The following is a 72,089-nucleotide window of genomic DNA, read 5'->3' on the forward strand; positions in this document are numbered from 1 at the left end:
ATAATCAGTTGAGTAATTGTTGGTTGACCGTAAAGCGTTGTGTTGGAGGAAGAAGATGATGTATAGTGAAGATGATATTGCCCTTCACTATATATCATCTTCTTCTTTCAACACGTTGATATTCTTTGGAGAAATAACTGTTGGAAAAAAATTAGCATAAAATGACATTTTACTGGCAATATTGTGGTACAAATATATGTGTGGTCCACTTTCGATTTGGATCGGGTCAAAGTGGATTCGTGTTCTTCGTAGTTAGACGAAAAGATTGATATATTGTACGCTCAAAACTGATAATGGGTGAATGAGAAATTGGTTCTCAAAGTTGACCCATTTGAGTTAGAAAAATATAGAGAAAAACCTTTTGTCCGACATTGGTTTGAGAAGTGGTTTGCACCACTACTTATATAAGACTTTTTCTAAGGCTTATTGAATTGTATAGCATAGAGGCTCTCTCTCGCGCGCAGGGGGGGTGCAAATGAAATCCCAAAATAAACTTAAAAAGGCTTGACTCGTGCGCCGACACCTGCATGCACGAATGTCATTCAGAAAATTGGTTGGGCTTGCGGGTTGAATTATGCCAAATTTTCATATTTTTTACAATATTGGGCGTGAAGTTAAAACTTAGGATATTGTTTTTATTAATAGTATAGATTGCATTGCAGAGAAATATATATACTGAATTATTACCATTAGCAATTCTAGTCTAGAATTGTATTACGAATAGGAACGCAGGGAAGAATATATTTTATTAGGAATTCTATTTTAATTTAAAATTGTATTAGCGATAGGAATTGTATTACCATATTTTACAATATTACGCAAACAATAATATTATAGGTCTATTTTGTGCGGGATGTTAAAACTTTGGATATTGTTTTTATTAATAGTATAGATTGCATTGCAGAGAAATATATATACTGAATTATTACCATTAGCAATTCTAGTCTAGAATTGTATTACGAAATTATTACCATTAGCAATTCTAGTCTAGAATTGTATTACGAATAGGAACGCATTAGCAATTCTAGTCTAGAATTGTATTACGAATAGGAACGTATTAGCAATTCTAGTCTAGAATTGTATTACGAATAGGAACGTATTAGCAATTCTAGTCTAGAATTGTATTACGAATAGGAACGTAAGGAAGAATATGTTTTATTAGGAATTCTATTTTAATTTACAATTGTATTAGCGATAGGAATTGTAATACCATATTTTACAATATTACGCAAACCATAATATTATAGGTCTGTTTTGGACGGGAAGTTAAAACTTAGGATATTGTTTTTATTAATAGTATAGATTGCATTGCAGAGAAATATATATACTGAATTATTACCATTAGAAATTCTAGCCTAGAATTGTATTACGAATAGGAACGTAGGAAAGAATATATTTTATTAGGAATTCTATTTTAATTTACAATTGTATTAGCGATAGGAATTGTAATACCATATTTTACAATATTACGCAAACCATAATATTATAGGTCTGTTTTGGACGGGAAGTTAAAACTTAGGATATTGTTTTTATTAATAGTATAGATTACATTGCAGAGAAATATATATACTGAATTATTACCATTAGCAATTCTAGTCTAGAATTGTATTACGAATAGGAACGTAAGGAAGATTATATTTTATTAGGAATTCTATTTTAATTTACAATTGTATTAGCGATAGGAATTGTATTACCATATTTTACAATATTACGCAAACCATAATATTATAGGTTTGTTTTGGGCGGGAAGTTAAAACTTAGGATATTCTTTTTATTAATAGTATAGATTGCATTGCAGAGAAATATATATACTGAATTATTATCATTAGTAATTCTAGTCTAGAATTGTATTACGAATAGGAACGTAGGGAAGAATATATTTTATTAGGAATTCTATTTTAATTTACAATTGTATTAGCGATACGAATTGTATTACCATATTTTACAATATTACGCAAACCATAATATTATAGGTCTGTTTTGGGCGGGAAGTTAAAACTTAGGATATTGTTTTTATTAATAGTATAGATTACATTGCAGAGAAATATATATACTGAATTATTACCATTAGCAATTCTAGTCTAGAATTGTATTACGAATAGGAACGTAGTGAAGATTATATTTTATTAGGAATTCTATTTTAATTTACAATTGTATTAGCGATAGGAATTGTATTACCATATTTTACAATATTACGCAAACCATAATATTATAGGTTTGTTTTGGGCGGGAAGTTAAAACTTAGGATATTCTTTTTATTAATAGTATAGATTCCTAATTAAAATTTCCTACTAAATTCGTTTATAACATTAATTACAAATATAAAATTAGGAAAAAATTAGCATAATTGATACTAGCAAATCAATTTCCTAATATAATCTATACTATTAATAAAAACAATATCTTCAACTTTAACTTCCCGCCCAAAACACTCCTATACTCTTAAGATTTGCGTAATATTTTAAAATATGGTAAAAAAAATCCTGTCCAATTCTATAATTCAATTCGCAAGGCCAACCAATTTTTTGAACGACATTTGTGCCTGCAGGTGTCGTCACACACGAGTCAGACTATTGTATAAGTAGTTGTGCAAACCCACTTTCCAAACCAATGTGGGACAAAAGCTACTTGAAAGCCCCACTTTCCAAACCAATGTGGGACAAAAGCTACTTGAAAGCTTTTTCTCTCCTTTTTTCTAACTCAAATGGGTCAACTTTGAGAACCAATTTCTCATTCACCCATTATCCTTTTTGAGCGTACAATATATATTTCTCATTCACCCATTATCCTTTTTGAGCGTACAATATATTGCCTGCAGGTGTCGTCACACACGAGTCAGACTATTGTATAAGTAGTTGTGCAAACCCACTTTCCAAACCAATGTGGGACAAAAGCTACTTGAAAGCTTTTTCTCTCCTTTTTTCTAACTCAAATGGGTCAACTTTGAGAACCAATTTCTCATTCACCCATTATCCTTTTTGAGCGTACAATATATTGCCTGCAGGTGTCGTCACACACGAGTCAGACTATTGTATAAGTAGTTGTGCAAACCCACTTTCCAAACCAATGTGGGACAAAAGCTACTTGAAAGCTTTTTCTCTCCTTTTTTCTAACTCAAATGGGTCAACTTTGAGAACCAATTTCTCATTCACCCATTATCCTTTTTGAGCGTACAATATATTGCCTGCAGGTGTCGTCACACACGAGTCAGACTATTGTATAAGTAGTTGTGCAAACCCACTTTCCAAACCAATGTGGGACAAAAGCTACTTGAAAGCTTTTTCTCTCCTTTTTTCTAACTCAAATGGGTCAACTTTGAGAACCAATTTCTCATTCACCCATTATCCTTTTTGAGCGTACAATATATCACTTTTCGTCTAACTACTAAAAACCCGAATCTACTTTGACCCGACCCAAATTGAAAGTGGACCCCACATATATTTGTACCACAATATAGCCAATAAAGTTTTGTGACGATATTTGTTGCATGCAAGGAAGACTCATGCAGATTGTTGAAAAAAAAAAAAGAACAATTTTTAATCACGGTCAATTTTACATGGCTTTTTCCCGAGTCACCCATCCTGATAGCCTGAAAGTGTTAATTAGTTCTAGACGATGATGGACAAGATTGTGTTGCTACTACCAATGTTGTTTACAAAGAGGTTTTCAATGATGTGTAAATACAACCGGTGATATTATGTTTTTTTCTAAGATGGCAAAATTGCAATATATCTACACAAAAATACATCTTCCATACACATGAATTAGAATAGCAATTGAATACTATAAGGGTGCGTTTGGTTCGTACATGGGAATCGGAATCGAAATGGGTATCAAATACTTGGTAATGGTAATGGGTTTTGGTGAAAGTATTTATCATGTTTGGTAGTTGGGTGGAATGGGAATGATTATTAATAGTTGAGGAAGAAAGGAGGAAGGAAGATGAAACCCTTAGCTTATTTAATAAGGGTATGGGTTTTGTCATTAATGGGGTATTCCAAACCCATAGTAGCATTCACAAAACCTATCAACCAAACACAAGCAATCACTTTCATACCCATTCCTTATGCCTAAACCCACCAACCAAACACACCCTAACTGAATTACTAGAGAACGAGCATATTTGCCTAATTTATAAAAATCATAAACAATGATATATAAAATCTCTAAAGTTCCAACATCAGATGCGTATAGCTACACATTAGCTATTAATTAAGCAATTATTTGTTAGAATTCAAACAAGGATAGCATCATAAAACATAATCAATCCAAAACATATCTTCAATTGCACTATATAATATTTGATGTTATAATTTATATAAGAGCAAATTGCCATTTTGATCCACTGACTATAGGGGTCCTCTTAATTTCAGTCCACGACTTTCAAAAGTGTTAATTGCATACCATGACTTTTCAATTTGTATCAATTTTGGTCACTCCGGCCAAATTGCCGGCCAAATTTCGCCGGAAAATTTTAAAAGTTCAAATAATGAGGGTATTTTAGTCATTTCACATTTCCTTCTTCTTCTCCGGCGAATTCTTCTTCTTCTCCGGTGACTTCTTCTTCTCCGACTTCTTCTTCTGCGTCGTTGTGACCTGCCAACCTCAACCTGCGACCTCACTCTAACCGACGAGCGACGGCGGTGCTACACCCATGGGCGACAGCGGTGGCTGCTCCACTGCTCCGTGAAAAGATTGAAAACTGAGATCCACTACTTCCGTGCTTCGCGACTCCGTGACTAACAGTGAGGGACTGGCGGACTGCTGCTCATCCAGACATCCACTGCTGACTACTCCACTACTGAGTATTGACCAAGGTGATAATAATAAGCATAATACTCCATATGGAAATTGTGGCCGTTTTAGACCCTAAACTCCAACGCCTAAATAGTACGAAAGAGGCTGTGATGATTCTTTATATTTGTCTGAAATCTCTGTAACCTATATGTTGGTGTGGCAATTGTTTTGCAGAAGAAGTTTGCATCGTCGGAGAAGAAGAAGTCACCGGAGAAGAAGAAGAAGAATTCGCCGGGAAAGAAGAAGAATTCGCCGGAGAAGAAGAAGAAAATGTGAAATGACTAAAATACCCTCATTATTTTAACTTTTAAAATTTTTCGGCGAAATTTGGCCGGCAATTTGGCCGGAGTGACCAAAATTGATACAAATTGAAAAGTCATGGTATGCAATTAACACTTTTGAAAGTCGTGGACTGAAATTAAGAGGACCCCTATAGTCAGCGGACCAAAATGGCAATTTGCTCTTTATATAATTATATATCAATCCAAATATTCTTAATATATTATAACAAATTCATTCCGTGCATCGCACGGGTGAAAATACTAGTATATATTATAAAGCAATGTATATTATAGTTTTTTAATATGTATTGATTATTTTAATTATTTTTGTATGTAAAAATGATAAAATTTAGAAAGAAATAAACTAACAATAAAAAAATAGTCTGGCGGCGGCCCGCCTAGCCCGCGGGTCGAAGGCGGGGTGGTCCGGGCCAGGCAAATCCAAGCCCGTCAAAGAGCGGGCTTTTTTGGCCCGCCCCGCCAGCCCGTATTGATAGCTCTAAATATTATGTACTGTATTATTACGATTAGTAATTTTAATCTAGAATTGTATTACGAATAACGTATGGAAGAATATATTTTATTAGGAATTGTATTACCATATATTTTATTAGGAATATTTACCATATTTTAATGTACAATTGATTATGAATAGGAATTGTATTACCATATTTTACAATATTACGCAAACCGGGATGTTTTGGGCGGGAAGTTAAAATTGAGGATTTTGTTTTTATTAATAGTATAGATTACTAGCACTATTACTACTACTACTATTACTACTATTACAACCACTACTACTATTACTACTATTACAACCATCTTAATGATGATGTAGGAGATAAAACTTTGTAGACTAAATTTTTGTTATTTTATCAACCAAGCTAAATTATACTTGCTTTCAAAAAAAAACTAAATTATACTTTAACTAATTCGTTTAGTTGGTCCATAATCAAAATTTTATTATATATAATTTATTTTATATTATATTTTTGGTATAATCATATTGTAAAAATTGTGCTACATTGGATGGCTCTTAATGTACAAATAATTGGCTATTGTCGTTAGGGTGGTCTTCCGAGTCATTTGAATAATTTTGAATCAAATTTAGAGATGAAGACACCATATTGATAGAAGAACAAACAATCTCTAGAAATGACATTCTTAGTAACAAGTAATTACTCCTCACAATTATCATAAATTAGTGACAAAACTTGAAATCAACACAATTATTGTCACAATTTAGTAATTTTTGTTACGCAATTATAGAGCGTCACAAATATTTGTAACAATTTCATCACAAAAAATGACAATATTAGTGACAATAGTATTTTTTTTCTCACAATGAATTGTTTCTCATTTATAATGGGGCAAAAACTTGTGTGAAACCGTCTAACCGTGAGACGGGTCGGGTCATTTCAAGATGCAAATGTAATACTTATATGCACAAATGTCATACTTATATGCTCAAATAATGTAATATTAATCAAGAATAAAAATTTTATTTTTATAAGGGTAAATGTATTACTTTTAAGGGAAAATACAATACTTTTACATTTCGATTTAAAAGTATTACATTTTTCCTCAAAAGTATTATATTTTCCCTTATAAATATGGGGCACTTGTCAACATTACTTATTATGAAAAATGTATTACTTTTTCTCTTATAAGTAACAAAAATTGTATTCTTGATTAGTATTATATTTGAGCATATAAGTATAACATTTGCACATATAAGTATAACGTTTGCATATTGCTTCGACCCGACCCGATCTGTCTCACGAATAAGGATCCGTGAGACGGTCTCACACAAGTGTGACCCTTATAATGGTACTAACCAATTGTATTTTTATTGACAAAATAAGTTATCACAAATATTATAAACGAGAGTGACCAACAACTATATTTGCCACAAAAAGTATTAAAATTTGTGTCCACGTTATATTTTGTCACAACTATATTCGTTCCCGCCATAATTATAATGCCGCCAAAATGCACATACATGTAGTGACAAAAAATAGTGACAACGTATGTTACGATACTATTATTCTAGTAACAGTGACACCTTGCTCGTAACAAATACTTATTTATAACAATTACCATACTATTAGTGACCAAAAAAGGTTATCACAATTATCCCACATAATAGTGTCAAATTATTTTTTTGGTCACAAAATGTGTATTATTTGTGACTAAATTACAAAGTATCACAAAAGATTTATCACTAAATGTGTTCATTCTTGTAGTATATAAGTATAACATTTGCATGTTAGCCTGACTCAACCCATCTAACAGATAAAGATCTGTGAGACTGTCTCACACAAGTGTGACCCATACTATAATATGTTAGAGTGTATTAAAAAAATACAAAATAAAATTTTACATGAACTTTAGTCAATTAATTAGAACTAAACATTAGCATGGATGAAATAGTACACATAATTTATACTTTTATACTATATATTCAACATAGATGAGAAATTATGCATATTATCATTGTCTTTTTGGGGAAGGAGAATTTGGTTATGTTTTTGAAGGTGAACTACGCCAAGACATTAAAATTGCAGTGAAGCACACATGTGGATTAAATCAAACAAGAATTCATTTATCGCGGAAGTGACAATAAGAAAAAACATGGACCACGCCAATTAATAGGTTTTGTGTCGCAAAAACTATGCTTAGGTACTATAATAGTGAAGATGTTTCTCTCTAAAACTGTTATTGCATCAGTTAATCAAACATTTTTTCTACAGGTCATAGTTATACATTCTTGAAATATTTACTTTTATGAAAAATTTGATAATATTGCATTGATATACATCATGATACCGAATGATACTTTGAAAAATTCTAGAACACTAATTTAAAAATGCACATTGGGTATTGGACTATTCGCGCAATGCGCATGTGATAACTAGTAATTAAATATAATTGAATTACCAAACAAAAAGTTTGATTTTTCTAGTGCAATTTATATTTTTATGTCATTTTTTAGTGAGGAGTTGCTCTCAGTATTACCAATTGCTTGAGGGGAAGTATTAGAATTTATCATGTGACCTTCCCCACCAAAGGGGATTCATCTAAGCACAAGGTGCTTGGGAGTTGTTCTCATTTGAACACATTACCCCTCTTAAATTTTCTATCCTATATTTTCCCTCCTAACATGGCTTCTATTAATTGACTGACTCAGCACTAATTAAAAAATAATTAGAGCAAAAACTTGTGTGAGACCGTCTCACGGATTCTTGTACGTAAGACGGGTGGTGAGACGGGCCGGGTCAAGATGAAAATGTAATACTAAATCATGAATAAAATGTTTATTACTTATATAGAAAAATGTAATACTTTTATATTTTGATGTACAAGTATTACTTTTTTCATCAAAAGTATTACTTATAAGGAAAATATAATAATTTTGATAAAAAAGAAATACTTTTACATCAAAATAGAAAAGTATTACATTTGCCCTCAAAAGTATTATCTATTCTTCCATCATTAACATATATTTTATTTCTTATTTAGTATTATATTTGCTAGTATAAGTATTACATTTGCATATTAATCTGACCTGTCACGAATAAGGATCTATGAGACGGTTTCACACAAGTGTAACATAATAATTAGTAACCAATTATAAAATGTTACATCATGAGGAGTGAATTAAAGGGAAAAAATAGGAGGTATCTAACATCAATTGACTAACTCACCATTGATTTAAAAAAGAAAATTAATAACTAATTATAAAATGTCACATCATGAATTAAAGGGGAAAAAAAAAAACGAGGTATCTAGCATTACTGTATATTTTATTAGGAGGGGACCTCAAGCAAGCAAAGGCAGCTCTTCTCACCGAGATACTTTAATTTTCAATCATGAAACGCCGCCTATGCTATTATTTCTCAGCACCTAAAAACGTTTTCGGTGGTCATCGCCATTTTTACAAAGAGTTATCAACTCTGTTTTGTTCCCAAAAAAACAAGCCTCATATTAATAATCTAATTAAGTTTTTCACATCTCCCTCTTACATGCAACAATAAGCTAAGGTCCAACAAGGAATTCCTTAATTATTCGTCATCTTTGAGCCATTTTAAAAGATAAACAAATTTCAAAGAAAATACAATAGATTCTGTTGTAATTATATGCCCGTTGACCGTTAGCTCCTTAACCGATGAACTTTGCAAGATATATGATATTGTAAAGAGAGAGAGAAAGAATGATAAACAATAGTGTAGGGGATAATCAGGATTTTCATTAACCAACCAATAATACAATACATATCACCATTATATATAATACAATGGGAGAGATTATATATAATACAAAATGTAACGAATACAATAATGACATGATTAATTGACGGACCATTACGTCCGTTACTATCAATAATGTCGTCCTTAATTATATTTATTTATAACACTCCCATTTGGACATTATTTTACCATAATCATGTTTCATTAAAAACTCGCTAGAAAAACCCTCGTTAGTGAAGATGCAAGGACTGATATGTTTATTCTCATATCCTTGTTTTAAGAGGAATTCACTCAATCGAAAAAACCACATTCTTTCCAATTGTTTTAAGCCATATATTGACTTTTGTAGTTTTACGCTAAAGGATTTTGGATACCCTCGAGTACTTTCATATATATATATATATATATATATATATATATATATATATATATATATATATATGCGTATAGTGACCCATATAAATATGCGGTCACAAAATCCATTAGTTGCATATCTAAGTTCATTTTTATTGCCAGTGATGTTAAATAGCGGAATGAGGTGTCATCAAGAAAAGGAGAGTAAGTTTGTTCAAAATCTATTACGGGTCTCTATGAGAACCCTTGAGCTACCAACCTCGTTTTATATCTAACTACCTCATTATTTTTATTTCTCTTTCATACGAACACCCATTTGGATCCTATTAGGATCATACCTTTTGGAGTAAGTACGGGAGGACCAAAGACTTTTCTTTTTTGTTAAGCGAGTTGACCTCGGCCTCAATTGCCTCTTTCCATTTTAACCAGTGAGAACGCTTCTGACACTATGCTATAGTTTTTGGTTCTAGATCCAGATTATCAAATGAAATGTTAAGAGCAATTATATAGGCAAAATGGTCATCGACGACAGTTATGTTTCTATTATAATTTTCTCCTTTTTTTACTAAATTTATGGCAGTTTCAATATTTATATCAACCAAATATTTATCATTTGCCAATATATCTTGATAAAGACATTCCACATTTCCAGTATTGATTTTAGTTACAACACGTGCATTTTTATTGGATTCTCCATCTTCAGGACGGTTATTTAAAGTTTTCTGGAGTCACTGTGATTGTTTACTAATTTTGGTTTTCCGCAGAGTTAAATCTTTTGCACCGATTGGTCGACCACGCTTCTGGGTGATGGGGAGTATAAGTGTCAGTACTTGGTCTTTTAGGACAATTATTCTTGATGGAGCATTTTCTACAGGAATATGGGACCTAGTCACTCCTTTATAATCAGTAAACAAATCTGACAGATTATTTGCTAATTTTTGCAAATTTATTATCTTTTGAACTTCGAGTTTAGTCTGGCTAGTACGTAGATCAAGATATTGAAGATTTTTGTTATCCCATGAAATTTATTGGCATTTCATTAAAGCTGGGTTTTTATCCCCCCTAATGCAGGGAAATGATTCTCATCAAAGATACAATCAGCATGTCTAGAGGTAAACTAATCTACTGTCATGGGTTCAAGGTATTTAATGATGGGTGGTGATACAAATCCAACATATATCAAACTTATTAAAAGCGCAAAAGCGACGCGAGGCTACACAAAATCGTGTCGCCTGAGTAAGGCATGGCTACATGAAGTAGCACGCGCTTACTGTGCTTTCTGGCGAAAAGGGACGAGGCGTGAAGCGCAAAAAAATGCTTTTGTATGTGAGGCGAGTCAACGGTCAGATTTTATATTTAAAAAACAAACAAACAAACAAAACCCTTCAGTCCATTGCGAAACCCTTACCTCTCCACTCTCAAACATCAGTCTTCGTCTCTTCGACCAGCGCCTCTCATCGTTGTCCATCGCCTGCCTCCTCTCTAAGCTGCCGACGCCGACCATCAGCGAGACACTGACGACCCATCATCGTTGACCATCCTCCTCGCCGACTAACGCTGGTTCTGCCCTCTGCGTAAGGTAAATAGTCGACTCTACTAGTTTGCTTTCTCGTATTTTTTCCCCACTTCTTAAGTGTTTAAGACTTTGAGTTATACTCTATATATATATATATATATATATATATATATATATATATATATATATATATATATATAACACCCCCAATTCTAGGATAATATTAAAGGCAATAAAAGACAGGGATTCATAGAAAAGGTTCTCAAATTCTAATTAAACATCAGCGGAAACAACTAAACTCAGTGGGGTGCTATGCGACATTTAGGCCAAACTAAGCCCAAATGCAAATGTGGTGTCTAAAAATCCTTATAACATTAAGTCAACATCTAAGGAGACAATCATTACAATCCACAATGTCTAGAAAAGGCTCACATGCCCAAAGTCTATAACAAGGAGAAGCATAACTAGCTAATCAAGGGAAGGAGCTAATAACAGATCTAGTGTGCTCTCGAGGGGGGGAAAGGAAAAATAGAAAGTAAAAATAAAATTATATTTTTGCCCTTACTAAAAGGTCTAATATAACGGGCTCTGTTAGAGGAGGGGCATTATATGTCATGTTTTAAAAATTCATGGGCAACATTTACACCACTAAGAATTAAGGGGTGACATTGATAATTGACATATATGTAAGAGGCATAAATTACAATTTTTTCTTGTTGTTATGAACATACATAAAGAACGAACCTACTATGGAGTAAATGGAAATACATATGACGTACATTTAGTTTAATTATGGACAATAAGGTTTTTGTTTATGAATATATATATATGTGTGTGTGTGCGCGCGCGCGCGCGTGTGCGTGCGTGCGTGCATGCGTGTGTGTGTGTAACAAATATTATGAACATAGTACAAGATGAATGTTATTAAACATGATACATCTATAGTATAATGTTTATATACATTAAGCTTTGTCTTTATGAATATTATGAATCCAATATAGAATAAAAAATGCATATGATTTTATTTAGGTTAGTGTTTATGGACATATAGAATTATGTTTATGGACATATAAAACAAATTAAATATTATGAATATAATAAAAGATGAATGCTATTAAACATGATGTTTTCGTAGTATATTGTTTATGTACATTAAATTTTATTTTTATAAACATGTAGAATTAATATTATAAACCTATTATAGAGTTAATGAAAATACATGATGTAGACTTAGTTTAGTGTTTAGGGGCACTAAGGTTTGGTTTATGGACATATAGATCAAATATTATGAATATATTACATGATAATGTTATTAAATATGATGCACTAATTAAGGCTTAAAATAAAACAGCGTCATTTTGGACTAGGGTCCATCATGCAAAGTGGAGCATGGTCCTCGATATAATTTGTCATTAAAACCTTACATGATTATTATTAATATTCGTAACAAACTTGAAGCAACACACATGACCTACATTTACAATAGTTTAGTAGATGTAGATTACAATACCTTTGGCAACCAAATACATTGTTTGTTGTGATGGCTACATTTAATTAAAATTTTCAAAATTCAAAATTTGTGTTTATCAAAGTCACTTTGCACTCTAACTTTTAGGTGTTCATTGCCTATAAATACCAAAAAAAAATTATTTTTGGAGTCTAACAAGTTATGAATCTTTCGTAATTTTTTATTTAATCTCAAGACTGATTCATTATAAAGCAAAATTTGATACAAGTTATCATATATACTTTTTTTAATAAGAGATTGTCAGAATATCATATAATATTTTGATTATTTATTTTACACAATATAAATTTTATAAATAATATATTTTTTGAGTATATGTTACTATTTGTGCATTGCACATGTGACATATTAGTTTATATAATAATAGAAGTGTTTCTAAAGAGTTTCCTAAACATTAAACTTCAAATTAATCATAGTCGTTGATCTTGAGAAGAACGAAGGTAAAATAAAATAATATGGAAAGAATATGATAGCATTGCAGTTAATATTTCAAATTTTGAAATGTATTGAGAAACAGTGCAAAGTGCAGTAATGAACATTACAAAATGCAATGAGTGACATCACATAAGCCGTTTGGCAGTAGAGCTGTTTGCATATATAGTGTAGTATGGAATGGAAATTAGCACAGATTATGCCAAAATATGCCGTACGTCCATCCAAGGAAAGGTAGTTGGGTTTCCACCCCTCCAACGTAACCCAGCATTAATTCTATCCTCAATAGCTAGCTCCAAAGGTAGTCTTAGTGACTCAACTAACCATGCAGGGAGGTATTTCCCCAACTCAGTCGTTAGTTCTGACAATTCCCCGGCCTGCAAGCAAATTAAGGCGAAACGTACATTAGAGGAAACGAACATTTGGGAGTTGAGAAAACTTACCTTTTGGCCTGAGCAGGAGCAAAATTTGTTTGATAGTATTAGCTTGCGCCAGCCACTGATGCCTCCCCAAACAACACCATGTATGTCATCTGCAAAACAAAGGTGAGAGGTTAGATAGGAGAAGGTGAGCAGACCTAAATTAAAGTTACGTTGGTGGTGGTTTGGGCATTACAAGTATGAAAGACATGAAGCTATGCTAGCCTTCCTAACTAAATTGGGATGGAGTGTTGAGAGCTAAATATACAAGGAATCTCTGTGACATAAACTGCATAAGCTAGCTAGCTCAAATACTTAATTGGAAGAGGATTATTAATGCCCACAACCTTAGCTTGATGATTCTTCAGAAAGGGACTCAATTAATTAAGTTGCCATTGGTTATGGGCAGATCGAATATATATGAAATTTTGGACTCAAAAGTGGGTTACTGATAAGGACCAAATGCATCCCCCTTAGCTTGAAGAAAAAGAGAGAGATTATTGGAATGATGAGGCTGGTTACGTTGGAAGTTTCAGAAACTTCCCTCATGCATATGCATGAAATTAAATAGAAAGGTGTATGTTTTGTTGTCCAGTGATTCTAACCTAAGGGACTCAGCTCCTCGCTCGGTTAGTTCTGCCTAGCTACAACCTCACTAAGTCCCAACCGATGGAACAGAATTAACTTCTTTATGTGACGTGGCTTATCGCATCATGTGCAATGCAAAACGCAAGAGGAGACATGACTGCCATGTGACCATATCTTAAGGAGATGCCTAGCTTGTAGCTATATATGGAGGTTTGTTTGGAAGGCCCTTATGCCCCCGATTGAGGAAAATATAATCTTAAAATAAGATCAGAGGGATATGATGAAGCATGCCTGCTGGCCGGCAGATTTGGAAATGGAGAAACTCGATCATCCGTGTTCAACAATATAATATAATATAATGAAAACGTCCACAAGCTAAGGTATCAGGAAGTACTGCATATATAACGCGCAAGCTAGCTTGTCAGTAATCCGATCCTTTCCCAAGGCGCCACAACTTTACTCTGCTGGAACAAACCTGATGAGGGATTGATTGATTGATGGGAGTAGTAAGTTAAGGCAGACCACAACTTTACTCTCATCTGTTGCAACAAATTAAACCTGGCCTGATGAGGGATGGATTATATTGCTGTATGTGAACGTTAGTTGACGGGAGTAGTAAGTTAAGGGGGAAGGCTGTGGGGCAGTTCTCTGAGAGACCATTCTGGATTACTGATTTTCAGATTAACTGCACACGTTGACTATTCTTCTGATCTGGATTTTAAAGTTGCTTCGCACTTTGGTTTTACTAAGGTGATTATCCAAAGTAATTAATTAGCTAATGTGATTCGATGGATTAATGATCCCAAGTTCAACACAATGGAGAACTGGATGAGGAAGAATATAATTGGAATACTAAAATGTTCTCATGTTTTGCAGGAACAAAACCAGGTTGCGGATTGACTTCCGATCCGAGGAATAGTAGTTTGGGCCCTGAATTGACCTTGCTATCTTCCTATTCGTCTGGTGATCTTGCTATGCGTGTCCAGACTCCAGAGAGATGTGATTAGAATGGCTAGTGTTAGTGGAGATTGATTTTGTTGTTTTGTTAACCCAAGTGTCGCCTATGTGTATTGTGTAAACCATAACAAAAAATATATTTTTAATATATTAAATATACATTATTTATATACTGAATGTACATTATATAATATAATATACCCTAAATACAATTTACGTTTTTATTATATTAATAAAAGTATATTATTTGTATATTGAATATATATTATTTAATAATTTAATAATATAGTCTACATAACTATGTGAACAATGGTCCACACAATAATGATTGAAGCTTCACCCTTCCTTTTCCCTCAAAAAAACATTACAGAATGCAATGATTAATTTTTTATTTTTTTTAAATGTACACCCACAAATATGTTAAATGCATTTTCTTTAGTGCACTTCAAATGAAGTATAATCAATCATATGTGAAGTGCATATTTAATGAGTGCCCTTACGTATCATCGTATACACTTTGTAATTATACACGATATAAAATTTGAAATATTTACAAAAGTGTTGCACAACATTTATTTCAAATTCCCTTGCTTTACAACCATTGGTCTTCTCCAGATCAATAAGCTCAAGAAATCCCATCCTTATACACACAAATTAAAAATAATTCTATAAATATAAAATTAATTTAACATTATTATAATTAGTTTACTTTGAAAGAATTTTATAATTAAAAAAAATCATACATTCTTTCATTTCTACCTATTTCAGTCCATAAATTTAAATCTTGAAAAATTTCCCTTCTCTTACTAAAATCAAACCCATAGCCATGGATAAGTCTACCGATCATGCAGACCTAATCACCATAAAACCCACTTTTCAAGTGCAAATGCAATTTCTCTCTCAATAATATCTCAATCAATAAATTGATAAAATTCAAGACTTATCGGAGTGGGTAAATTTGGTAGACAATCTGGCTGTTATGAGAATCTCAACCGCCAATCCTATAATTCACAGACTTGACTGCAGCTAATACTAGCTATGACCTATGGGCTATGGGGTTATTACCAATTAACAGTAATACTGTTAGTCAGGAGTCTCAGCTCAGGCTTGGTAGGAAGTACAGTTGCTAATATGGTCTTTGAACCTTTGGAGCTCAGCCAAAGCTTCCTCTTTAGGCCGATACAGCAAATCAAGCATCCGCCATATCTGCACACATGGTGAATTTCTATACATCAGAAGCAAGTAGGAAGAAAGGATAGTCTCAACAACAACAACATTTTACTACCTGCAGCGTGCCACCGCCTCTACCAGTAGAGTCACAGTCATCGGATACACTAACAATTGTCCATGGATCAGATGCATTCCACTGGAAGTCTACAACTTTATCCCTGACCAAAATTATACGGATATCATGACAAAATGAGCATATTGCAGCAATTATAAGCAGAAAATAACTTGTTCAAACTGAAGACAAAGAGCATGCGGTAGCCCCGTAGCAATTGTAACATAAGTTGATCTAGGAAAGTTTGCAGGGTGGGTTTATGCAGTAACCTGTGCCCAGCATGCTGGAAAAATAAGCCAGCAGCAGGTGTCTCAGTATCCTCACCAACCTGTAAGTAGATAATAGAGACATTTCATAAGATAAGATATAGTATTTACATTAGATTTGAGGTAATTTACTAATTTCAATAGTGCAATTGCATGCACCATTTCTTTTTTTTTTTTTGGATGACGAGGAAAACCCTGCAACCCTTTCGAGTGTGAGTAAACCCCTCCTTGTGACCCTAGCTGGCAAAAGACCACAAGGAAGCAAACCAACCTAGGTTGCCCATAGTTGACTGGCTCAAACCAAGGGAGCAAGGATTTGAACTCGTAACCTTGTGGTTACAAGTGTGGATCTCTTGCCATTTTGGTTGGGGTTACCGGTTACCCCAGCATGCACCATTTCTTGGTATTACATTCGTTCACCTTTAATACTGTAATTTGGTAATAGAACCAAAGCTACACTTGTGTCGACTGTAGTATCAATAATTCAATATTGTAGCATCTAAACCATATAGTGATAGTATAAAAAATGCAAACATATACGAGTAATATGAAAAGTATGTGCATGATGACTTGTCTGGAATTGAATTTAATACCAAAGCTTCATTGCAATTATGTAATCACTTGCATTAAATTCCTAGGATTTTCATTGCAATAGAATATTACCTTCTCATAATCCCAAATATTAAGTCGACCATCCTCTGCACAACTCCCAAAAACAGATGACTTATCTGGAGACCACTGGAGAATGAAACGGCTTAATTTGTGGCAATCAGTAAATCATCTAGAGAATTGCATTAGCCAGAGTAAATGGAACAAGACAAACCAGCTTAATACCTGCACACAAAGAACTGCCGCTTTGTGATGTTGAAATATATGAATTGGTGAACCAACTCCATTTGAAGTTAAACTACGTCTATCAAACAAGCAGACAGAATTATCTGCAGAGCTAAATGGCAAAACAAACAAATAGTCAGTCCTTCACAACAACAATAATAAAGGCACTTCCTCTTTACATCATTAAAGACACAAGGTTCCAAAAATTTATGAGATAGAGAAATACCCAGTTATTATAAGATTGTCATCATGAGGATTCCAGTCAACACAGTGAAGATCTGCATTATGAGCTTTTTCAACCTGCTTGCAAAATGTAAAGATACGCAAGTACAGAATCTTAGCCTATATAAACACTTCAAATTCTTTAATTCTAAACTCTTCAGAGTTCAGAAATGCATTTAAAAAACAAAAAGAAAAAATAAAGATCATCAAACAACATAGAGGTCCATTTTACCTTTACAGCAGGATTAGGACCAACTCGAGCATCCCATAGGATGAGGCACGAATCATCACCAACACTACAAAATTCCTGAGAACTGCACCAATGCCAGAAGACCAATCAGAAACCTCAAATCACAAAAGAAAAAAGGATTAGAGAGCTATGATCAATCAATATTGTTTTTTCATTGCATCCAGAAAAGAAAACCAAAGGCATGGATGTCACAGTTACCTTGATGGGCAGAACTGAACATCTTCAACAGTATCCTCATGCCCTTGAAAGATTCCACGGGCTCCAATAGAAGGATTATTAACAGCCATAATAGATGAGCCTGCCGATCCTACAGACTTCTGTGTGTCTGTGGCCAATGTTGATATGTGATCCTGAATACTCCACAAGACCACATATTTGTCCTTTCCTGGCAAAGAAGTTCACACTTGAAAAGACAAACCAGGACTAACTTGAATTACTCAAATATCTATTTAAGCTAAAAAGTATCGAGGAGTTTCTGCATCCATATAACAAAAGTGTCTTTGTGTCAAATCACTAAGTTAATGACAAAGCATATAATGAAAGCAGATAATCAAAATTCAAAGATCAATATAATGCATGATTGAGATTCCAATTTGTTGTAGTAACAATCATAAGTCAGTTAACAAAACTAAGAATAAAAATTGATAAATGTGACAATCAAAAATTAAAAATAATTTAAAAGAAAAAAATCCAACCTCCAGAGAGTACAAAGGGCTCAATGGGGCACATTGCCAGAGCAAATTCTGCATTATCTTGATGTCCAGTCAATGTCTGCAAAAATAAGATCATATATATTTAAATCATAGGTGGTGCATCTCTCATGAAATAAATTGCCTTAAAAATCAACCTAAGGAAAAATGCATTCTAATTTAGCCCTTTAAAATTATAGGTTACTTAAGCACTTGGAAGTGTGGAGACCTATTTATATTCATTTACAAATTCAGATAAATACTTTTGCAACCAAAACTTTCCTCTCTGAAGGTGAAATATTTTGAAAGGTATTTTCTATGTGGCCAATATTTTATATAAGATCTGCATTAAAGGGCACCAAGGTGGTACAATCCTGAAATTACAGCGAGCTATACATCAAAATTTCTGTGGAAAATATTTACCATAATTATCAAAAACATGTGATAATTGGAAATAGAACTTGGAGATTTTGATTCTTCACTGATTATTTGGCCCAAATATTACAGGACATTTTTTTACTTTATTTGTTATTGCTTATAAACTAAATTTTGTACATAGTTCACATACAGACAGCAATCCAAATCTTATGAGAAACAAATTATTATTTCATTTATGGAGACAGAGTACAAGATTAAGCTATATATATATCAAATAACTCAGACTACTAATGAGTATTATACTCTATAACTGACAAGTTTCCTATCAAATATATCCTTACATGAGCTCAAGACTGAGCCATCTAGCCAATAAATATATTTCCAAACTAATGGGCTTATTTGAAATAAAATTAGCACTATTAATCAAATATGGAGGTTTAGGAAAGAGAGAATGAATACACACCAAATCTGGGAGTGACACAGCAGCTCCAAGAACAGCCTGCCGATTAGGTTGAGCTTCAATGTCCCATATCAGAACCTAATTCATAAATTGTAAGAATTGAACTTATATCCAATTCCACTAACTATGTGCAAATAGTAAAATCAGAAAAAGAAAAATAAAATATTCTACCACTTACTTCAGGACTATCAGTGTGGGTAGCCACTATGTTTTTATTCTGAGGAAGCTCCCTGATTCTGTTCACCTACATTGTAACAGGTTTCAAATAGCAAATACAGCTGATAATCAACAGCTTACCACATAAAAGATCCCAAAGATTTACTGCATCAAGTTCAATATTATCTTATTTTCTGCATAATGTCACTGGTAGTTGGTTGCACTACAAGGAAAGGATTACTAATCCCATCCTGTTGAAGTTTTTTTCTTAATTTTCATAATTTCATCCATAGTAGCTTCTATTTTCTTAAAATAATTATTTGATGTCTCGAACTCTTTTTTCTTGGTCGTGTCAAACAGTATGTTTAAATAGTGTCAGAAAGGTCTTCATACCTCTCCTGGGTGGATAATAGTTTTGTACTTTTTGACATATGGTGAGCGTGCTTCTTCATTGAACTAGAAATTAAGTTTAAAAAAAACAAACAAATCAGGCATTGAATGGTATGAGGGGAGCACGTTATATTGCTTAAGACCAAAAAATAAAAATAAAAATAAAAATAAATTAAGGTACATGTGCTATGTGATTCTCTGCTGCAATTCTGGGCCGAACCACATCACAGTTAGCTATAATCAAAGTGTTTGGTGCTGATTGATCTGTCTGGAAAAATGGCGGAAAGTAAGAAAGTTAGAGAATTAACAATTGAGACATGAGAAGCTCAACATGTATTAATTAATGGCCAAAAATATCAAATTCAGATGCAAGAAAGAATTGCATCTAGATGAAATCAAAGAAGGTAATGAAAGCAACTTACGCCTTTAAACAACAATTATTATTGAGGTGGAGATGAAGTAGAAGTAATAGGTATTTAAGCAATCCAAGCAAAGTGCTAAAGAAAATCTACCACTCATTTTCACATTACTATAACAACTACAGTATTTTATTGCAACTTCTTCAACAAACAGCTTGGATTCCCACCTTCCCCAATGATCAAGTAAAGACTAAAGAGATTGGACTAAGACAAATAGAGACAGAAAATTTCTTACTATTGTACAGGAATGAAAACAGTAAATCCTTAGCTTATATGGAGTATATGTAATGTATCCAGTATATAGGATGTAGGACAATAATTAAATGCAATGAAAACCAATAAAAGATTTTTTTTTAAATTATAAAATTTTTGATAATATTAGTTTGCTGCAATAGTAATGTGTACTAACAGAAAAAATTATCAATATTATGAAGCCTTGGTTTTCACCATTATGGCATTATAGGTTATTGAATAAAATTAGACTTACCTGTTCAGAAAGGTAAAGACGCTGGCAATTTTTGTGACTATGCTGCTCAATCACAGGACCCCATCTATCAATGATTCCATCCAAATATTAACTATGGACAACAAATCTTAATAGTGAAAAGACAAATACAAAATTACAAAAGTATAATGACAGTTGTTCAGCCCAACAGTGGAATCCAATAAATTACATGCAGGAGGATTATCAATCCAGCATCTTAGCTACACATGGATAATGCACAGAGATCACCAGCAGCAGATAGATTTAAGTGTGCTCATGTACTGAAACAGTTACCACCTGAACCATTTTTACAGTCAACAAACAGTCCTGAATCTTGTTCACTTATTATACCAAAATAAATAAATACGGAGTATTCAATTCATTTTCCCATAACAATTACTACTCTTATTTTCCTTCTATTCCGCTCAAAACTAAATATTACTTCAAAGAAAATGACAAAAATTACACTGTCTCGCACACATGATATGTATAACGAACCTGATTATAACCAAATTGCAAATAATTTTCACATGGAATTCGCAAACCAAAAACAACAAATTTATAGGTCCATGTATCAACGAACCGAACACTAGCATTAAGAGCCGCTTAAAATTTTTAAAAATTGAAAAAATTCTAATATCATAGAACAGAAACAGGGTTAAATAGAAAGGCATTTTACCGGCAAGAGAGGGAAGGCCAGACAAGGTTATGATTAGCGAACCAGTCGTAGAGGACCGGAACCAGCGACTTCCACTGAGCGTACTTCTCATCAACACCACCGCCGGCCTTCTTGCCACCGCCGGCCCCGCCTCGCTTCCTAGAGGTGGCGCCGCCGGAAGGATGCGAATCGCGTTCTCTGTCCTCCTTGGGCTTGTTGGTTGAGCCCTTCGGCCGGCCACGCTTTCGCGGCTGCTGTTGCTGAGGAGGAGGAGGAGGTGTTTCCATGGCGGAAAAATATTTTGGGGGGAAAGTTAAAAACCCTTGTGTACTGTAGTGTCGTAAATTAGTGATAATGACTTTTGGGATAATATAAGGTAAAATAAATTAAGGGTGTGTTTGGAACGCATGGAAATGATTTCTGGAAAATGTTTTCTGGAAAATGAGTCATTTTTTAGAAATCATTTTCCTTTCTTGTGTTTGGCTGCAGAGCAGAAAATTGTCTTTGTGTGTTTGGTTCATTTTCCAGAAAATAGGTCCGAAAATGAACAGATATCTCTATACAATTCAAAAATGTAAAATAATCCAAAAATGAAAACGTGCATGATTATTATCCATCTATACAATCCAAAAATGTAAAATAATCACCACAATAATATCACAATTGTTACAAATTATTTATTTATAACAAAAAAAATCACAACAAAATAACAATATCTCAAAAATATAACTAAACAATACCCTAAACCCTTAAAAAATCCCCAAAATTGGAAACCAATCTACCCACTGGAAACCAGTGGATAGACTGGTTTCCCAAGCCAGTCCGTCAGACTGGTTGCACAAGCCAGTCCGACGGATTGGTTGCAAAATACCTCTCATTTTTGCTCAGAAATAGGTAAATGTTTCAGATCTGAGAAAATAACACATACAAATTACAAGTGAAAAAAAAAGAGAAAAAAGAAAAGTACCTTGATGGAGGAAGATGGCAAGAAGAAGAAGAGCAGCTGAGCCAAAAGGAGGGAGAGCAGATGAAGACGACAGTGAGAGGCGGAGTCCTAGAAATGAAGACGACAGTGAGGCGGAGAGGAGTCCAGATGAGCGAGAGGCGAGGCTGGAAAATGACTTCCCCTTTTTGGGGGGGGGGAAGTCATTTTCCTTCAAATGGGGCTCATTTTCTATTGACCCAAGTGGTATTTTCCTTTGACCATATTTTCCTTGCCTCTCCCAAACACCAAAAACCCGGAAAATGATTTCCAGAAATCATTTTCCGGGTTTCCAAACACACCCTAAAGGAAAATCAAAGTGTTGGTTCCTTTGAATTATTTTTTATTTTTTTTTACAAATTTAATTCTTTATTTATTGAACGAGTTTTAATTTAATCCTTCAATTAATTTCGACATAGTTTGTGATGGACCTAGAAGCATGACCCAAAATATAATTAAAGTAAGGGGTGGATTTGACCAATGTGAGTCCAATTACTAAAGCAAATGTTGGCCTTCTTCTATAAAGAGGGTTAAGGACTTGTTTGGCAACGCAATATATAACATAACTTGAAAAAACAAACAAATGAGAGGAGCGGTCCACCTAGATCGTGGGGGTGTCGACTCTCGGCCTATTGGCACGCGACAAGCCCTGTGGGGCCAGAGTGGATCAAAGCGAACCACTCCCAAGTCCACGTTTGTGGGGATATTTTGCCCCTTGCTTAGCTACCACCGCACAATGATCGGAGGGCTCTGTCCCAATATGACCGCCTAGGGCAAACCGCGAATGGTGATCGATGAACGGTGCAGACGGCCTGATAGACGACAAGGGGGGAGCAGTACAATGAGGTGGTCAGCACAGGTTGAGAGGCAATCAGGCGGTTAGCAAGACTTCGAACGTGCTTTGCAACATGGCTCATAGTGAAGTGTTTGGCAAGAAAGAGTGGCACCCGGCAAGACACGTGTATGGCTTAGGAGGGCAGAGCATTGTGGTCCATGCAGTCGTGCACTTGTCGACGACATGCGGTCCTAAGAGTAGTATAAGATGTGGGGCTAGTGTCTAGTTCAAACTATCATCAGCACCCGTATTCTCTCTTGACTTCTCCCCTATCAATGGTGCAGTGTGTCATTTACCCCCGTGGTCCTCTAGTTAACAGTAGTAGTCTACCCACATGTGGAGGAAATTGACTGAAATGTGCCATTTTGTTAAACAATAGACAAAAACGAGACACTTTTCAAAGTTGTACAAATTAGGGAAAAACTCATTTGCGACTTGAATTTCTTATCAAAAACTCAAGTCACATATGAGTTTCTCACATTTTCCAAAAACTATTTTTTTTTAAATTTAATACGTGAAATGCAAATCTCACTTGCGTTTTACATTAGGATGTACGCCAAACAAAAGTGGAACTTGCATTTGTGCGTTGTATTTTCCTAGGCTATTGTTATACAGAATACTACAAACGCAAGTCCCACATGAGTATGTGAGAAAAAAAATTAAAAAAAAAACATTAAATTAAATTAAAAGTTGCTTGCCTTTGATGTTGTGCTTTCACAGGTGGTTTCACTTATTGGGATACAAACATAGGAAAAGCAACATTGAGGAATGGATGTTTACTTTTTTTTTTTAAACATGCATATGAGGAATGCATTTTTATTTTTTTTTAAATTTATTCCCAAGAGATGTACAGTACATTATACCGATATAATACTGGATAATACGGTAAATATATATACATTAATAGATACAGACTTACCTATTATAAATAGGTAAAACCCTAATTATTTTAGAATTTTAATTATCGTATTCCTTCTCCCTTCCACTTTTTACGTTCGGCCATCCATTTGGGAGAAGAAAGATACAAAGTAGTAGAACGACGTCTGTTTGGGCGGTGGACGCGGCATTGTGTTAGGCAGACGACGGCGTTTGGTGGTCTACGGTGGACGGCGATGTGTGAGGAGGAAACCGGCGGCCGTGTATTTCCTCTCAACCCTGTCTACAATTGTCTCACTTATTTTTTTTGGGTATTTATTGGTTTCTTGCTTCCCTATAATTCCCTGTAAAGTCTGTGTCTTGTTCGTTTCTATTGTAATAATGGTGAAAAATGAGAGCGGCCAAGAAAAGCCTCTGGATATATTTTTGATGATTGAATAGGATGAACGGATGACGAAGCATACCAATGCGAGCAATAAAGTTACAGTTCATCTCATTGCCGTTAAACTTTATATGTTTGTTGTAGTGAAATGAAAACAACCTCTGTTTCTTTCTTCTTTTTAGCACATTTTTTGTGCTCAGGTGATATTGATTGGTGATGTGTTTACAAATCAAAATCCTTGCTCAATTAGAAGCTGCATTTGCACTTCTTACTTCAAACTGACAGAAACAACAGAGGCAAGCTCTAAACTTGCTAAGTTTTTCTTATGTGTCTGAATAATGTAAGCCTTGTATAATCATTGTTTTGTGGTTATAACTTAATATGACCCTATAGTAGTATTTAAGAATAAATGGAATGTTAAATAAGCTTATGTGATGGTAGTATCTGACTTGTAGATTAGTTATACTCCAGAATGCTAAAAGTTCTAAATTACATCCCAAAGTCTGGGAATGAGGTATATAAAGTTATAAAATGTAGTTTGGCATTTTCTATGTTTTTTTAAACCTATATTCACACAACATGGCCTCATCGAGGCCATGTTATATTTTTTTAAGATGTATTAGTTTGGAATATTATTATTAATGTCATCAGGGGAGTGCATTTTTATGCTATATTTGCCGAATTGTTTGCAATTCAACCTTTAGAAGAATTTCTTACAACTAGTAAGATTTTTTCTACAGTAGTACTCAATGTTCCACAACTCATGGAGAGCAGCTAAGATCTTGAGGTGCAAAATGCCACGCGGATACTTATCTTTCACTTATTAGGAGAATTTGTATTCCACGAAACAGCGAAGAAAGATATGAAATTATTTTTGTTAGAATTAATTAGTGCTTTTGAAGTGTGCGGTCAATGCCATTAGGGATCGACAACTTTAGCGTACCTGTACAGGGCGTTGTGCAGAGGGGCTCATCACGAAACTTCGACCGTATGCGGATGCTTATTGTTGGTTCAAAATTGGACATGGGAGAGACGGTCTATAGTTATGCCACAATGCGTTTTGCCTCAAGAAATGCTTGAAGATTTGCCACTTGCAGCAAGGTTAGTTGCAAAGTGCGATTAAATTTATGAATTTATATTGTATGTGAAATACTTATTGTTCTATTTTAAAACATAGGTGGAATTGCCCGTATTCATAGCGTTCTGTCCCCGAATACGTGGTACGAGTTTATCACGACCAATTGGATCAAGTTAGTGCAAGCAAAGTGAGTCACTTTGATGTTATGTTTATATTTTACAATTATAATAGATATTAACATTATCATAACATAAATAAAATTTTAACATCGCGACATTGATTTTTTTTTTTTTGCAGTTCAATTTCACTCCATATGATAACGTCTTGAATAACTTGCCCTATTATTGTAAAGCTGGCAAGAGGGTGCGGTAATCCCTATGTCTCACGATTAATTCCCCATGCTTGTGGGTGGTGTGTACATGAAAATATGATATTATTAACCAAGACGGTGTGATAATTTATAAGTAACATGGCTCCCTGTGATGTAGGGGTGTGCAATTTACCGAAATTTTTCGGTTAACCGACCGAACTGAAAATTTTCGGTTAACCATTAACCAAATCGAAAAATTCGGTTCGGTTAATGGTTAAAGGAATCTTGAAACTTCGGTTAACGGTTAATTCGGTTTGAAAGGTCGGTTAACCGAACAGTAAACCGAATTTTTATATATAGATAAATAATTAAATATAAATACTAAATACTAATTGGATTGAAGATTTGAAGTTATGGATGTTTGAATATTTGAAGTTATGGATGATTTGTATTTTATTTTAATTGGATTTATTATTTTAGGTGTTATTTTTAGAATTTTATATTTTAGGTTTAAAAAGTTCAGTTAATCGGTCGGTTAACCAACCGATTAACCGAAAAAAAATTTCGGTTCGATTAATTCGGTAACAGAAACTTCGGTTCGATTAACGGTTAAAGGTTTTAAAATTTCGGTTAACCGAATGCACACCCCTACTGGGATGCATGTTACTTCTAAATTATAAATACCCCGCATTTTCCTATGTCTCACGATTAATTCTCCATGCTTGTACAAAAAAAACAACAAAGTATTTTTTCCTAAGTAGTCAGACGATGCGAAGACTCAAAAGACACATATTTGACTTTAAATTATTATTATCTTTATTTTTTTGTGTTTCTTTTAATTTCTTTTTTTTTTATTTACATTATGACTTAACCAATTCTTTTGTTTATATACTTTGTTTGAAACAAGTTTGATATATATTTATATTACCAAAAACAATTGAAATTATATTAAGTGACATTATGACTTAAATTAACCAATTCCTTTGTTTATATACTTTGTTTAAAATAAGTCTAATATATATTTATATTACCAAAAATAATTGAAATTATATTAAGTGACATTATGACTTAACCAAATCCTTTGTTTATATACTTTGTTTGAAACAAGTCTGATATATATTTATATTACCAAAAACAATTGAAATTATATTAAGTGACAATGTGATATTGAATTATAATTTATTGAATATTTAAACGTGGACATTGTGTTGAAGTGTGGGTCCGTGCCCTACAATAATTACATTTTCCATTATTATTGCCATAATCCATTTCATTGGGAAATCGACGTGTTTGTCATTGACCTCGATGTTCTCGACGCGTAGCGTGTACCGTAGGAAGACATGTTTTTGAAGTAGTCCACTGATTATTTGAAGTAGGTGGATAGAAGTCACCTCCATTAACTCTTTTTGTAGTATTCAATTGTGAAGACTCGCGGCACCAATGAGTTATACCTAACCCTGCGAAAATTACAAGCTTCAATTGCATGTGCGCAAGGTATGCCATATATATTCCACTTTCCGCATTTACAAGTACAGTTCACCAAATTTACCTTTAAATAAACTTTAGGGCTTTCAGAAATGTGTCCAGTATCAAGAGCAACGCCCTACAATCCAATCTTGTGCTTTGTTTTGAATAGCCTTTTATGTCGGATATGGTATATGGTCACAACATTTTTTAGCTTGTCAAACCTCGTGAAAACTATTCCAGCCTTGAGCACAATTGTTGTTGAGTCGTACGACAACTTTGATTCATCGTTGTCCTGTTGACCATAGCCGGTATTAAATGAAACTAGAACATGGTAATAAAGAATTTCAGAATCGTCAACCCTTTTTCCATGTTGTTGCTTATCTTCAAAACGCGTTTCATGTGTTTCTTGAAATGACTCAAAGTTCAATGAAAAATAGTCATTTGTATCTTCTTCAGTTGAACTATATGAACTTTGTGAGAATATCTATTCGGCCTCTAATTCCGTACTTTCCGACGATTCGACTGGGTGAGTGTCATAGGTAGACAATGGTTATTGCGTGGATTGTGGTCCACACATCTGTGTGGACCACGGTCCAAAAACGACGTCATTTTGCTTTGTTTCATTTTTTCGTACGCCCATCTGCAACAATAACTCATAACGTACATTATTTTAAAACATAATGTACGTTATTCTATAGCATAATGTATATTATTTTAAACCCAATGGGGTAGCTCAAATGACAAGTGAGAACCCGGGTTCGATTCCCACAAGTGACGATTCCCCATGGGCCAACTCCCGTGCTTCTCGGAGCGAATGCGGGTGGACCCAGACCGTTAAACAGACGAAGAAAGACCTGGTGGATTTACAAAAAAATGTATATTATTTTAAAACATAATGTACATTATATTAGCTCATATGTTTCATTATTCTAACATTTAATGTACATTATTTTAACACATTATGTATATTATCCTAACACGTAATGTACATTATTTTAAAAAATAATGTACATTATTTTTACTTATAATATTCACGATGATATTCTTAACTTCTCTTGTTTTTTCTTGTTTCTTTTTTGGTTAAGGATGATTGAGTCCCTTCCACTCAACCACACCCTCCAAGTTTAGCTTCTCTTGTTTATTTTATCTCATTCAATCCTCCACAAGATATATTGAATATTTTATAGTCTACTTTTTTATGAATAATCTATACTATTAATAAAAACAAAATCTTCCATTTTAACTTCCCGCCTAAAACACTCCTATACTATTAAGGTTTGCGTAATATTGCAAAATATGGTAATACAATTTCTATTTGTACTATAATTGTACATTAAAATATGATAATACGATTCCTAATATAATATATTATTCCCTACGTACTTTCCTATCCGTAATACAAATCTATATTAAAATTAATAACCGTAATATTATAGTACATATATACTTCCCTACAACATAATATTTAAAATATGGTAATACAAATTCTATTCCTACTACAATTCTACATTTAAATTACATAAGATGTCAACATAATAACGTAAAATCTATAATTATTTGAAAAATAAGATTAACATATTACCCTTTATTTGAAGAAAAAAATTAAAATTACCTTTATTTGAAAAAAAAAAATAACTCTGAAATCTTATAGCTATGCTTTTGTATCACCCCAATTTCATGGTGGATATTAATATCTTATTTTCTATAATCGAAAACATTTGTTTTCAAATGTGAGTTCCTATTTAATGACCTCTCATCCCCAGATGAGAAACGTGGTATTCATCCTCATCCTACATCCTTGTTTGACGGGTTTAATTCTGCACTAGAGGACTGTGGTTTATTCGACCTTAGGATGTGTGGAAGGAGGTACACATGGGAACGTGGTAAAGGAACGGATAACTGGGTTGAAGAGCGCTTAGACAGAGCTATGGCGGGGGTTGACTAGTGTAGTTTGTTCCCTCAGGCTTCGGTCCAAAATTATGATATTCTGACCTCAGATCATACTACGATTTTTGTTGAGTTTGAAGGACCAAAACATGCAAGGAGACGTAGGTCCTTCTTATTTGAAAATGCCTAGCTAAAAGAAAGTGGTTGCAAGGATACAGTACTTGAATCATGGAACTCCTCGGCAGGTGAATTCTCACTAGAAGGCTGGATCATTGCGGTGTGGCCCTTAAACATTGTGGTGGTGGATTTGCTAAACGCACGCAGAGTGAGATTGAGAATATCCACAGATGCCTAAACAGTCTGCGTGAAAGAGGTGATGTGAATGGACTAGCTATGTTTCGTAATCTTGATGCAAAACTTCGGGATCTTTACGATAGCCTAAATACTTATTGGCGCCAGAGAGCTAAACAACATTGGCTCTTAAGTGGTGACAGGAATACTAAGTTTTATCACCTCTATGCGTCAGCTAGAAAGCGCAAGAATTGGGTTCAGAAACTGAAGGATGATTCTGGGCAGTAGCGTGAAGGAGTTGAATTAGTAGAGGTAGCTGCGAAATACTTTGAGACTATCTTTACATCAAAAGGCAGTTATATGGAAGGATTATTGGATGATTTTATGCCAAGGATTTTTGATTTGGATAATGATTTGTTGATGCAGCCGTACACAGTTGATGACGTGAAAAAGGCGTTATTTTCGATGGCTCCGGATAAATCTCCAAGGCCGGATGGGTTTAGCCCGGCTTTCTATCAGCACTTTTGGAATGAAATTGGTCCGGACATTGCTAATTTTATTATTGGTTGTATTATTGGAGGGGAGTTCCCGGTCGGTATGAATGATGCCATCATAACACTCATTCCAAAGAAGACAATTCCGGTGACTATGGCAGACCCCCGGCCAATTGCCCTATGCAATGTTACGTGTAAGATTTTTTCCAAGATGCTGGCAAACCGGTTGAAATGGGTCCTTGGGCATGTTATCTCGGATATGCAAAGTGCGTTTATTCTTAGCCGTTTAATTACAGATAATGTATTAGTGGCTTTAGAGGTCATTCACTATTTTAATCGAAAAAGAGAAGGGAGAGATGGTTGGTGTGCTTTAAAATTGGACATGGCTAAAGCGTATGACAAAATGGAGTGGCAGTTCTTGAAGGTTATTGTGAGACGTATGGGGCTTAATACTGGTTTTATTGAGCTTGTTATGCGGTGTGTTACTACAGTTCGGTTTAAGGTTGGTATTAATGGGGACCTGACGAATTATGTTATTCCTTCATGTGGTTTGCCACAAGGTGACCCTTTGTCGCCTTACCTGTTTATTTTGTGCGCAGAGGGCGTCTTTCCCATTTACTATCGGGAGTTGTTCGGAAAAGGCAGGTTTCTCCTTGTATTGTGGTAAGGGGGGCTCCTGGTATTTCACACCTCTTTTTTGCCGACAATAGCTTATTATTTTTCAAAGCTACAGTCCAAGAAGCTGAATCGATTAAGGGGTGCCTGGTTAATTATGAGCGCATGTTTGGTCAATCCGTTAATTATGGCAAGTCTTGTGTTGTATTTAGCAGAAATACTGTGGAGACTATGAGGTATAGTGTGGCAGTTGTGTTCAATGTCCAACAAGCCAGTAACATTGGTCAGTATCTTGGACTATCGATGGGTGTAGGTCGAAATAAACGAGAAGTTTTTTCATTCATTGAAGCTAAACTTAAGCACCAGCTTGGAGGATGGTGTAAGAAGATACTTTCTAGAGCTGGAAAGGAGGTATTACTCAAGAGTGTTGCTCAAGCACTCCCGACTTATACTATGAGTATTTATTTTCTCCCTTTATCTATGTGTGAGCGGTTGGAACGGTTGATGAACAAGTTTTGGTTGACTAGTGGTGGAGGAAGTGGGGGAGGTATTAGGTGGATGGCTTGGGATCGGATGTGTGCTCCGAGGTCTGCTGGAGGCTTGGGTTTTAAAAATCTTCATAAGTTCAATGTGGCATTATTGGTGAAACAAGGCTGGCGTTTGCTTACAACTCCTAATTCATTGGCCGGAAGGTTGTATAAAGCACGGTATTATCCAAAATCTGACTTCTTGGAAGTCAGTATGGGTACAAATCCGAGTTTCTGCTGGAGGTCCATAATGGCGGGACAAGACATACTAAGGAAAGGTTGTTTTAGGAGAATTGGAAATGGTCATTCTACCGCAATTTGGAAGCAGTCGTGGCTTCCAGACAAAGCAAACCCTTTTATCACTTCCCCGCTTATTGATCATGATGAACACCTTCTGGTGAGTGAGCTAATACACCCTCTTACAAATGATTGGGACATTACTAAGTTGAATGCTTTGTTTGAGCAGCGTGACGTTGAGCTTATTGTCCAGATTCCTATATCTTTAAACTATGAGGATAAATGGTGTTGGAGAGGAGATCTTCGAGGATGCTATTCTGTTAAGCAAGGCTATCGGATGCAGTCTGGTATGCATGATTTGGAGGTGGCGTCAAGCGGTGTTTGGCGTAAGTTGTAGTGTTTAAAAATCCCGCCGAACATCCGTAACTTCCTATGGCGTTGTGGTCGTAATGTCATTCCCACTATGAGTGCTCTTAACCATGGGGGGTGTCTGTTGATCTTGCATGTCCTCTTTGTAACTAGGAGGCTGAGACAATGCAGCATTTGTTATTTGAATGTCCTCAGGTTACACCTCTTTGGGTTGGTATTGCTCGATCGGCTATTATTAATGGTGATTTTATGTTATGGTTGGGTAAGGTTATCTATTCAGGACATCTGGAGGTAGTATTAAGATGTGTTGCGACTTGCTAGGCTGTTTGGAGGGGTCGTAATGATTTGATATGGAGTAGCAAGGCTTGGCAATCTACACATATTTCCGTTGAGATTAATAATTACGTAGCATGCTGATAGCAAATGGGGATCATTGACGATGCTAATGTTGGGCATTCTTCACATGTGAGTAATTCTTTGTCTGCTCATGAAGGGTTGTTGACATTTCATGTTGATGTTACAGTTTTCCCCAACTCTGAATATGCTTACTTTGGTGTGATAATCACAGATGGTGAAGGTGGATTTATTGATGCTAAAAATGGTTCCTTCTGGTGTCACAATGATATTCATCTTGCTGAAGCTATGGAGGTTAAGGAAGCTCTATCTTGGGCTAAGGATCGTGGATGTTTAAAGGTTATGGTTTTGTCTGACTGCCATATGGTGTTTAGTCTTTTTAATGGGCCTTCTATGAATTTATCATACACTGGCTGCGTTATTGAAGATTGTAAGGCAATTCAAAGACACTTTGAAGTAGTGTCCATTGGTTTTATTCCTAGATTAGTGAATAAGCTTGCTCATGAGTTAGCTAGGACTGCTTGTTCTCAACTTGGTCTTTTTGTTTGGATTTCTTCTATTCCTAATTGTATTGCACATTTGTTTTAATAAAAATTTCTGAGTTACTTTTCAAAAAAAAAAATGTGAGTTCCTAAAATTTAAAATAATAGCAAATAAAAATATTTTTGTGGAACGTTTTTATTATATAAAATTATTAATAAGAAAACATATTAAAAGGTACTTTGTACTCCGTACTAAATACGTAATACTACGACATTGCTTCTAATAATTATACTAATATATGGACTTATTATTATGATAATTAAACTAATAATTACCATAATAATAGTATAATTACAATTATACATGGATAGTTAGATTTTTTATAATTATTACAATTAATTTTTTGATAATACACACACACACACATACTTAAGATATAATACTATGGCCCTGTTTGGTAAATGGTCGTTGGCTGATTGGATTGGCTGTTTGGGTTAGAAGGTATGATTAGTTGATAATATTGGTTGATTGTAGAAAGTTGTTTGATAAAGCTGTTAGCTAATAGCTGTTTGGTATAATTTCTTTTCTCAAAAAGCTAATTGAAAAGGCTGCTTTGAGTAGCCTTTTGAATTTTAGTATTTTGGAGTTACAAAAAGTTTATTAACCAAACAACTAATAGTGTTTAAATAAGCCAAAATTGGCTGATAGGCTAATTATTTACCAAACATGGCCTATGAGAATAAAATAAAGAAAAAGGAAAAAAGTAAACGTTATATTGTGAAAATGAATATACTTAAGGTATACAAATATAATTGCACAGATATTAGTATAATTTCCTAATAATTATTATTTCTCATTTTTCATATTTATTTTAGTAATAATACAATTATATAAATCATATTACATATTGATTTTTTTAGGATAATTGTAGAGAAACGAGTCATATATTATTCAATTAATTGAGTGATATTTTTGCACTAATCTAATAATCAAATAAATGAATACTTTCAACTATTAGAATTGTTTATAATTTCTATCTTTAATTTTATTATCTAAATATATAATAAAAAATTTGTCTATGCATAGCACGAGTAATTGGGCAATTATTTGATCGAATTCAAGGAAGGATAACATCAGATAACATAATTGATCCAACCAATTTCATCAATTGCACTATGTAATATTTATTGTTATAGTTTATATAATTGTATATTGATCCAAATGCTTGTAAAATATTATAGCAAATCAATTCCGTGCAACGCATAGGTGAAAATAGTAGTTTAATTAACAAATTAAATATTTTTTTAGTCTACTTGTTATGAAACATTTAATTAATATAGTATACAAGTATATATTATATGTCATTGTATTCAAACTAATTTAGAAAAACTTAAAGTTGATCTAATTAAAAGAAATTAAAATTTAAAAGTATTTATGAATATAGTGTTATTCAATTTATTTTATCTAATTAATTATGTTTCATATTTTGTCATAAATATTTTCGCATTTTCACCACTCAAGTATATTTTTGACTTCGACCCTAACTATCAAATCTATCAAAAACATTCTATTGTTATGACTATTTGATATTTTGTCATTGACATTTTTAAAGTCATTTAAACTTCGCCACCACTCAAATGATTTTCTGAATCCGTCCCTAATTATATTATTTTTTATATTTTCTTATAGATTATTATTATAGGTATTGATGTAATTGATAATATTAATCTTTATTTATAATTTTAAGGATTTAAAAGTTTAGTTAAAAAACTTCGGTTGGTTAATCGATCGATTAACCGAAATATTGATTCAATTAATTTGGTAATAAAAATTCAATTCGATTAACTTAAAACTTTAAAAAGCTTGATTAATTCGACGGTTCGATTAACTGAATTAACACCCCTATTTCTAAAGAGGTTTCCTCGCCCTCCTCTTATTTTTTTTTCTTTTTTCTTTGAGTTAATTCTATTTTTAGTCCTAGTCCTAGTCCTATTATTATTGTGGAATGACCATTTTTGGTCCTCCATCAACAGACCGTTTAAATTTCGTAAAATATAAGGGCATTTAAGTCTTCAATTATGAATTTTTTGAAAAAAATTAAAAATAAAAATATATCGAGTTAACCCACTTTATATAAAAAATGATCAAAATGATCTTATATTTAATAATATTTCACCAATTTTGTTGACGGAGGACAAAAAATGATCATGCCATAATAATATTAGGACAAAAAATAAATGTTCTAAAAAAGAATGACTAAAATGATTTGACACCTATAAATCTAATACCGGAAATGGAATTAATTTTTTTGTTTTCATTTATCTCGTTTTTCTGGATTAATTCAGGCCTAATGAGACCCAACCACGCATAGATCCTCGCTTACGGCCCGACCCGATCCATACCCCGTTTAGAAAAATCTCAAAAAGAAATCAGCCTGGCAGCCATGGCTGCTTATCCATCGCCGCTGAATTTTCTTTCTCCTTCACAACATCTCTACCTTCACAATCCACTCTTACCAACCCATTCTCCTACAAGTGTCAGAACTCTAAGGTTCAAACTCTACTGTTCTTCTCAAACAACCCACTCTGAAATAAGATACACTACTCCCACAAGGAAGAAGAGAAAGCCTAGGCCAAGCTTCCTAGAAAAAATTCAAGAAAAATGGTCTGTAAAACCCACTTCCTCGAGACAAAACTTCCCTTGGCAAGAACAAAAATCGGAGCTAACAGTCGAAGAAATTTCAGAGCCTGGGCTGCAATGTTTTGCGAATGGAACTGAAAATGAAAAAGAAAAAGTAGAAGTTAGTGACTCAGTGAGTAGTAGTAATTCAAGAATTGAGGTAAAGCTTCCTCCCTGGGCTCATGGAGCCCTGCCCAGAGAACATTTGTTTAGTTCTGATGCTAGAATTTTAGAAGACACTGAGAAGGAAAGGATAAATGTTAGTGGATTTATTGAGACTTTCGAAAATGGTGATTCTGATTCTGATTCTGATAGTCGTTTTCAAGACCTGAAAGCCTTAGTTGAAGAGGTGAGTTCTGATTCTGAAGTGGTTGAAACTGATAAGTTTGATGCAAATTTTACCTCAAATGGTATTATTTCACAAAAAAGTGAAACATTGGTTCAAGGCTTTCCCTTTAGTGGGAATTTCTCTAGCACTGTTCAAGAACCCAATTTTGATGGTGAAAGTGAAGATGAAGTTAAACTTGAAGGATTTCAGACTTACAAAGGCACCTACTTAAAAGAGAACTCATCTAAGGTTTTTAACAACTCTGTCAATGTTAGGGGCTTTAATGATCCTAATGATTTGTTGAGATTGCCTTGGGAAGGAGGCAATAAATATGTAGGGAAAGAGAAGCTAGGAATGAGCAATACACAGGTAGCAGAGAAATCAGTACCTGAGCTTGAGCTGAAGAGACTTAGAAATGTGGCTTTGAGGATGTACGAAAGAATAAAGGTTGGAGCAGCTGGTATAACACAGGCATTGGTGGATTCTATTCATGAGAAATGGAAGGAGGATGAGATTGTGAAATTGAAGTTTGAAGGTCCTCAGTCACATAACATGAAGAGGACACATGAGATGCTTGAGGTAAATGCTCATTTGTAGTGCAGTGTTTCCAGTTTTATTTTGCAATTTATAACTTAAATTAATGTTAAAATTTTTTGTTGTTTCTTCCTTATGACTTGCATAGTCAAATATTGATTATTTTGTTGTTTGCTGTTGAGAACTCACTAGGACTCTATTGGTTTGGAACTTTCTTTTTCCTTTGTTTCTTATTATAATATGAATGTTTTGGTTATGCTTTCCAATTGGTCACGCTAAAACAGGAGGATTGGTGATTTGGAGATCAGGCAGTTCAATAGTGATATACAGAGGACTATCATATGCATTTGATTGTGTAAAATCATTTGTTAAACAAAATCAAGCTAATTTGGATACATTAGAATCGTCTCGAGATTTGGTGGATAATAGTGGAATTAAATATTTGAATGGAGTAGATGGAACATCAAAGTCTTATTCGAATGGTCTAACAGAAGAAGAAAAGATGGATTTAAGTGAGCTCAATCTTCTTTTGGATGAGCTCGGCCCGCGTTTTGAAGATTGGAATGGTCGTTATCCTCTTCCCGTGGATGCAGATTTATTGCCTGCTGTTATTCCTGGATATAAACCTCCTTTCAGACGTCTCCCTTATGATGTTAGACAGAATTTAAGAGACAGAGAAATGACATACTTTCGCAGGACAGCGCGAGGGATGCCCCCACATTTTGCGCTTGGTATGCCTAGAATTTTTTTCCCTTTACCTCAGAAACAAACATTAAGGGCATGAATTATCCTCCTTTTAGCTTGTTAACACATTTTATTTTGCATAATCCATCAGGAAGAAACCGAGAGCTGCAAGGTCTGGCTGCTGCAATGGTGAAGCTATGGGAAAGAAACGCTATTGCAAAGATTGCCATCAAACGTGGTGTGCATAATACATGCAATGAAAGGATGGCAGAAGAACTCAAGGTTAATCTGAAATTCAACTCCCCTTACAAATAAGACCTGCATAGATACAGATATCATGAGAAGTGGTGAGGAAGAGAGAGAGAGAGAGAATTAAAATGAAGCAATAACTTTTTTCCTTTTTGTTTAAAAAAAAAATTGAAGTTATCTATTTTTCTAGGATTTATCAGTTGGAAAAATGTCTTCAAGATCCATTTCTTGCTGATGATTGATTAACTTGTTCATCAGGTGTTGACTGGAGGAACACTCTTATCTCGCAATAAGGACTATATAGTCTTTTATAGGGGTAATGACTTCTTGGCACCTGCTGTTACAGAAGCGTTAAAAGAAGCAGAGACACGGAATACTCTTCAACAAGAACAGGAAGAACAAGCACGACAGGCAGCAGCAACCTCTATTGTTTCAAACCATACGGCTGCTAAAAGGCCATTTGTTGCAGGAACCCTTGCTGAGACCATAGCAGCAACTTCACGCTGGGCTAACCCACCCAGTAATCAAGAGATGGAGAAAATGATGAAAGATTCAGCTGAAGCTAGGCATGCTACTCTGATCAGATTTCTTGAACACAAGCTGGCTCTTGTAAGTTGCTGTTGCTTAAATGAGTAGGTTACCTTAGAATACCAGTGAACTGTTTTTAATACTTTCTGATGTCTGCAGGCAAATAGGAAAGTGAAAAAGGCGGAGAGGGCTTTACAAAAGTTGCAGAAGAATCTGGAACCAGCTGAGCTGCCAACTGATTTGGAAACGTTAACTTCTGAAGAGAGGTTTTTATTCCGTAAAATGGGTCTGAGCATGAAACCTTTTTTGGTTCTAGGTAACAGAGTACTGCTGCAGCCATCTAGTTTGCTTTCAAGGGTAGAATACATCACTCAATTTTGTTTTGTTTTGTTTTGTATTCAGGGAGGCGAGAGGTTTTTGATGGCACCATACAAAACATTCATTTACACTGGAAGTACCGGGAGTTGGTAAAAATCAATGTAGAACGAAAAACCTTTTCACAAGTGAAACATTTAGCAATTAGCCTTGAGGCTGAAAGTGGTGGGGTTCTAGTATCTATTGACAAAACTACTCGAGGCCATGCAATTATCCTCTATCGAGGCAAGAATTATCAGCGACCCAGTGAATTCAGACCTAAAAATCTTCTAACAAGGAGGCAGGCATTGGCACGTTCAATAGAACTTCAAAGAAGGGAGGTACTTAATGTTGTTGTAACTCTTCTTTATTTCCAGGATAATTTTCTATAGTATTTATTGTGTTAGGTCTCATTCTTTGAGCCGCTATAAATTGATCACAAATCTGTTTATTTATGCATTCCAGGCACTAAAACCCCTTTTCCATTTCCCCTTAAAAGTTAAAACTTAAAGCTTCTCATCCATCTCAAAAATATATATGGTTCATACTGTGGGTGTGGGGTTCATTTCTAAACGCTAGTCTGTTCCATGATTTCATTTTTCATGTTAGATTGTTAGTAAGGTCTGGGTCGGGAATCAGTAACCTGAATCATTATTAATAACGATTTTGTACTTTCTATTTGCCCACTCGGTTTTCCTACTTTTCATGTGAGAGCAATGGATATTTTGATATCATATGTAAGGAGGAGTATCTTTCTTTGATTCAATAACCTCCTATCCTAGGCCTTCAACTTATTTTCCTACCTGATCACAGTTCTGACCTTTTATATCCTATTTTCAATATCTAGGATGAAGTTTTGACTGTATGTCCCTCTTATTATGATGATCTTTTCAATATCTGTAGGATGAAAATGACGAGGTGAATCTCGAGGAATAATCACTCCTGGGCTTGAGGACACAGCTCTCATATTGTGTATTTATGCTGCAAGTCTTGAGGTTTTGAATACTAGAATACTGCTGCCTAATGCTGAGAGGTTGGCTATGTAAATTAGTATTACAGGGAAATTGTGTACATATATTTTTGTTTGGAAACTGGAAAGTAGCCAAGTAGAAAGAATGTAATATCATTTAGCATAATCTTTTTTTCACTTCAGAGACCAATCTTGAAATTATTATCTATAAACATGCTTAGTGAAGGGATCAATCCAACACCCAAAAAAGGCAGGCCAACTTTGGGAATAATTTCTTTACTCAGTTCATTCAAACCCATCAACAATCATTTAAACAAAGGAAGCAACAAGAAAAGGGAATGAAAAGCTCCACATTTTGACATGGGCATTCTTAACCACCATATAAGTTGCGCTTTGAGAGCATCTGCATAAGAGAGAAAGATCTTTTTCTTTTTTGTGTTTTCTAGAGGTAATGGGTGATTATATGCTGTGAACTGACACTCTCCTGTAATGCCACAATGTTTTAAGCGAATACATAGCAAATGTAATCAACACAAGTATATCCTCGGGGTCTTCTCTCAGTAGGTAGGCTAACCAACAATTGCATGTGGAAACAAACAAATGGAAAACGAAATCAGAAAAGCAGAATGGAGCGAGTGAAGTACAGAAAAACAGTAAGAAATGGACTACCTTAACATTAGTAGCTCCCATTTGCATAAAGGAATACATCCTTTTGAATTGTTCCCATGTCTCAATGCCTCCCTTATAATGGCAAGATACATTGAGCACTGTGTGAACACATGGTAAAATCCTCCAAAATAGTAAGTGCATTGTTGAAGAACATATCAAGCACGCCTTTTACTCAACCGCCAAGAATTAGGCTCGTGATATCTGTCATAAAGAGGCTCAATGCGCTCCTGTCTCTTGCGTTTGCTTAATTTAGTTGGGTCAGCCACTTTGAAAAACCGCGGTGCCAGCTCTACAAGCCACTTGGGATCAATCACTGTGACCTCACGCATATATTCCTTTGTTGTCATCACAAGCTCATGATAAATAACCCAATCTGGCTGCCTTTGGAATAGAGCACTACTAGGATGTATATATACTGGCTGGTTCTCAACCAGGGTTCTATACCCTTCTTGTGGATCCTTCCTAGCAGCATGGAAAAAGAAACCTGCAGCTATGGCCTTCCTTATCTTCGTAAAATTTTTTCCAGCACACACAACATCCAGTTTGTACCTAAAATGAACACGGTTTGATAAGCAAAAGGAATTAGTATCATATTAAGCAATGAAAATCTTATTAAAAACCATATATAATATGAAGGAAGGAAGATTACTTGTCCATGATGGAAAGGAGCTGTTTTCTGACATCCTGAGCCCGCCTCAAAGACCGCGATTGTACAAAGTTTTCAAAGCACCAGGGTCCAGAAAAATTTTTGGCTTTCCATGCTTCATAAACTGCAAGCAGGGTGAGATGATCACCCTCTGGCTGAAAGAATTTTGCCCTTTTCTGATCAGCTTGTGCTTGTTTCTCCCGAGGTCGGTAAAAAATATTACCCGTCTGAATCATTGCAATGATGGTCAAAATCTCATCACTGCATCCAAGGTCTACACTGGCGAGGAGCATTTTGGACAATGGAGGTTCTAGAGGAAATTCAGCCATTTTCCTACCCAACTTTGTCAAGAGCCCCTCTTCATCAAGAGCTCCTAGAGTGAACAGCTGCTCCATGGCGGATATTAGTGCTTGAGGAGAAGGAGGATCCATGAAATCAAAGGACAAAAGATCATTAATACCCATAGCTTTCATATTAAGCACTGTCATCCCAAGGTTAATACGCTGAATTTCAGGGATTGATGTAGGAGACATTTCATTGTGAAACGCACTCTCTGTATAAAGACGATAACACTTTCCTGGTCCCGTTCGTCCAGCACGCCCAGCTCTTTGCTTCGCTGAGGCTTGTGATATAGGCGTTATGACCAATGAATCAAGCCCCTGTTTTGGATTATATACATTTTGCTTAGCAAAACCTGGATCTATAACATAAGCAACAACTACTTTTCTCTTCCCTGGAGGGGCAGGCTCAAAGATTCTAGACTGCATTTCACTAGGCAGGGCACTATAAACAGGTAAGATTATCAATTCAGGAACATTCTTACCCAGACCTTTCATCCTCTCATAAAGACACTGGCAAGCATAATCAATCTCTTCCTGACCAGTCAAGAAAAGAAGGATATCACCTTCAGGTTCTGTTAAGTGAATCTGTAAGACTGTTATCAAAGCTGCATCAAGATAGTCACTCTCTGGCTGCTTGGTGTAAAGTATCTCCACTGGAAAGGTTCTCCCTGGGATAGTAAAGATGTTACAGTTGAAAAAGTATCCAGAAAACTTCTCTGCATCTAAAGTTGCAGATGTGACGATCAACCGAAGGTCTGGTCTTCTCTTAACTAATTGCTTCAAGAGACCAAAGAGAACATCAGTATGAATGGTTCTCTCATGAGCTTCATCAAGCATTATAACAGAATACTGAGACAAACTCTCGTCCACCAGTATCTCCCTCAACAGCATACCATCTGTCATATACTTTATCACAGTCTCTGGCCCAGTACAATCCTCAAAACGAATGGCGTAACCAACTTCTTCCCCTAACCGGCAACCAAACTCCTCGGCAACCCTCTTTGCCACTGACATTGCGGCCACTCTACGTGGTTGAGTACATCCAATTTTACCTCTTGTAGTATATCCTGCCTCAGCTAGATACTGTGTCACCTGTGTTGTCTTGCCTGAACCTGTCTCTCCAATGACAACCAAGACCTGGTTATCATGTACAGCTTGAACCAATTCCTTCTTCAGCTTGTAAATGGGTAGACTCTGCCTCTGCTCCTGAATGGAAAGCTTTGACCTCTGTCCAAAAGTAAGTGCTTTACCATAAGCATCTTTCTTCCACTCTGGCATATCATAGGCTGACAAACCAACACCCCTCAGCTCTTGGGCCAGATGCCTCTCACCTGTCTCAGGCATTGGATCCTCCCATGGCCTATTTAGATCTTTAGGGATGGAATCAAGCATTGTTCTTTGTTGTTGCTCCCTTACTTCTCTCCTCTCCTTTATCAAAGCAGATTGGAGTGCAGCTGCTCGACTCAAGGAACCCTCAGGGTTTTTAAAAATTTTCACAGGAGACATATCAACTGAGTACCGACTCTGGCCTTGCAAGAAAGGTGGTTCATCTTCATTCAACTCAATCTCAAGCTCCTCTTCAGCACCTTCTTCCTGATACAACAGTCCATCCCCTTCTTCATCAAACATAGGACACTCCTTAACACTTAAGACACCTGAAGCCATGAGTTGTTTTGCCTCCCACCTCTCTGGCGAACTCATTCTCTTCAATGGCCTTCTTGATGGGACAACAACATCATCCTCTGTGATCCGAATCCCTGAAAGCCCAATTCTCGTCCTAGTCCCCTCCATATTTCCCCCAGATGGATTTTCCCTCAAATCATCATCATCTAAGCTCTTCTTCAGTGGTAGCAAATCCTTTCCAGTATTCTGATCAACATCCCTCATGGACAAACTCAATTTCTGCCCACTCACTGAAATTACCTTCACGTATACCTCCTGATCCCTCTTCACCAAATCTTTTGCATTTGAAACCCTCCGAGTTGCCATCTGTGAAACATGAACTAATCCTTCCTTCCCTCTGCACTCATCCAGCTGAACAAAACAACCTGTGTCCATTACCCTGGAGACTCTCCCCTTGTACACTCTATACAATTCAGGTTCCTCCGATCTATACATCGCATTCTTTCTATCATCATCCCTATCTTCATCAGAATCTCTTCTTTTCCTCCTTTCATATCTATTATCCCTGTCCCTGTCATGACTTCGATATTCAGCATCATTGCCCCTTTCTCTTCTATCACCCCTATCCCTTTCTCGTCTATCATCTCTATTCCTATCTCTTCTACTGTCTCTATCCCTATCTCTTCTATCATCTCCATCCCTCTCTCTTCTCCTATCTCGTCTATCATCTCTGTCCCGCCTATCTTCTTCCTCATCTTTTCCCCGGTTCTTCTTTGCTTCGACCTCAATCTCCCTCTCCAACTCCTTAATCCTGTCCCTATCATCCTTGATTTTCAAAGCAGAAAACTTTTCACCTTTATCGGTCCTCTTTGAATCCTTCTCGGACTCAGACTTGGGCTTCGGAGGAAGAATTGCGTGGATTATCGTGAGCAGCGTCCGAACGAAGTAATCCGGCATCTCGGCGCCGCTCTCCTTCAGCTTTTCATCGAACTCCTCCACGGTTTCGCAGTTCCGGCCCATATCCGTGATGAACTCCGCCAGAACCTTGTCTCCGACGCCTATATGCGTCTCCAGCTCCGAGCACACCTTCGAAACAAGAGAGAGATACTCTAGTTTCTTCAATCCGTCTCCGTCTTCTTCAACCTGCGCCCCCATCTTTCGCAGACCGGTATACGCACACAGCGCTGCGAGTATGTATATGCGTGTAAATCTGTATTTCAGAAATCACGGCTTAGGGTTTATAGTTTAAAGCGAAAAAACAAAATTCCCGAACGACGCCGTTCTCAGTGTACAAGATAACAAGAAACTAGATTTTAGAAATTGAGGATTTTATTGCAACTAGTAGTTGAAGATGCACGGACTAATACTCCCTCAGTCCCGTATTCATTGTCCGATTTCCTTTTTGCACGAAATTTAAGGGAGCAAAGTAAAATTTATTTGCCTTCCAATTTTGCCCCTCTTTTTTTCTCTCGCCAACCACTCAAGAAAACCCACTAGAAGTTGTTCATATTTCTTTGGTTTTACGGAGTAGTTTTCTTTCCAAACAAGAATTTTAAAATTCTTTCTTCCATGAAAATTTTGAGATCAACATCTCCATACTCATGGGAAAATACTGAAGATCTGCATTGCTTAATTTCGTAGAGGATTTAGCACATGAATAGTGAGCCGAGAAGAGATGCGAAAATGCAGATCTATTGAATCCTTTCATTTTATTGAAGATATTGAATATCTGCATCGCCAAACTTCTGCTCTCATTTGAGACCTTTATATGTTTGCAACTTTGGTTTTTTTTCCCCAAAAAAATGAGAATGGAGTTTTGATGAAATTTGAGCATGGTCAGCGCCATTGATTTCTGCCACACAGAGATCTCAAGCAGGGAAAGCTACTCCTCAACGAACACAGTGTGGGACGTCGGCGACTGTCCTCCTTGTCGGAACAACTCTGAAACGACGGTTTGGTTCATACCCAGTGTGGGACGCCGACGAACGTGACGCTGGAGGTGTTGAGATGGAAAGGGTTCGACGCCGGCCTTAAGTATGGGATAAATTGGAAAAACAGGAGAATAAATTGGGGTATTGAATAAATTCATAGGGGTAATTTGGGAAAAAGAGAACAATAGTGATGCTCAATTTTGGAAAGTTGACAGTATTTTGGGACAGACTAAAATGGAAAGTAAGATAGGTAATCTACGTTAGTACGGTTAAATAAAATAATAGAATAAGTAAAGATAAGATGAATTATTGTTTAAAAGCAATAAGAGAAGATAATATCGTTAATTACAAAAATTACAAATTATTGAAAATCTCTTTGTAATCTACGTTAGTAGTAGAATTACAATTTTGTTTTGATTCATTACAAACTAAAATTTGAAGTCTGTCTGGTTGGCTTATTCTTGAAGCAGCTACATATAATTGACCATGGACAAAAATAGGTTTCTTTATAATCAATCCCACATTGGAAAGTGTTTGTCCTTGACTCTGGTTGATAATCATTGCGTATGACAACATTAGGGGAAATTGTCTTGTGTTGAACTTGAAAGGTAATCTTGGGTCTAATGGGGTTATAGTCATTCTAGCAATTAAAACCTTAGTTCTAGCATTCGGACCTGACCTTAGTTCTAGCATTCGGACATGCCAATATGCTTCCTTCAACCACATGGTTAGCTAATTTAGTTACCTGGACCTGACCTTAGTTCTAGCATTCGGACATGCCAATATGCTTCCTTCAACCACATGGTTAGCTAATTTAGTTACCACTAACCTAGTTCCATTGCATAATCTAAGAGTATGATCAATGTTTCTCATTAACATTACTGGCGAACCTACCTTTAATGTTAAAGAATGATTTAGAAGGCCGGAAAGTTATATGGTATTAAGGTACACCACAACGAATATTTAGGAATAGCTTTAGACTTTGATTTATCTAAACGTTCTTCGAACCAAAATAATGCACCACAATGCATACATGAGTCCAACGGATCACCAAAATCGGCATAATTAACTGTGAAATGCAAAATTGTCTAAAAGTTTATAACATTTAAAATCTCAAATATATATGCTATTAAAAATTAAAAGACATTAAATTTACCCTTTAAAAAACACTAACCAATTGATTTCGTAATAGCGCTATCTTCTTATGTGATTGCTTCATTGAAGTCAATGCTTAAGTTGCGACATTCCATGGTAGAAGTAATCACTGTATGTGTTAAGGTCATAATTGTAGTTTCGTTGGACCTATCTATACTAACTTGATACCTGTGAACAAAGAAATTTGAATAAATATATATATTTTGGGATTCAAAATTCCTGTCACATGTATATATCAATATGTATGGGTGTGGGTACAAGCTCTGGATATATGATCCTCTGATTATTCAGTTGATGTCTTGAACGCTCCATTGAAGGGCCTCTGGATTTCAAGTGGCTTGATCTTCAGAGAAGAACTTATATGCTTGTTCTTCTGAAGGGCCTCCGGATTCAAATGACTTGATCTTCAATGTGGGTTTTGGATCAACATGATAGGCATGATTTTCAAGGAGGAACTTTTACATTTAGGATCATGTGGCTTTTATTTTCATGATCATGATATCTAATTCTCTAAATAAGCTACAAAGCTATTTTTATGATTTTTCCTAGGATGAATACATATAAATGAAAGGTCCTATTTATAGTTGTAGGATAGAAGAGTTTTGATAAATTCAAACTCTTTTGATATTATCTAATTAACAAATTAGATAATATCAATATTATCCAAAATCTATTTAAATATACTAATATAAAAAATAATCAAAATTAACAAATTTTTAGTGTCAACATGGGCCACCAAAAATCTGTTAACAAGAAAATATGAAAAGTATATATATTTGAATTTCAAAGTGTGCGGGTAGAGATCTCTATCAAGAAAATCCTCTGATTCTCCACTTAGTTGACTTGACTTGAAACTTTGGCTGAAGAGCCTCCGGAATGCGGCTTGTTCTTCAAAGAAGGGTTGATTTGTTGCTTAATCTTCGTTGAAGGGCTTTCGGACTCAAATGACTTGATCTTCAGTTCGCTTTAACTTAGCTTGAACACTTGAATATTTGGTATTCAATCAACTTTGGTTTGGCTTGATTTCTTCAATTCAGAGCTTCTTCAGGTTCTTCAATTACTCAAGTGTGTGATTTTTGGAATGAATGAAGGGCTCTATTTATAGGGGGGAATATGAGAGACTTTCGATGGGCTTCAAACTCTTCAATATTATCCATATATTATTTAGGATAATATGAATATTTATCTAGAATGTATCTAGCCACCATTGCATCCAAATTCATAATCTTATCACATATTCAAATTAAATAATTAATTTAAATATATGAATATCTTATCACATATTTAAATTAAATAATTAATTTAAATATATAAATATTTCCTGACGGGCCAGACATGGATCAGTCCACTAGCCATAAATTATATTCAATTTGGGCAATTGGGCTAATTTAATTGGACAATTTAATTAGCCCAAATAAATCAATAATCAGCCCAATTATATCAAAATGAAGCCCAAAACATATGAATAAGCCCATTTGCTGGCTTCAAATTTTCCGTGTCTACAAATTGCCCCCTCGAGACTTGCCGGGACATGCTGCTTGATGTACTTGGAGAGAGGAAGTCTCGAAATTTAATTAAGGAATAACCATCTAGTATTTTCATCTTCCAAGAACCAATTAAGCCCACAATAATTTTCAATCATATTGGGCCTAATGCATCTAATTTTGAAGGCCATTTCAATTTTCAAAATCCAATCAAGGGAAATAGCCCAAAATCACAAGTCATTTCAATTTCAAAGCTTTACTCAAATTAGTGCAGAAAACTCTTCCTCAAATATGATTCAGCGCAATTGAAGCATTTCATCAACTTTCTAATCCCAATCAAACTTTAACTCCTCATTAATTCAGACTTTCATTTTAACTTTGAATCCTAATCAAACTCATGTTATGCTGTCAAGAAATACCTATAAATAAGGCATTCCGCCATCACAATTTCCACCAGTGAAACGAACGAGACCCAGAGCAAAGAAGAAATCAAGAAGTGCATCCAAGATTGACCCAGGTAATCTTAATTAAGTGACATTTTCTTCAAACTTTTCTTGCAATTTTATCTCTGCCCTGGACTGCTTCTTGCATGCCATTTTTACCGGAGAGCCGCTTCTTGCTTCGCGCGGCTCGTTGGGGGAGATGATAGGGCAAACGAAAAATTCGCACGGAACCTGAACTCCAGTTCTCGTGACTCCCTTCTAATCTGCTATCATCTGGAATCAACTTTTTCTTGCTGGAAATTCGCTTTGCCGGAAGTGGGAGGTTACGGCGTTGCGAACTGTTTCTTGATTTGGGAGAACCGGCGGCGTTATTGTGTGGAAGCAATTCTTGGAGGCTTTATGACTTCTACAATGACTTATCCATGTCACCCCTTTTTATTGCCCTGCTTTTATAATTCTTTGTTTGCATAAAGCAAACTGCTGACAAGCACATGGGTTTGAAAACATGATTTAACCTTTCTCCTTGACAATTGCTTTTAGTTTGACTTTTCATTGCTTGATTTCTCTCCACAGGGCATACGTACACACATATATCATATATGTATGTAAAATACAGCCATACACAAATAACATAATATAATATGAATACATATATATGTATCATATATATATATATATATATATATATATATATATATATATATGCTAACGTACGTGGCTTCTTGACTTTGTAATTTCACTTCCTTTGCTTCAATTTTGATGGACAACGCACCAAATTTGAAAGGAATTAATTTTAATTCCTCATCACAACTTTCTTTTTTTTTTTTCCAACTTTGATTTTGACATTTTTTTCCTTTTTGTCATCTTACTTCGCACAGCAGACTTACATATATATAATATGCAAACATACACATATATTGCATGCATATTATGTATGAGCCCATGACCTTCTAATTTTAATCAGTACACACATGCATAATTAAATATGCATATATGTTTACTTCTGTCACTGCTTGCTCAATGATGTACATACATAATATGCCACTATTAGATACGTAGTGGACAAATTTCAGTATCTCTTAAAACTTGCTCTTCTTATACTGCAGCACTTTCAGAAACATGGATTTTCAAGATCATACTCATCCCAATGGTCAGAGGAGTCTCATACTAACGAATAATAGGGACGAACACACGGTTACATTGGTCGTTGACTCGCCTTTAGTACAACACCCCTTGCCAGGACTAGCAGTATCATACCGCGAAAGCAATTGGACACCCAAATACGATCTTCCTCCCTCTCAAGTTTGGACTCTACAACCTGTTCTACTCCATGAATCCTTCGCAGACACATTCCCATCGTTAGGAAAACGCATACTTGACGGTGAAGTCTCTTGGAGCAATCACCTAAATTTTGACGGTGAGTTTTCTTTCACCAAAGGCTACTGGGAATGGGCTGAGGACATACTCAGCCACTATGGCAAAGTGCTTAGGAAAGGGTCCATTTATGATGCTGTGTATGCATCATTATTTACATATGATCGCAACACGAGCATCATCCAGGCCTTTTGCGAAGCATGGTGCCCACTAACGAATACTCTAGTGACATCACAAGGCGAAGTGACTATCTCACTTCGGGACTTGCACATTCTTGGTGGATTGCCCCTATTTGGCGAAGCGTACGATGAACGCATTCCCACTGCTTTGGAGCTAAACCGGTCTCACAACAGTACACACTTTTACAAGAGTTGCTCATACCTACTTGCTGCTTTCCACCACTTGAGTAATCAAGAAGTTGACTCCCCTCATGTTTGCGCCTCTCAATGGATCGAATTTTGGTGTCGAAAATCGCAGAGATACCAAGCTCCCCCAGCTCGTAAGGAAACAAAGGGCAGGAGATCTCGTCCAAAAGCTACGTACAACCCGAGTGGGATCATTGATGCTTTTGAAGGTTGGTCAAGTGTTAGCGATGCGCCCTTTGTGACACTTGGCATTCCACGAATCCAAGAGGAAGAGATTTACTTGGCAGCATTCTTAGCATGCTTCCAAGAGGAAGAGATTTACTTGGCAGCATTCTTAGCATGCTGGCTCTGTGTATTTGTGCTCCCAAGTACACCTTCAGCATGCTGGCTCTGTGTATTTGTGCTCCCAAGTACACCTTCAAATGGCTGGCTCTGTGTATTTGTGCTCCCAAGTACACCTTCAAATGCCATTCTCTGTGTATTTGTGCTCCCAAGTACACCTTCAAATGCCATTCGCCGTGTATTTGTGCTCCCAAGTACACCTTCAAATGCCATTCGCCTAGAGACCTTTAGAATGGCTTGCATCATGGCTCAAGGACGTCGAGTATGCCTTGCAGTCCCTGTCCTTGCAAGCATTTATCATGGCCTAAACTTGATCTCACGAGCTATTTCCCCTGGTTTCATTAAATCTACCTTTCCTTATCACTATTTGTACGGGTGGCTATCAGCATATCTCAATACCCACTTCGAGGCTCCCAACCTTATGTCTCCGCGCCCAAGGATGGTTTCCTTTTCGGGAGAGGGTGGTGCAAAGTTTTATAGCGAAACTGACGCTCGTAAAAAGATCTTCAAGGGAGAATCCATCAATTGGCTTTACGCATCTCGTAACCATGATAGAGACTACATATTTCATGACGACGGTAAAGGGATTGAGGAAGACTTGGAATACTTCTTATGCCTTCGCCCTTGCAGACTCATACTGCATCAAGGGCAACAATGCGTGGCTGAACCTTACACGCTTCACCGATTTAGTAGGCAATTTGGATTTTATCAAGCTCATGCCCCTGGTTGCCTTGCACTAGACAAACGTCACATCTCACTTGATGAGGGATTAAAAGAATGGCGTCAATATGCTCATACGGGGTCCCTATCAAAAGCGACATTTCCTACGAACCCGATAGCACCAAAGAGGCACCATTCTAGCACATACAGGACTTGGCTTCGGCAGGTGAATGCCAGCTTACTTGAAGATCACATCTCACAACTAATCACTCTTGGAAACCTATCCACATCCAAAATAGGAGAAGACAAAGACGCCCCCAAGAAAGACAAAGAAGCCGAGCTGTCTCACGATCATTCTCATAAAAGAAAATCAGTGACAGAAGATCATCTTGAGAAGAATTCGGATAAGAACACCCCTAGCCACAAGGGTCGGCATTGGAAAAGGCCTAAACAAGACTCGTCAGCAGAGGTTATAATCATTCTTCATTTCTCGCAAATCACCCTTCTTACAAACATCTTCTAAATGTTGTTTTTTTCCTTTTGAACAGGTTGTAATTGAACATCATACAAGCAAAGACGCACAATCTTCAAATCAACCTCCATGCGATGAAGAGAACAATGAAGAATTGAACTCTATCAATCCATCGAGCCCCTTGGAGATAGTTCAAGAAAAGACCCCTTCCATTGCGCCTCAAGTACTGAAATCAACACCTCATGCTTCTATCTTCCAAAGTACAGATTTCTTCCTTTCAACATATAAAGCATTTGTTGTTAACTTTTGGAATACCATTCGCGAAACATTGAGTGCGACCCCGATCGATGAGATTTCTTCTCTTAAAGAAAGCACTGAAAGAAATATTCAATTGATGAAAAAGGATGGAATAGATCTAACAGTCTTAGAGGAACGAGTGACCGATTTCTTCGAGAGAGTTCAAGGCTACGACCAGATTCGTTCTAAGGCTTTGGAGGCTGCCTCACAAAAAGTCCAAGATGAGATGTTACCCTTAGTAGAAGATGCTCTCACAAAGGCCCAAGAGGAGTACTCTAAACTTCAAGAGTTATTACTTGATCACCGAAAAGCTTTAGCAGACTCTAATGGGCAACAAGATGATCTTGAGATCAAGATAAAGGATGCTAGGAAGCTAATAAAAAGATCCAAAGCACAGCTCAAGGAAGTCCATGATCAAAAGCAAAAACTTGAAGATCTTATCACTGAGGCCCAACAGGAACTCGATGACGCACAAGTTGTCGTCTCAAATGCTGAAGAAGAAGTCTTGCGCATTCAAAACAATACCGTGTTGATCGAAGATACTGAAGAGGACTTGAATGCTGCTAGGAATGAGGTGGAATCACACAAAGCAGACCTCATGAATCTCAACTTGTTCTAGATTCAAACTTTTATCATTACTTCGCTTTTAGTTCGTTTTTCCCTTATAGCTTTGATTTTTACTTCGTTTTAGCTCGTTCTTCCTTTATTGAATTGTTAAAGCATACTTCCCTTGCAATTTAATAAAAGAATATATTTTCCATTTTCTTTATTGTCACTAAACATGAATGACAACCACCGTAAACCTTCTCTTTAAAAGATTTACATAAAATATGGACACAGGAAATTCTGGACAGATTCGTGCCTTCACTTCCCCTTAAACTTTGACCCCTCAAAAGTTGTATTCAAGCCTAGATATCTTCATAAAAGTTGTAGCTCTGTAAGTTAGCTTTCCAAGGACACCTAGATCATCTCAATCGGATCATCATAGGCCGAGATATGACCAAAATACTAGACAGTGGTCAATTGCTGCGGGAATGAATGTTTTGACAATTATCTTCTATTCCAAGACTTGCAATGCTCTCCATACTTCTCCTCTTCTTTTCCATGCCCATATTGCTTGTCTTGAATTATAATAAAATCACCATCTTGGAAACGAATTGGAGTTTTCTTTTGTTATGACTGAACTTAGACAATGAAATTTCTAAGCTGCCTACGTACTCCCATGAAGGAGATCAAGTCAAACGTAGTTCAAATAACTTTTTGAATAGTTAATGCCGTACACAGTTTAAACTCTTGCGGGCCAGGAGCTTACCGTACGCAGTTTAAACTCATGCGGGTCAGGAGTGTCTATGACTTGGGCCCACCCATAGACAAGTGAGATGTTTAGCAGTTTAACCACGTGCAAACATTCTTGGTGGACTTCTTCTCAGTCATCAAAGTATCATGGCCATGCGATCACCCTCCAATTCTTGGTGCCTCCACATCTTTACCATTTTGATATGTTGTATAACTTGATTCCATATTTTCTTCGTTTTCTTCCTGCATAGAAGTGTGCACGATAATCTTTGGCCGAATCTTTAAAACTTCGCCACACAGAACATTGACATCGGCTTCTCGTCTCATACGAGAAGGAACTGCACTCTTGATTTCCTTTGATGGTTCTGTGCCAAGAGGGGACTTGGTATGCTTCTTAATGATAGCGACAGGTCCAAGCCTCTCATGCACAGACTCCCTCTTGACTTAGGACTTGCCCCCAACCTGTTAAAGACTGATTGTCGTGACTCCACCTTACCAATCCTGTCAAAAACAGATTGCTTCTTATCTCAACTTTGCTTATCTTGACTTTGCTCCTCAATAGTAATGCAGTTACTTGCAGCTCGATTTATGAATATCTTCACGGGTTTCGGTGGAACATACCCCAACCCCTTACGTGTATGAACTTCCTGCTGTTTTGAAATTCCTTTGCCACCAGCTTCCGGGATAAGCCTTCCCAACCTTTGTGGCTCCTTAGGATCGTAACCAGACTTGGCTAGGAGTTTATAAGCATTTGGATCAAAGCCTTCATTGCGCTGCGTGGGCAGTACTTCATTTGTCTTATCGCTGCTTCTATCTTCAAGCGACTCTTCTGTTTGAGCTTTAAGCGTGTCAATCCTTGTAAGAGGAAAGACAAGTTCCTTGCTTGGTTGATGTTGCTCAACAACTTGTTTTCCCTTCCATTTTTGGTCAGGCGAGGCATTGACTTCACTTTCATCAATCTCTTCTACGACAATTTGCTTCTTCATATAGAACTTCGCATCAGCAAAGTAAGACTCAGCTTCAGTGAATGGGCTCTCATCACCAACCACCTTCTCTACTACTCCATTTTTCTCATACATCAAACATTGATGCCACGAAGATGGAATCACCCCATTCTCGTGTATCCATGGTCGTACCAATAGCAGGTTATAAGAAGGTCTTGCATCTATAACGTGACATAATATGCTTGAACTTAGCTTTCCAACCGTTAACTCAAGTCTAATGACACCCAATGCTCTTTGCCCCCCTTGATTAAATCCCTGAATCATCAGGCGACTTTGGGCCAGATCACTTACTGAGAACCCAAGATCTTTCAAAGCTCGAAGCGATAAGATGTTGACAGCTGACCCTTGATCAATTAGAATTCTTTTAAGTTTCTTCTCACATGCATAGCATTCAACAAACAATGGGCGATTATGAGGTATACCACCAAGTAGCAAATCTTCATCGCTGGATGTGATCTCGGCAGAATAGGAAGTAGCCTTATACATTTGAACTTCCTCCCCTTCGTCTTCTACATGTGACGACGAACATTCTCCTGCTTCAATTGGCGCATCATTGGTGTTCAAACATGAACTAGATATGCATACTTTTTTTCGAATCAAACCCCTTCGGCATGTATTGAGCTAGTGTCATAGGGGTTCGTGACTTGCTAACATCTTTCTTCATCTTTAGCTTGTAGATAGGGCCTTTTGATAGACCCTTCTCAATCCATTTCTTTGTTACTTGCCTTGGCGATCTCACAGGGTTGATCACCTTTTTATGCTTCTTATGGGTAATAGTTACCCAGTCACCCCTCGAGATATCATCAACTTCTTGCAACTTTGCCTGAGCAGCATGCTTAACGACGAACGGGAGTGGACGCCCTTGTTCTCCTCCTCTCCTTCTTCCAGAATCTTCCTCGAGAAGTGGAGCAAACCTTCCAAGTGATATCGTAATTTGATTTGTACTTGCAGTAGCATCAGCAAGTTCTATCTTTCCATTTCGAGCTAACGCCATGACTCTATCCTTGAAAACAAAACACTTTTCAATGGGATGACTAATGAGGCGGTGATACTTGCAATAATTAGGGTCTTCAACTCTAGAAGCTTCCTCGGGACGCTTCATTTCTGGTAACTCAATCAACTTTAGCTTAAGAAGTTCATCAAACATAGGGGGGACATCGGACTCCAGAAACGGGTACTTCTTCTCTTGTCTCTCTTCTATAGTCATCATCCTATTTCCACCTGGAGGACCATAAAATGGTCTTGGCTTGAGAGGTTCAGCTGCCTTAGTAAAATCTTTAATAGCTCCAGCCTTTGCATTCATTGCTTCTCCTTTTTCTTGCTTTGGAAAGGGTTTGCCCCCTTTCTTAAAATCCTGCTTCCCACTATCCTTCGAAGAGCCCGGTATGTTGAGCGCACTCAACCTACCTCCGGCCGTGATATTCAATTCCATATCATGAGCTCGGCTAGATAGTTCCACGAACGTTTTAGGTTTAATCCCTTGCAAGATGTAAGAAAGCTCAAAGCGCATTCCCTGAATACACATGTCAATAGCAGCACGCTGTGATATCTTTTCTTGACAATTTAAGTATAAACCTCTCCATCTTTCAATGTAATCAACGGAAGGCTCGCCTTTCCACTGGTGGGTAGTGGTGAGTTCCACGAAGCTGACAGTTCTCATTGTGCTGTAGAAACGATCCAGGAATTCACGCTCCATGTCATGCCAACTGTCAATGCATCCTGGCTCAAGGTCAGTATACCAATCAAAAGTTGTTCCCTTCAACGAGCGAACAAATTGCTTAACTAGGTAATCACCATAGGTCCCAGACTCGTTGCAAGTCTCCACGAAATGGGCAATGTGTTGCCTAGGATTTCCCTTCTCATCAAACTGTTGGAATTTAGGCGGCTGATATCCAAGCGGCATCCTTAGCTCCTCGATCCTTTGAGTGTAAGGCTTGGCGTATGTGTAAGAACGTTGCCCCACCTCAAGCTTTCCTTTGATGGCATCCATGATGTAGTCATTTAGTTGCTCGATGGGTATCATGCCCCCAGAGACTGGAACACTCTTTTCAGCGTGTGGTGGGCGAGATACAGTTTCTTCTTCCCCTGCAGCATGCCTATCGTCATGCACTGGTGACTCTTTATCAACTTCATCTTCTTGAGTTTGGGGCTGTTTCCCAGAAGCTCGACTTGTTTCACCATTTCTCCCGCTTTCAACCTTCTCACTGAGATCGTTGAGCTTCCTTTCTTGACTGTGAAGAAGCACACTCATGGCCTCGAGAGTTTTGGTGATATTTGCTATTTGCTCCTCCATTGAAGCTGCATTCGTTGTCATAGCAGGCATGACGGTATAGACATGAGTCCCTTCCGATGATGGTTTCCATAAAGGAGATGAGCTTCCACTGCTAGTAGTTCCTTTCGAGGGAATAGGGGAAAAACTTTCACTTCGAGTAGCTTCATTTGAGGGAACAGGACTCTTGCTACCAACGGTCTCTGTTGTTGAGGATGAACCCCTATCATATGTAGCTTTCTTTGAGCCGATGGGGACGCCTCCAAGCCTTCGGACGATGTTGCGAGCAATGTTTTGGGTCTCGATCAACTCCACCCCTAGGTCCCTCACTCGACTCCGAGTCAGTGCACCTTGCACCTCGCGCCTGTCGGAGCCGGCCACAGAAGATGCCTTAGAGCCGGTAGCTTGAGCGTAAGTCTTTCTTGATGCCATTTGGATACTTGTGAAGAGATGAGAGATAGAGATGTCCCACTAGGCGTGCCAAAATCTGTTAACAAGAAAATATGAAAAGTATATATATTTGAATTTCAAAGTGTGCGGGTACAGATCTCTATCAAGAAAATCCTCTGATTCTCCACTTAGTTGACTTGACTTGAAACTTTGGCTGAAGGGCCTCCAGAATGCGGCTTGTTCTTCAAAGAAGGGTTGATTTGTTGCTTAATCTTCGTTGAAGGGCTTCCGGACTCAAATGGCTTGATCTTCAGTTCGCTTTAACTTAGCTTGAACACTTGAATATTTGGTCTTCAATCAACTTTGGCTTGGATTGATTTCTTCAATTCAGAGCTTCTTCAGGTTCTTCAATTACTCAAGTGTGTGATTTTTGGAATGAATGAAGGGCTCTATTTATAGGGGGGAATATGAGAGACTTTCGATGGGCTTCAAACTCTTCAATATTATCCATATATTATTTAGGATAATATGAATATTTATCTAGAATGTATCTAGCCACCATTGCATCCAAATTCATAATCTTATCACATATTCAAATTAAATAATTAATTTAAATATATGAATATCTTATCACATATTTAAATTAAATAATTAATTTAAATATATAAATATTTCCTGACGGGCCAGACATGGATCAGTCCACTAGCCATAAATTATATTCAATTTGGGCAATTGGGCTAATTTAATTGGACAATTTAATTAGACCAAATAAATCAATAATCAGCCCAATTATATCAAAATGAAGCCCAAAACATATGAATAAGCCCATTTGCTGGCTTCAAAGTTTTCGTGTCTACAACACCTAAAGAAAACAATGCATAAACAATAAAATTACAAACAATAATAATTAAATTACAAAAAAAAAAGCAAGTGGATATTCATTATGAATTAATTGAACGTGTACTATAACAACCCAGAAGAATTTTATTTTTCCTTGTGTCTGTTAGCTAATATTGTTTGTTTATTATAAAATAAAAATTTACATTCTTAAAAAGCCAAATACAAACCGTAACTTATAATTGAAAATAAAAAATATAACAATTTAATAAATAGTCTATATTTGAAAATGTATGTTGACTTTCCATATTGAAAACAATAACAATTTCAAATTAATTAAACTATTTAGATGTCCCAAAAATAATCAAGTACATAACCTAATAGTAATTTAACTATTAATTTGTTTTGCATTTTTGTTTAAAAAACGAAAAATATAGAATAACTTAGACCATAATTAAATGAAAAGTACCTGTTGTCTCGTAAGTAGTAGGTGTAATGGTGATATCATTCAAAGGTGCCTGATGATTACTTTTATACAAATTCCTAAAACAATTGGTTTCTAAAATCAAAGAGTACAGTTAGAAATCACTTTATCTAGTTCCTATTAACTAAGTATAACAATAGGTATATAATAAAATACTGACCATTAGTTAATATGCTTTCGTTGGACCTATCTATGCTAACTTGAGCACCTAAAAAAAGCAATGCAGAAACAATAAAATTACAAACAATAATAATTAAATTATATATATATAAAAAAGCAAGTGGGTATTGAATATGAATTAATCGAACGTGTAGTATATGAACCCAGAAGAATTTGATTTTTCCTTGTGTTCGTTAGCTTATATTGTTTCTTTATTATAAAATAAAAATTTACATTGTTATTAATCCAAAATTTAGAAAAACAAACAGTAACTTATAATTGAAAATCAAAAATAAAACCATTCAATAAATAGTCTATATTTGAGAATGTAGGTTCATTTTCCATAATGAAAACGGCAACAATTTCAAATTAATTAAAGTATTTAGATTTTGCAAAACTAATAAAGTACATAACCTAATAGTAATCGAAGTATTCATTTGTTTTGCATTTTTGTTTTCTATTTCAAAATATAGACAAACTTATACCATAATCAAATGAAAAATACCTGTTGTCTCGTTCGTAGTAGGTGTAATGGTGATATCATTCAAAGATGCCCGATGATTAGTTTTATAAAAATTCCTGAAACACTTGGGGTGCGTTTACTAACAGAAAAATTTCCTGAAATTTCTAAAAATTTTGAGAATTTGAGAATAAGAAAACAAAAACATGTTTACTAAAGCTATTTCTCATTTTGAAAACAGAGAACTCTTCTCTACTTTTTGGAGAATTTGAAACACAAAAAAAACTTGTTTTCAAATCAGAAAACACGCGCATGAACAGTAAAAATGAACATAGAGCATGGAATCAATTCCTATCACAAGCAATTTTCTTTCATCTTCATCTTCATCTTCTTTTTTCTTCTTTCTTCTTCTTTCGACCTCACGCCCCCTCCTCTTCCCTTGCCTCACTCGCCGTCCCTTGCCTCACTGCCCTCAAGCGAAAGCTTCAGCCCAAACCATCGCCGCCTTGTCGGAGCACATGGAGCACGGCGACACCATCATCGACGGCGGCTTCCAGCCCTAGATCTGTTATCATCCTCGTCAAGGCAGGGGCTCCCGGCGACACAATCATCGACGGCGGCAACGAGTGGTATGAGAATACAGAGCGCCGCATCTCCGAGGTCTCCGCCAAGGGTTTCTGTATCTCGGCATGGGTGTTTCCGGCGGTGAGGATGGAGCGAGAAACTGGAGGCGGTGACTCCCAGGTGGAAGACGAACAGAAAACAGAACAGAAATTGGTATTGGTAAACAAGTATTGAAAACTGGAAATTTGAAAATAGAGAAAATGAAATAGAGAATGGAAACAGAACAGAAAACAGAAAATTAGAAAACTTTAGTAAACAGACCTCAGGTTTCTAAAATCAAAGATTACTGTTAAAAATCACTTTATACAGTTCCTATTAATTGATTATATGTAATACCTCGAAATATTTTCTACTAAAAGTTCCCAATTTTTTTTTTTTTAAAAGGGGAAGGTTTAAATTTTATTTTATTCTAAGGCATTGGCATGCTCGAGTTATGATTCATAGATATTTCAGAATAATTTTTGCTAGTTAGAATAGTTGTTAATAAGCTGCGATCGTATGTAACGGTCACGAACCGTAAAAATTTTAGGAGTATGTGTTCTGTCCCGTTTGTCCTAGGAAGTGGGTTATTAGGCACCATACTATTAAATTTGAATTTCCTATTTAATAAAATTAGCCCGCAACAATGAAAATTTATTTTGACCGTAGCATCGCTGTATTTCGCGATGTACCGAACATTACCCGATTTTAGAAATTAAGGTTAGAATGGAGTCCGAGATAATTTTGGTTTCGAATTTACCCCTACCTAAATTATTTCCTACCGAAACTATATCTGTTTTGACCCTTAACAGTCTAATTAAAGATATTTTCTTGGACTTACCATAGGGTTTTGACACATGTCACTCTTCCTCACCACATATGTGTATTAAATTAATTAAGAGTAGATATAATTGGAGACTTGATCCCCAAACCTACCCATTTTGTTCACTTGGCCGAAATTTTGGAGGAGAAAAGAGAGAGAAATCATCATCTTTTTCCACCTTGAGCTAACAACTTCCATAGCTAATTTCTTCACAAGATCATCATCTATTTGGTAAAACTTTAATTTTATTCGGTAGATAGCTTTATTTTCCTTCCTAGGTCTTGAATCTAAGTAGTTTCTTAATAATTGTTGCTATAATGTTAAATTTCTCTTAAGGTTTTGAGTGAAAAATTTTGGGAAAAGATTCAAGATTCCTCCTACGGTGTTAGTACACTCCCGAAAGGTAAGGAATCTCTTAAGTAGGTTAAGGTCACTTAAAATTAGATAATTGATAGTCTATTTGAAATATGATGAATTTGAGGTGAAATTATTGTGTACATGTTTGTAGGTATAATATATATGTAATTGTATTTTACATAATATATACGTACAAAATGTCGTGTTGGTGAGATGTGGTTGTTAATGTGCCTAAATATCTAAATTAGAAATACTATGTATATTATATAGTGTATGTACGTACGTGTAAGTATAGTAATATATATTATATGCGTATTATGTATGTATGTATAAGTAATATAAGGTGTTGTATTATGTATATATATATGGTATGTATGTTAACCGTGTATACATATATGTATGAGTATTATGGGAAATTTATACTATGTATATATATATAGTATGTGTACCTTATGTAAGTATGCATAAATGTGTGAGGTGTTATGTTGTATGCATATATACATATATGTAGTGTTATGTACATATGTAATGTGATGATGGAAATTGTGGGATAGTTACACTTTATTACCACAGTGTATGGTAATTAGTGAACTATCAAAATGTTTTGAGAAACAAAACTTTTGGACTAGGTTAAGAGTGTTGATTGATTTCAAGATGGGACTTGATTTTGTTGAATATGTCCAAAAAGTGATTTTGACTCAAGGAAGATGAGGAAGAGGGAAAAATGTTTTCAAACCTTTAGTTTCTAGTAATGTTGAGGAGGACCTTGATTAGCCTTCGGGTGGCTTAAAGTGCCCTTGCCCAAGGTTGTTATATATAGTATGATCATTCATACTGAAGGGCGAAGTCTATTCGCCGAGTACTATATAACTCGTTAGGATAAGGAATTCCTGCGGGGGTGTGCACACTTAAAGTATAGTTACTCTAGGAAGTCCGGGTAGGTGTCGTTTCTATGGACCTAGTAGGGCCAGCTAGGGATCATTCTAACGAACCTTACGTCCAGGGGATCAGTGTTAGACCAGGGGATGACCACTGAACCCGAGTTCGATGATCCAAGTGGTCAGAGAGGGAGTTAAGAGAATACTCCAAAGGCCTCACGCTTTCTACAAAGAAACTAAGTGGAAAATTTGGTATGAAAATGTAGTTACTCTGTAGCTACGCTAAAGAGGGATGTGATGATTGAATAAGCGAAAAAGGGTGTCGGTGAACCCTCTTTGAGATAAAAGTTGGTGGAATTTCCCTGTGAGGAAGATTTTTCAAGTACATGGTTGTGATTAAACGTGAAGTTCATAATTTTCCACTACTTGCTTATATGCGTAGATGATTATTGATGCGTCGAATAATACATTTCTTGGTAAGCAATCACTTATCAAAAGAACTTAGACTGTTTTTCAATTCTTGTTTATTACTTGTGCAAACTATATTTGATGACTCGTTTGCAGGTAAAGTATCAATGTAGAGTAAGGGTAATAAAAGTTTTTAAATACCTGCTTTGTAAAACCTTTATTTAATTTTGGGTGACCCACGGATCCCCTTACTTAGCCGTCGCGCTAACTACACTTCATTGTGTTACCTACAGATGCAATCTAGCGTAAGTTCTTGTAGTGCGGCGAACTCTCCAAGTTCGCCGAAGTATGAGTGTCATGGCATGGATTACGATGACTATGTACAACAGATGATAGGTACCGACCCATATGCGCCGGGTTATGCTCCGCTTGCTCCAGCTAGCTCTCTAGTTGCAGATAGTTTTCCTTTTGTCCAAGATGGCCTAGATGTTCAAGCCTCTTATGGTTTTTATCCCCTTGAGGTGTTGACCGGAAGTGACCCATTAGAGTTTATTGTGTATTACCCCTACCCCTGGAACCCCGCTTCACCAGAGTATTGGGACGAATGGTTCATGGTTAACACCACCTCTCGCTTCCTAGACCATTTCACATGGTTTGAAGGGGAGTGGCATTTAGTCTGGGGCGAGTTCACAGGTCCGGTGTACCGCAGGATAGACTAGGTATTACGTCTTGGGAAATGCTTTGGGAAGAATTCTTTTGTGTAAATGCTTTTTGTAGCCTTAGTGGCGGCTAACTCAACTAGTCGGGTCGTGGATGACCCTTAACTTATATTTTGGCCCGATGGGCAAACTTATGTATATATAAATGTAGATATATATATATATATATATATATATATATATTATGATGAGCGGTTGTTGTTGTTGTTAAGTAAAAGTTTCCGTTTAGCCTGTGCACCTAGAATGGGGTCTATCAAAAGGAGATGGAACTCATTTTAGGTGTGGCGGTAACTCCTCCGGATGTACGACAAGCCGAGCCGGTCCGGGGTGTTACATTATATCAATAGGTATATAATTAAATACTCACCATTAGTTAATATGCTTATTAACGGATTAAAAAGGGATGATTGGAAACCTCTAAATATTTGGTTTTCCGGAGAACCATTATGTGGCCGGTTTATGATATTCCTCGGTTGTGTAAAACTCTCATTTTCAACAAAATACAATAAAAAAGTATTGGAAAAATAGCAATAAATTATTACAACCGAAATCAATTTGAGTATTTAAAAAGTATTTAAAGATTCATCAAAATGATTATAGTCATACAAAATTAGTTAAAACAACATTTAACAAAAATAAAAAAAAATAGCAATAAATAATTAGAGTCACACAAATTTAGTTTGAACCACATTTAACAAAAACATTCATTTCATATATTATTAAATTAAGTAGGTAATATTATATATTACCTACATCATTTATAATTACCTAAACCAAGTTATTATATATATATATTTATAGTTGATACATGTGTGCGTGTGAGGAAAGCTCCAGCGGTTCATTTCCAGAACCTTCGTTGGTTCTTTTCTTTGTCCTCATCGACTGCTTAACCTGTAGTATTCTTTCCTCATTCGTTCGACCGATTTGTTCACAAAGTTGGGGAAAGTACTTTATTTCTACTGTACTGAATGTTGGCAGATGGAAAGCATAAGATGCTTATGAAATTTGCTACTAACATTGGGCGAATCTGAATCCTTTATGGATTTGAACTTCAATATAAATGAGGTACGATTCTAAGTGAAATCTGCTGTATTTTGTTTGTTATTTAGCTACTATGAATAGTTTATGTAAGATTTTAAAGCTTATTGTTAGTAAAGAACAGATCTAGGGTTTAAGAATTGTCAAATAGTATGTTCCAGCGTTGAATTCTTGCACTTTAGGTGTCGATTGTTCAATATACATGCCTAAAATGATGTTTCTATTCCCGTGCATGTAAACCTAAGCATGTAACGTAACCCCAAATAGGTGACTGAAAGTTGTAGGCATTTAATGATTCTTTTATTTTTATACATATGCAGGTTGATAGATTAATCAAGAGCCTGAAAAAAAGATAAGTATATTTAATTTGATTATACTGTTAATCCAAAATGTTTGGACTATAATCTTTCACTAATTTGTGGTATTTGTTATCCTATTCCAAAAAAAAGTATTGCAACAGTTATAACCTGTAATTTCTGACCTCTTTTATCTAATATGCTGGATAAATGAAGAAAAACAATCAATTCGTATGGAAGATAAGTATAAAAAACCTAGAAAATTACCATTTCCAGTGTGACTATATAATGTTTTATCAACAAAACACATGTTCCATTTAGTATAAGAAATTCAGTTTGTAGCTACATACCTTTATTTTCTGGAGAAGATTTCCTTTTAGATCCTAAAATTGTTGATCTTGTCAATTTCTTCATCTCTGGATCATAGAGTGTAGAGAGCAGAGTCAAGTGAAAATTGTAGTGTGGAATTATCCTACCTTTTATTGATTGTAAATGCAGTTGATGGGATTACTTTTACAACATAATTGTTAATAAACAATCATGATATGTCTTTTACTTATTCCTAGGAAACCCAAAAGTTTTTCTAAGCTATTTAATACCATTTGTTTTTCAGCAGTTGCAGAGATACCAATGTAAAAATAGGATTTATTATTTAATCATGCTAAAAACACTTGTAATACTAAAATGATTCGTCATTATTGTCTGCTATTTAGTACCAGTTTTTTAGTTGATGAAGAGATAGCAATTAATTTTTTTTTACAACACTGATTAACTGAACTAATGATAGATTATTCTTTTAAGTTAATAGATCATTGAACTGTTGATAGATCATTCTTTTACTAAAATGTAACAATTTTTGAACATTAACTTGAAATTATAATTCACTAAGAATACTATATTAGGTGGTATAGAAAAACAATATTAGTTCATTTTAGTACTGTGTTGTGTGAGTTGACCTGAATTGTAATAGGTTGTTTGTGCAGATTCATTGAGTGGGCCTATTTACTTAAAAAATTACAAAGCAGCTGGAATTTGAAGCTTAAGAGGAATAGGTATTGAAAAAGTACAAAGGAGATGGACTTTCAAGATTAAGAGCAGTCGGTAACAACTATGTATATTGATTTCATTGGTAAAAACCAAGTATTTTATTTATATAATAAGCTGGAAACTGTTACATAAGTGTAAACTTATTAGTACAAACATTTGATCATTATGAAAACAGTTTATGATGCACTGTCCATGTCTTCACTTCCTTCTGCTACACTTCATTAATTGCCTTCTGCTAAGTGTTCTTTCCAGCTGCTAAGTGTTCTTTCCAACACTAAAACATTGAGTCCTGCACTGCTACATCTTTTCCTGTTTCACATCATGCACATATAAACTACCTGTAAAACTATTGATTTTACAATAACAAATAACTTAGTAGTAAAGATAATTGTGTGAACACTTTAGTGCTGGAAAGTGATCACAATTTAGAAACCAAATAACTTAGTAGTAAAGTCTTTCTATTGTCATCACAATGTTAGAATTAAACACAAAGACATAAATCCCTGTGAACACATAGTTCCAAAAAACAATCCAAACATCATATGAGTATGACCAAAAGTAACCAAACATTGTCTGAAGAGGACCAATAGTAACCATTGTCACATTTAGAATCAAAATCACAGAACAAACAGCCATTCAGGTTTCCTTATCCTCAAGTTCCTTCTCCTCCTTGACCACCACATGTTTTTTCTTCCTTGAAGTTTGAGTGCTGGAAAATTGATCAAGTAAACTTCTCTTAACAGCCTCATTCTCAGTTACAGGAACTGATGCTTCCTTCACAGCATTCACATTTAGACTCTTTGCCTCTTCCTCTGGAAAAAAACCTTGAATAGATAACAATACATTAGTTTTATAGAAGAACCTCAAAAAGGAATACTTGTAGACATAGTGAGTATAATATAGGTTACTGACCTCATCTGAATTTGAGACATTGTCAGTAAGTTGTATCTTAGAGGATAAACAATCATCATCATCATCAAGGAGACCAGGGTAGTAAGTATTGAACAACTCAGGGAAGTTTTTCACTTTTGCATTATAGGAATAGCATTACTTAGGTTGTCCAATTGGTCTTTTAGTATATCAATTTTAAAGAAAAGCCCTTTGCCCACCATAGTCTTAAGCTCTTTAGGGATCTTGGTCATTACCTAAGATTTGAAAAGAAATCACAATACTGTAGTTTAAAAAAGAGTTGTAGAAAAGATATTACTCATTGATTTATTCAAATTAAACTAACCTTTGGCTGCATTGCTATCACTTCATCAGCTTTTACACTCAACAAATCAAGTGCTTCACGATCCCATAGTAGAAAGGGTGCTGTACCCTTAACATCAACAACTCAAACTTTGATTTTATACCTGTAAATGCATTCATGATATATGCTTTTACACTTACTACACTCAAACATTCCTTTCTTTAGTTCCACCTTCTTATTACATCCTTGTGCTTTGCAGGACTCATAAAACCAATCATTAACATCGGACTCTATACCGATAATCTGTGCAGGTACCCAGAAATCCCCAATCTGTGTAAAAGGAAAAAAAGTTAAGAAGTTTGATAATAAGATAGAATTAAATTTATGTCAAGTAAGAACTTTTATGTACCTCTCTTTTCTCAAAGATGTCAGATATGGTAATGATATGCATTTTTGAACTACTTAAATCCCCACTACTTGAATTACCATAACTATAAGTTGAATTGGATGTAATGCTCTTTAAAGGTGTTTGCTGCAGACTTAGGCTAAAAGGAAAAATATAGATCAGTAATGTGTGTACTGTAATCCAAAATGTTAAACAATAATTAAAATAATTGAGTATGGAAACAAACATTTCTCTAAACTCCAAAAACTCAGTACTGTCTCCATTAAACAGTAGTTGGGTAGCATCATAAGAACTTGTTATTTTCACTTTAGCAGCTACATCATAATATGTTAACTTTCATTGCAGGAAATTGGATCTTAGAATGGTGCTATACAGTATTAAGCAAAAAAAATTTTCAACTAATGTGCTGTACTTCAGCAATTGATATATATTATGAGGTAAGGATATCTTAACCTATCTTATATTATAACAAATGTAATTCTACTAGTGTGATCATAGATAAAACTCAATCTTATTTTGCATTGCAGTTACAGACAAAGTGTGAGTAACAATATGAGTGTCATGCACATAATGACCATAACTTGTAAGCAAACAGTTTCAGCAACTTTAACAGCAACAGATACAGGGGATTTAAGGTATGCATTTGTTAGCACAATGACTGGCTATACAAAAGTTTAAGGATTAGTTCACTTACAGTTTTATGAAATCTTCACCCTTCCCATCTGAATTAGCACAATGATTGGCTCTACAAAATCCTTTCTGAAAAAGGGCATTAGTTTCTCAACATGCTGATCCCAAACAGTGCATTTAAGTTGATTGCCGCTACAAAAAAATAAGTAGAAGGTTAGAAACAAAAGGGCAGTATATCTATGTATATAAGCAACTGTTTTTAGGGCTTACTTTAATCCCTCAATGAGGAAATCTATGAGCCTAGAAGGTCTACCAGATATCAACTTATCCAAAGGGGAGTGTATTTCCACAACCCGACCAATCACATCTACAAAAAATCCAAAAACAGTGAGCATGCCATTGTTAGTCATTAGTAGTCTTAAACTGTGTAAGAAAATAAAGAAATAAATGGAACATACCAACTAACACAGTAGGGTCCACTGTGTTCAAAGAAGTAAATGACGGTAAACGATACATATGTGTAGGGAAATCCAATCCTTTGTAGTCTTTTACCAATGTCTCATTGAATAACTTCAACATGTGAGGACCACTGCATGTCTTATAGCTATAGTAATGTTGAACGGCCATGAAGTTTTTTATACAATACACATTGCCTTCAATAAATTTATTCTGAATTGAAACATTCTTGCCAGGAATATGCAATGAATATATGACCCCTATAAATAAGAGGTAATTTATTTCTCCTGCTGTATATTGTATTATGAATGAAGCAATAATTTTATTATTTTACAATCAAGTTTAAAAATACTAATATTACCTCATGGTCATGGAAAACACACTCTCTTGATTTGATCTCTTCATTGCCTCTGCTTTGCAGAACATCGTAGGTACGCACAACTCTCAACTTCATGGCAGCAGAGGTTTTGTTCTTCTTAATCTCTCGAACAACAATGTGCATGGGAGCCATGGCCTACGACTTGAGAATGTAATTCTGAAGTTCTTTGTATTCGATATGCAAATGTGTAAATGAAAGTCTGAAGCTGTAACATGTATTTATATTGGTAGAAATATGTTTAAATCGATTCAAATAGTATTGTAATCGAGGAGTCACGCCGATTACAAATAAGTATTGCAGTCGTTAGTTGGAAACTCAAAAGGTTTAATCATTAAGTTTGATATTAATGAAATGTAACAAATACCCGCCCTCAAAAGACCATCTCATTTTAATGCAATCGAATTTCTCAAAGATTGGTCAAAACGACTTCGTTTTTAGTGGGCGAGAAACCAATTTTTTTATTTACCAATAAGTTCTTGCTTTTATATATATATATATATATATATATATATATACACACACACACACACACACACGATCCTATTGTTGTGAATAATAATAATAATAATAATAATAATAATAATAATAATAATAATAATAATAATAATAATCTCTTATCCCTTATTATAATAAAGAGAGGGGATTTGGCCTCTAAAATGGCTCCATTCTCCCGCCTAAGCAATTTGGCTTTTATTTTATTTTATTTATTTTATTTTTTTGGATGAAGTTACATCCTGTAAAATGGATTAAGAGATTTTGGTTTCCAAAGTGATTGGTATTATGAAACATGTTGGCAGAGGTAAAGCCTTTTGTTTTAGATTGTAATCATTAACAAAATTTTGAATTCTTCTTTTTAATTGGTTGAATTTATTTAGTTGTAATCATTCACATTAATTAGAAGTGTATTCCTATTGGTCTATTAGTTTTTATCTATATTTATATTAATTTAATTTCTTTCATTTTCTTCTTGGGAATCGATTAGTTCTCCTTAACTTCACGGAATGGGTATCAAAAACTTGGTAAGGGTAATGTGTTTTGGTGAAAGTATTTAGCATGTTTGGTAGTTGGGTGGAATGAGAATGAATATGAATAGTTGAGGAAGAAATGAAGAAGTGAAATGAAACCCTTATTTAATAAGGTTATGGGTTTTCCCATTAATGGGGTATTCCAAACCCATAGTAGCATTCTCAAAACCTATCAACAAAACACTAGCAATCACTTTCATATCCATTCCCTATACCAAAACCCCCCAACCAAACACACCCTAAATATTAATAATCACTCTCTTTCCATCATACTACCAAACATGTAAAATAACTTCACCAAAACCCATTACCCTTACCAAGTATTTGATATTTATACCGATTCCGATTCTCATGTGCGAACCAAACATACCCTTAAGTTTTATATTGAGGTTTGTGAGTTCGATTCTCACCTTGGAGATCATATTTATTCTTTTAGTTTCATAACACACATCGATTTTTATTGGGAATTTGGACTCCAAAATGCCCAGACCTAAAATTGGGCGGGCCCAGTGTTGCAGTTGGGCCGCCCAACAAATTATGATAAACTGTAACACCCCCAAATTTTAAAAGCTTATATACTTCAAAACAAACTATCTTTCTTACTAACCATATTGAAAATAAATGCGGAATCAAAACCAAACTATAACCACAGGGGTGTTATGCCACGCTCGGGCCAACTCATTAAACCCAAACGCACAGGCTACAAGCTTTCTAACTACAATCTATATTACAACAATTTTCTATCTAGATTAAAATTCAACTATAATACAACAATTTGGATTCTAAACTAATCCGTTTAAACCAAGAGACAACTCCAATGGCAACTAGCTCTACATCGCGCTCTCAAACGAGTCACTTCCATCAAATCCTGAAAACATTAAGGTTTGGAAAACACAAACAAACAAAATTAGCATAAAATGCTAAGTAAGGTTCATTTTGCCCAGTAAAATATGTACATTTTAGTTTGGAAATAATATGGCCCATCTCAGGCATAATAATAATAATGGTCCATCTCAATCTTAATAATAATAATGGCCCATCTCGGACTTAATAATAATAATGACCCATCTCAGGCATAATAATAGTAATGGCTCATCTCAGGCTTAATAATAGTAATGGCCCATCTCAGGCTTAATAATAGTAATGGCCCATCTCAGGCATATATAATAGTAATGGCCCATCTCAGGCTTAATAATAATAATGGTCCATCTCAGGCATATATAATAATAATGGTAATAATAATTCAACGTAATACTTATTAATTTGTAAATCATTTATATACATTATATGTATACATAGATTAAATGTGTAGATTTTTAAACCATAAACTCTTATCAATGTTAAAAGATTCCTTATATCAGTATATTTATATAATCCTCCCAAAATAATATACTTGGACATATCAAATATGTATGCTAGGTTTATCAAACTAGGAGACTTATCAAGTATGAATACTTTTCAAAATAAGAGTTTTCTCAAAACATAACCCTTTTAAAATCATATAATACTTAGATAAATTAAACCATTTGTAAGAATTTTGATTAGCATAATTGGAAAGGACTTTATTAATTAATTATTCATGAGGTCAAGGGTTCAAATCTCACTTTAAACAAAATAAATCATTTTATAAGTGTGTATGTAAATATACAAAAATCAAACAAAGTTTCTAACAGGGGACGTCGAACCAGCGACCTTCTACCTGCATAGCAACACCAATTAACCACTGCACCATCTCAACACACTATAATTAATTTAGGTTGGTCAGTCCAGTTCCCAAAAATCTGCTCCGCCAAAACAACAAAAACACCATTCCAACACCATTTTTAGACATCCAAAGCTCAACCCAACACCATATAACTCATGTTTATGCTTATAACTGATTTTATTTCAAAAATAGAACACATTAACATCATTTCTAAGGATTTGAAGGTAGTAAATCAATTCAAAACATCACAACAAATGAAATCAACAATTTAGGACAAAATAGATTTGGGCATCCATGAATCCTTACCTCCATAGCTAAAGCTTCAAAAATCCATCCCTTAATCTTGTATTCTACACCTTCCTTTTCTTTTCTCAAGCCAAAACACCACCATAGCACCAAACCCTTCTCTCAAATCACAACAAACCCACACAAAATAAAATCACAATCTATCCTAATGAGCTAACAAAGCAAAGAAATGGAGAAGAGGAAAGGAAGTTTACCATGTTCTTGAGAAAGAAGGAGAGGACTAGGGTTTATTTATCTTGCTTCTTGGAGAATAATGGTGAGAGAGAGACACGATGGAAATGTGTGAAAGAAGGAGTGTGTCCTTTTATAGCTAGAGTTATTTGATGGGCAAAAATTGAAATTATTAAATTTTTGGCTAGAAAATTATGGATTAGGAATTTGGACTCAAGAAATATTATTAGGCTTTGGAATATAAAATATATTTGGGCTCTAGACTTTGATAGTTATAAAAATGATGTTAGCAGGCTCCTCTCGGGTTGTTATGCCGTGGACCCAGGTCCACCTTGCAAGGTGTACTTGGGTCTACATTCACATACACTATACTCTACATTCACAATTTGTAAACTCAACATTCACACATTACAGGATTATATGTTTAGTAACTATATTACCACTGTTATGCATTCACACATTCAAAACTCTATATTCATAGGTCCTATACTCCACATTCACAACTTGAGAACTCCACATTCACACATTACAGGGCTACAAGTTGCTAGAACTTATTAACTTTATTATAGATTCACACATGCATAACTCTACATTCACGATTTCCATACTCCATATTCACAATTTGAAACCTCCACATTCACACATTTCTGGACAACTCTACATTCACGATTTTTATACTCTACATTCACACTTTGAAACCTCTACATTCACACATTTTTGGACAACTCTATATTCAGCAATATGTTTACTAACTTACAAAAAAAAAAAAAAGAAGACAAAAACGACCTAGTTTTGGACCTGGGTCCACAGCATAATTTGCCCTACTCAGATAGATTTTAGATAGAAAATTTTTAAATCATAAAATAGTTTATTTAAAGTCTAAAACAAAATAATTGATTTTAATATCATTTAAGCTAAAAAATATTTATGATTCAAAAGTAAATTTTATTTTTGAAAATATTCGTAATAAAATAATATCGTTTATTTGGAATAATTTTACGGGGTGTCACATAAACCCATTTAAATTCCTACACTACTACTTTCGGCAATTTATATCATGCACTAGGGTGCACAATGCATTGTGCACCTCGTACCAAAACGATGTCGTTTTGGTCATTTTAATTAACGGTTTAATTTTTTGGAAATCACATTTCGCGTTTCGGTCGGTATGTGTATTTGTGTTAATATTCTGTGTATTCTTTGAAGACATTCTGTGTATTGTAAACTACGATTCTGTGTATTCATGTTAGGGGTACTTAAACATAGATTGTGACGTGTTTTGTATATTCGAATGTTAGGAGGATGATTTATGTGTAGTTGTGTCATATTCTGTGTATTCCTTCAAGTCATTCTATGTATTCTAGACAAGGATTCTGTGTATTCATGCTAATGGTACTTAAACACATGGGTGATGTGTTTGTGTATTTGGTGTTTTCATATTCTGTGCATTCTTTGAAGGCATTCTGTGTATTGTAGACTACGATTCTGTGTATTCATGTTAGTGGTACTTAAATATAGGTTGTGACGTGTTTTGTATATTCGAATGTTAGAAGGATGATTTATGTGTATTTGTGTCAATATTCTGTGTATTCCTTCAAGTCACTCTGTGTATGATAGATAAGGATTCTGTGTATTCTAGACAAGTAATTCCCTGAAGTCATTTGCGTCCACCGTCCACTAACATCGAAATGACATTTGCGTCCACCGTCCCTGAAGTCATTTGCATCCACCTAAAATAATAAATTCAATTAAAATAAAATACACATCATAATAAATTCATAACAATTAGTATTTAGTATTTGTATTTAGTTATATATATATATATA

The 72,089-nt window shown here is 35.4% G+C and overlaps 5 protein-coding genes and 1 long non-coding RNA gene across 8 annotated transcripts; 2 read left to right on the plus strand and 4 right to left on the minus strand.

Annotated features, from left to right (window-relative positions):
• Positions 1 to 15,995: 15,995 nt before the first annotated feature.
• Positions 15,996 to 21,897, minus strand: LOC116019013 (WD-40 repeat-containing protein MSI4-like). The gene is made up of 15 exons (XM_031259077.1): positions 21,632 to 21,897; positions 20,956 to 21,019; positions 20,231 to 20,317; positions 20,053 to 20,115; positions 19,682 to 19,747; positions 19,507 to 19,581; positions 18,672 to 18,747; positions 18,175 to 18,361; positions 17,959 to 18,040; positions 17,731 to 17,804; positions 17,505 to 17,616; positions 17,334 to 17,408; positions 16,674 to 16,732; positions 16,408 to 16,510; positions 15,996 to 16,328 (listed from the first exon to the last, which is right to left on the minus strand). Exons 1-15 carry the CDS (start codon positions 21,895 to 21,897, stop codon positions 16,224 to 16,226), a joined length of 1,494 nt encoding a protein of 497 aa, XP_031114937.1. The 3' UTR covers positions 15,996 to 16,223.
• Positions 21,898 to 30,078: 8,181 nt separating this feature from the next.
• LOC116020230 lies at positions 30,079 to 31,988 on the plus strand. The gene is made up of 2 exons (XM_031260716.1): positions 30,079 to 30,857; positions 31,043 to 31,988. Exons 1-2 carry the CDS (start codon positions 30,079 to 30,081, stop codon positions 31,986 to 31,988), a joined length of 1,725 nt encoding a protein of 574 aa, XP_031116576.1.
• A 3,237-nt stretch (positions 31,989 to 35,225) lies between these two features.
• On the plus strand, positions 35,226 to 38,638 carry LOC116019879 (CRM-domain containing factor CFM3, chloroplastic/mitochondrial-like). Its single transcript, XM_031260240.1, has 6 exons — positions 35,226 to 36,383; positions 36,613 to 37,069; positions 37,174 to 37,304; positions 37,530 to 37,880; positions 37,959 to 38,115; positions 38,202 to 38,638. Exons 1-6 carry the CDS (start codon positions 35,241 to 35,243, stop codon positions 38,543 to 38,545), a joined length of 2,583 nt encoding a protein of 860 aa, XP_031116100.1. The 5' UTR covers positions 35,226 to 35,240; the 3' UTR covers positions 38,546 to 38,638.
• Positions 36,726 to 43,775, minus strand: LOC116019878 (probable pre-mRNA-splicing factor ATP-dependent RNA helicase DEAH5). 3 transcript variants are annotated; one of them, XR_004098775.1, is made up of 3 exons: positions 40,442 to 43,775; positions 39,793 to 40,341; positions 36,726 to 37,340 (listed from the first exon to the last, which is right to left on the minus strand). XR_004098775.1 is itself a non-coding variant. In XM_031260239.1 (2 exons), exons 1-2 carry the CDS (start codon positions 43,555 to 43,557, stop codon positions 39,948 to 39,950), a joined length of 3,510 nt encoding a protein of 1,169 aa, XP_031116099.1. In that variant the 5' UTR covers positions 43,558 to 43,775; the 3' UTR covers positions 39,345 to 39,947. The 3 variants fall into 3 exon arrangements, 1 of the variants encoding a protein (XP_031116099.1); XR_004098774.1 differs by lacking the exon at positions 36,726 to 37,340 and adding an exon at positions 39,261 to 39,692; XM_031260239.1 differs by lacking the exon at positions 36,726 to 37,340 and having other exon boundaries at positions 39,345 to 40,341.
• Positions 43,776 to 64,629: 20,854 nt separating this feature from the next.
• LOC116020232 lies at positions 64,630 to 67,188 on the minus strand. The gene is made up of 11 exons (XM_031260717.1): positions 67,039 to 67,188; positions 66,680 to 66,890; positions 66,492 to 66,588; positions 66,305 to 66,413; positions 66,185 to 66,253; positions 65,818 to 65,924; positions 65,595 to 65,730; positions 65,417 to 65,515; positions 65,228 to 65,314; positions 65,045 to 65,138; positions 64,630 to 64,817 (listed from the first exon to the last, which is right to left on the minus strand). The coding sequence occupies exons 1-11, from the start codon at positions 67,186 to 67,188 to the stop codon at positions 64,630 to 64,632; spliced, it is 1,347 nt and encodes a 448-aa protein (XP_031116577.1).
• Positions 67,189 to 68,736: 1,548 nt separating this feature from the next.
• On the minus strand, positions 68,737 to 70,224 carry LOC116019222. Its single transcript, XR_004098675.1, has 2 exons — positions 70,093 to 70,224; positions 68,737 to 68,949 (listed from the first exon to the last, which is right to left on the minus strand). It is a non-coding gene; the product is annotated as an uncharacterized LOC116019222 (long non-coding RNA).
• Between the last annotated feature and the right edge of the window lie 1,865 nt (positions 70,225 to 72,089).

This window comes from Ipomoea triloba, chromosome 5 (genome assembly GCF_003576645.1).
Source record: "Ipomoea triloba cultivar NCNSP0323 chromosome 5, ASM357664v1".
Taxonomy (NCBI): domain Eukaryota; kingdom Viridiplantae; phylum Streptophyta; class Magnoliopsida; order Solanales; family Convolvulaceae; genus Ipomoea; species Ipomoea triloba.

Coding starts and splice junctions, on each gene's coding strand:
- LOC116019013 (XM_031259077.1), bottom strand. CDS start 21,897: ATGGAAACACCTCCTCCTCCTCCTCAGCAACAGCAGCCGCGAAAGCGT. Junction 20,318..20,955: donor GTCTTTACCTTTCTGAACAG/GTAAGTCTAATT, acceptor CCATTTTTCCAG/ACAGATCAATCAGCACCAAA. Junction 19,582..19,681: donor CCCACACTGATAGTCCTGAA/GTAAGTGGTAGA, acceptor TTTATGAATTAG/GTTCTGATATGGGACATTGA.
- LOC116020230 (XM_031260716.1), top strand. CDS start 30,079: ATGGAAGGATTATTGGATGATTTTATGCCAAGGATTTTTGATTTGGAT. Junction 30,858..31,042: donor GAGTTGTTCGGAAAAGGCAG/GTTTCTCCTTGT, acceptor TGTATTTAGCAG/AAATACTGTGGAGACTATGA.
- LOC116019879 (XM_031260240.1), top strand. CDS start 35,241: ATGGCTGCTTATCCATCGCCGCTGAATTTTCTTTCTCCTTCACAACAT. Junction 37,070..37,173: donor GCCCCCACATTTTGCGCTTG/GTATGCCTAGAA, acceptor ATAATCCATCAG/GAAGAAACCGAGAGCTGCAA. Junction 37,305..37,529: donor GGATGGCAGAAGAACTCAAG/GTTAATCTGAAA, acceptor CTTGTTCATCAG/GTGTTGACTGGAGGAACACT.
- LOC116019878 (XM_031260239.1), bottom strand. CDS start 43,557: ATGGGGGCGCAGGTTGAAGAAGACGGAGACGGATTGAAGAAACTAGAG. Junction 40,342..40,441: donor CTCCTTTCCATCATGGACAA/GTAATCTTCCTT, acceptor TGTTCATTTTAG/GTACAAACTGGATGTTGTGT.
- LOC116020232 (XM_031260717.1), bottom strand. CDS start 67,188: ATGGCTCCCATGCACATTGTTGTTCGAGAGATTAAGAAGAACAAAACC. Junction 65,516..65,594: donor ACATCTTTGAGAAAAGAGAG/GTACATAAAAGT, acceptor CCTTTTACACAG/ATTGGGGATTTCTGGGTACC. Junction 65,139..65,227: donor TGATAGCAATGCAGCCAAAG/GTTAGTTTAATT, acceptor TTCAAATCTTAG/GTAATGACCAAGATCCCTAA.